The following is a 72,089-nucleotide window of genomic DNA, read 5'->3' as shown; positions in this document are numbered from 1 at the left end:
GGAACACACTCAAGAACAGCTTGTAAACCACAAGCTTCAAGCACCGATGCCATGCACCAACATCAACAAATGAACCACATTCCAAGACCCATCAAGTCTATGTTTGATATGGTGAGGTTTTGACACAAAATGGAAAATGAACCTTGAACCTTAAGAGAAAGAATACTCTAAGAAATTCAGAGTAAGAATGAAATAAAAGATCAAAGGTTAGATTCATTTATGCAAGAAAGAGTATTATATAATGAAAGATTTCTTGTTCAACAATATATACAGTGCCACATCAGCGAACAGGGGCTGACCAATATTTGTCCAAATAAGGAAAGTATTCCTTCTTTTTGGTTTGGACCACAAAACAAATCGAGAAAGATAACTTTATTCCCTAGGACCACTTAAGGATATTATGACACATGTAAAATGTCCTAAATATCAAGAGACAAAGATAAACAATATTTTTTTTCACTTTATCAGACATGCAACTCAAGATGAGTTGCAAAATATCTAAAGCGAGAGTGTAAGCACAAACCGTTGTGCACACACACTTGAAACGAAACAAGCCAAGACACAAGTTTGGCAAAACAGTTGCACTAAGAACTAATGTGCACACAATAGATGAAACAAGCCAAATAAAGGATTGGTAGCTAGTGTGCACTCATAACTATTGTACATACACACAACTCATAAGTTTGACAAAAATGAATATTTTACATTCTCCCCCTTTGTCAAACTTATGGACAAAGAACATAATAAAATATATTAAGTACAAACCTGTTTAAATCAACCATTTAAGACCTACAGATTTGCACACTGAACATGAAAACAAAATAACCAAAAGAACATAAATGAAAACATATGGTTAGTAAATAAAACAAATAAAAACATCAAAGTAAGATAATTAAGGAGTTAAAAAAAAGTAGCAAACAAAGTAACAAACTCCCCCAATGAGAGATAAGAAAAGATTTTAAGTTTATCCAAAAATATAACAAAAACATAAATAAACTATAATCTCCCCCTCTTTGTTCATAAGTCTTGATGACTTTCGAGAGGGAAGAGAAGAGCGACCACCCTTCCTCTTGGTTCTGCATTGTGGAGGGGCAATGATAGTAACATGTGAGTCCTCCAGTTGAACTTCTGGCATTGCAATAGTGTCAGTGCGCATAGGAGAATCTATTTGAGCAGCTACACCTTCAAGAGGTTCTTATCCATCGTCATCAGCAGCTTTTTCTTTTTCCTCATCACTAACCTGTCTTTCTTCCTCATCAACAAATTTTTCTTCTTCAACTTGAGTCTCAAAAGCAGCATCGGTATTGTCAGCAGGATCAATTGGGGGAGCAAAAGGTACCACATTCTAAACATCTGGTTCTGTTAGAACAACATTCTCTTTTTTCTTCTTCTTCTTCTTTTTTAGATCAGCCTCCATTTTGTCCATCCGTGAGCAGAGAGAAATGTGAATTTCCTTCACATATTGAAAGACAAGCTCCATTGAAGTCTCCAAGTCCTACATGGCAACAAAAAGCTTGGACTGCCAAGTGTTAGTCCTTGCTTGATTAGTTGAGGAAGACGGTGGCAAGTTCCCTGTAGACTGCCTAAAAAACTTCTTGGTGAAAGTCTTTATCTTCAAAACAGGTTCCACTCCATAGGATTTAGGCTTGTAAGTGGAAATGATTTTGTAAAGTAAAGAAGGAAAGTACAAAATCTGCAGAGAGTGAGTTGATTGTGCTACAACTCTAATACTGGTGAAAATCAACTCAACTAGGTCAATATTTTTCCTTTGAGCAATTCCATAGAAGAGTTATACTCGTTCAGGTCTGACAGTCGAATTGTGCATTGAAGGGACCAAGTTGTCAGTGAGATTTTAAACAACAATTTGTAAAACAGTGTGAGCACACCAGGTTGAAGAACACTAGTGCTCGGCCATACAACATTCACTTCGCTCACAATTGTCTTCTTGACAATGTGGCTCCTAAATCTATTCTCAGTAGTAGGTAAAGCAAAAGAAGAGATTTTACTAGATGAAGGCTTTTTCATGATGACTTTTCCTTTCTTTTTTGCTAATTCTGCTGGAGCTAAAGACTTTAAAGGCGTGCCCTTTGATGTACCTTCTTTGTGTGGTTTCAAATCATCAATCAACATGTTCTTTGAGTCATTGTCTGACGTCAAAGAGGATTTTTTAGGCGTATTCTTAGGTGAGATAGGGGCAAATTGACTCTGTGAGCGTTCCGAGGTTTGGTGGTCACCGGAAACAGGGGATGAACCAGGGAGGTTGAGTGATTTGATTCATTCTCTTGACTTCCCTCTTCAGAATCTGAATCATTTGTTGGAGGAGAAGGGTTTTTGGGCGGCATTTGACTCCGCAATCTAGCTTTCTTTATTGTCAAGAATCCTTTTCCCAAGGATTCGTCTTTTCTTATCGAATCCTCTAATGCTTTCTTTCTTGATTCCATGTGAGAACAGGGAAAAAAATTAGTGAAAATTTTGAGAGAAAAAAAATTGTAAAGAATAGAGGAAACAGTCGGCGCTATTAGGCTTTTAGAAAATGAAGATTGACGCAATAATAAAAAGGGCAACACATTTAAGGCAGGCGATGGTTCTGAGATGCTGAAAAAGAGTTTTACCAAAAAAAAGAACTCTATCCTAAATGAGTGTACATATGCAATTGTGTGAGCACACAACATCCCAAAAGAACATCAAATTTTTTCAAAAGACTAGACTTTATTGAGCAAAATTTAAAGAGTATAAAATTAAAATTATGAAATGCTTCACATGAATTTTTTAAGGTGAAGACAGTCAATCTATGCAAAACAACCTAAGAGATCAAATTTTCAATCTTAAAAGGCACAAAAACTCATACGGAAGTTGTCAACATAGTGCAATGAAAACAACACTTCCTTAATCACACACAAGTGAGAAAAATTTCCAAGAGCTTGTCTTAGTGTGTGACAATGTCCTCAAAGGGGTAAAATGACACATTGGTCAATTTTAAATTTTTTGCAAGAGAAGCTCCCTCTTCCCTCATTCCCAACTATATTTTGCATTTTTCTTAGTAAATAAAGATTTTTCTTTTCATTTTGATCAAGGGGCAAATAACTCTCATAAATGTAACCAAAATGTAGCTTTCATACTTGCACGAAGGTAGTCCTCTTAATGGTAGATTTTCCAAAATATAGGGATCTCTACAAATCAGAAAATTACTCAAAACAACTTTCACACTTCATGCAAGATAGCTCTTTCATAATGGTGAGAAGAATGGACAATCAACTCATGATGCAATAAGGTCATGTTATAGAGAGAGTCTCAATGGACACAAATACCAGAGTTAGCACACAGATAAGAGAAAATAAATGACAATTAGAATGATAGCACTGATCAAAGAGACTTGACAAACAAAAATGAAAGTAGCATGTTCATGCTTTATTCATCAATTGAAATGAAAAAACTATTCAAGTTGAAGTAATCCAATGGACTTCCTCAAGAAAACAAAAGTATCATGGGCAAGTGCTTTTGTAAATAAATCAGCCAATTGGGATTTATGTTCACATGAGCAAGTGAAATGATGTTTTAAGTCAATTTGTTTAGTCCTAGAATGTTGGACTGGATTCTTAGAGATGTTAATGACACTCGTGTTATCACAAAAAATAGTCACACAATCTTTATCAACACCATAATCATTCAACATTTGCTTTAACCATAAAAATTGAGTGCAACAACTTCCTGCGACAATGTACTCAGCCTTGGCAGTGGATAGAGAGATTGCATTTTGCTTCTCGCTGTACCATGTCACAAGATTGATTCCAAAATAGAAACATCCACTCGAAGTACTCTTCCTATCATTCAAACTTCCTGCCCAATCTACATCACTATATCCAACCAAACAACTGTTAAAATCAAGCGAGTACCAAAGGCCAAAGTCACACGTACCTGAAACATATTTCATGATTCTTTTCACTGCATTCAAGTGCAACTTAGATGGATTACTTTGAAACCTAGCACAAACACCAACACTAAAACAAATATCAGGTTGGCTTGCAGTTAAGTAAAGAAGGCTTCCAATCATGCTTTGGTACATTTTATTGTCTACCTTTTTACCATGTTCATCTTTGCACAGCTTAAAGGTAGCACTTGTAAGGGTTCTAGCATGCTTTGCATTCTCAAGAAAAAATCTTTTCAACATGTTTTTAGCATACTTTGATTGGGAAACAAACATTCCATTATTCACTTGTTTAATTTTAAGACCAAGAAACATATTCAATTCCCCTACCATACTCATCTCAAACTCATTTTTCATCAGACTAATGAATTCAAGAGCATATGAATGAGATCTATTACCAAACACAATATCGTCAATGTAAATCTGTACACATATGATTTCATTGTCAGCACACTTAATGAAAGGATTTTGTCGGCATTACCTCGTTCATAATTATGCTAAAAAACGAAAGTTGTCAACCTTTCATACCAGGCCCGTGGGGCTTGTTTCAAACCATAGAGATACTTCTTCAGTGAGCATTCCATTCAAGAAGGCGCTTTTGACATCCATTTGGTATAATTCTATCTTAAGGCAGTAGGCAACAGACAGCAGCAACCAGATTAATTCAAGTCGAGCAACAGCGGCGAAGGTTTCATCAAAGTCGATTCCTTCAACTTGTGTATATCCTTGAGCTACAAGCCTAGCTTTGTTCTTGACAACATTACCAAACTCATCAGTTTTATTTTTGAAAACTCATTTGGTACCTATTATGTTGATTCCCTCTGGTCTTGGTATAAACGTCCACACATCATTCCTTCCAAATTGTTCTAGTTCTTCTTGCATTGCTTCAATCCAATTTTCATCTTCCAAAGCTTGTTTGGCATTCTTATATTCTGCAAGAGACACATAACAAAGATGGTTAATTTCATTTGGTCATCTCCTTCTTGTAACCATTACCTCGTTTGGATCTCCAATCACAATTGAAGGTGGATGAGCTTTTTGAACCCATGTTAGTGGATTTTTTCTTCTTTGATTTCTCCTTTGAAGGTTTTCATTAGAAAGACCAATAACCAACTCTATCCCCTCAATTTGAAATGATGAATTAGCAGGTGATTCTTTGCATGGAGCAGATCTCGTTGCTGTAGCACCAGTAGTAGGTGATAACACATTTGTTGAAGGTTTAGGTTCAGAAGATTCAGCAGTGTTCACACCATCTTGTGTGGCACACGAGGAACATATATGTCTTGAATTTCACTTTCTTGAGAATATTCTAAAAAATCTTTTGCATCACTAAACACAACATTAATGGATTTTAAGACTTTTTTAGAACGCATGTTATAGATCCTAAATGCATGGCTATTGGAAGAATATCCAATAAAAACTCCATCACTCTAAGAATCAAACTTACCTAGATTCTCTCTATCATTAAAGATGTAACATTTGCATCAAAACACATGAAAATATGAGAGATCGGGTTTCTTACCTTTGCACAGCTCATAGGGAGTTTAAACAATACCTTTTCTAAGGTAAACTTTGTTGGAAATATGATATGCCGTGTTAATGGCTTCTGCCCAAAGTCTTGTAGGAAGCTTTTTGGCATTAGGCATTACCCTAGCCATCTCTTGAAGCATTCTGTTTTTCCTTTTCACAGCATCATTTTGTTGAGGTGTTCTTAGTGCTAAGAATTCATGAAATATGCCTTGCACTTCACAAAAATTAGCAAACTACTCATGCCACAAGTTAGTGGAATCTGTTTTTGAACTAAAACATGACACACGGTTAGAAAGCAAGTAACAATTGTCATTTTACCTTTTTCCCTCAAATAAAGAAACACCTTTACCATTCAAGATTTGACAATTGTTTTTTGAGAATTGAACAACAAAATCCTTGTCACAAATTTGGCTAATACTTATCAAATTAGCTTTCAAATCATCAACAAGTAAGACATCTTTCAAAAATGGAAAATCAGGAAGCACAATTGATCTTTTGCCAAGAATTTTACCTTTCTTCCCATCTCCATAAGTGACATGTCCACTATCAACTGATTCAAATTCAGTCAAGAGAGATTTATTACCTGTCGTATGCCTTGAACAAGCACTGTCTAGATACCAGAGATTATTTTGAAATGCAAGCAAAGAAGTATGAGACACAAAACAGTTCACATCAGCCTTAGGTTTCCAAACTCTATTAGAAGAAAAACCATTGTTAGTATTATGATTTACATTAGTAACAAAACTATGGTTTTTAAAAACTTTCTTCAAATAAGCAATGAATCTGAAGCATTTGGGTCTGATGTGATATTTCCTATTACAAAAATTACAAATAGGAATAAATTTTGATACCTTTGTAGCTTGTCTCACAGCAGTTCCTTTCGTAGGAGTTCTGGTGGCTTTTACAAACATGTTAGCACCAGCTTTCGATGTGCTAGCACCAAGACTGAAGCCCAAACCACACCGATCTTTGAAGGATTTTCCTTGACCAAGTACTTTATCAAGCTTAAGAGAACCTACATTCAACTTATCAATGATGGCCTTAGCCTCAGTTAGTTCAGCCGTAAGAACAACAATCTTTTTGGACAAGGCTTTCTTTTGTTTCAACAAGGAAGCATTCTCAATACCAAGAGATTGCAACCTTTTCACAGACTTTAGCCATTGGTCATACATCTTATCATATGCTTCTTGTTGCTCAGCATAGATATCTTCAGTGTCGTCTGAAATTTCACTCTTACCATCTTCTTGATTCACAATGAAGGCTAAAACATTCTCATCATCACCCAAATCATCACCATGACTCTCATCATGCTCACTCTCACTCAACGTGGCAGCAATGGCTTTACCTTTCTTTTTTTTTTCAGCGTGTTAACACACTCAGATTGTATGTGCCTAAAACCCTCGCATTCAAAACACTTGATACCTTTATTTTTCTTTTCTTTATCTTTTAAAAATTTCTTTGTAATAGTACTAGGGTTTTCAGCCAAAACCACTATTATGAGGCTTTTACATGTTTTTCTTTAAAAATTTTGCAAAATTCTTTGTAAGTAGAGCACAATTTTTATCATTCAAAGAACTTATATCACAATCATCAAAAGGATCTAAATCAAGCTCATGTTTGAGAGCCAAACCTTTGCTTGGTTTCTATTTTTCCCATTGTTGCAAATTCAGCTCATAAGTTTGGGGAACGACAATGCGTTCATCAATGTCCATAGCATCCAAATCTCGACATTCTTCAATAGTGGTGACCTTTGACATAAATTTTCGGGGCAAAGAGCAAAGCACTTTCCTGACAAGTTCAACATTAGAATATGTTCTTCCCAAAGCAAAACAGTCATTAGAAATATCACAAACTCTACCATAAAAATTAGTTATACTCTCATCCTCTTCCATGTTCAAATTCTCAAAATCAGTCACAAGCCTTCTAAGCCTATTTCGTTTCACAGTACTAGTTCCCTCATTCTTGACTTGGAGTCTATCCCAAGCATCTTTGGCAAGCTCACAATTAGCTATGACTTTCATTTGGTTTACATTAACATCATTAAAAAGTGCATGAAGGGCTTTAGAGTAATTTCATCAACAGTCCAACTATGAACAGGTTTTAGTCTAGACATTTCATTTTCAACAATAATCGGGGCTGTCCAACCATTCACAACCATGGACCAGACTCTTTCATCTATAGATTTTAGAAAAACACACATCCTAGGTCTCTATGTATAGCAGTTAGGACATTCTAACAGAGAAGGTCTATGAGCAGATCCTCCTTCAGTGAAGAAACTTATGACAAAAAACAATTAGACAGATGCTAACACAAAAATGGAAGTGTGCACACAGAAAAATAGCAAATCTGAAGTAAAAATGTAATACATAACAGACTTCATCCACCAGCCAGACCACTCAAATGCAAAAAAAAAAAAAAAAAAAAGTAAAATAGGTAAGGATCCACTGAAGTAACTTATCAGAACTTGCACATATTCATTCAAGCTCTCGTGTGAAAGCTGAAAAAAGTCACAAACTAGCAAATAGCACCTCATACTCAGCCTTATTATTCGTAGCTTTGAACCCAAACCTAAGGGCTTCATAAATGTGAGTCCGTTTGGGACTGATGAGTAGAAGACCAACTCCGGCTCTTCTTCTGTTCAAGACCCATTAATATAGAGGCTCTAGGTTGACAAGTTTTGAACAGTTTCCTAGACAACTTCGCTGGCTGACTATTTGGGTTTTTTATCTAGCTGATAAGAGAACTCCAAAATAAAATCAGCAATAACCTGCCCTTTGATTGCCCTTTTTTATCTATAATGCAGATTGAATTGACTTAGTTCCATAGCCCACTTAAACAACTTACCCGAAGTCTTTGGCTTCTGAAGAAGTTGTTTGAGTGGGTAGTTGGTCAAAACATGGATGGTGTAAGCATGGAAATAAGATTGTAGCTTCCTGGAAGAGATTTGCAGGGCATAAGCTAATTATTCTATCTTTGGATACCGTGTCTCGATGTCTAATAGTCGTTTGCTCAAGTAATATACAAGCCACTGAACTTTGCCTTCTTCCCAAATGAGAGCTGCATTGACTGCATACTAAGAGACGGACAGGTAGAGAAATAAGATTTCCTTGGGAAGAGGCTTGGATAGAAGAGGTGACTTTCTAAGATGCTCTTTTATACTCTAAAAGGCTCGCTCACATTTTGAAGTCCATTCAAACTTTTTGTTAGCCCTAAGCGTATTAAAGAATGGCAAGCAACGATTTGTTACTCTTAATATGAAGCGACTGAGAGTCGCTATTCTCCCATTCAAGCTCTGAACTTGCTTTCAATTGGTGGGACTTTTCATATCTAGGAGAGCTTGGATCTTTTCAGAGTTAACTTCAATTCTCCGATAGTTAACCATATACCCTAGGAATTTTCCTGAGGATACTCCAAATGAACACTTAATAGGATTAAGTTTCATTTTATATCCTTGGAGTACGTCGAACATTTCCACAAGATTGGCTACGTGATCTGAAGTGACATGCGACTTAACTAGCATGTCATCAACATAGACTTCCATTGATTTTCTAATTTACTTGGAAAACATACGGTTAACAAAACATTGATAGGTTGCCCTAGCGGTTTCCAAACTGGAGGGTATGACTTTATAACAGTAAAGCCCTCGATCTGTAATGAACGAGGTATACTCCTCATCAAACATGTACATCAAGATCTAATTATACCCTGAGTAGGCATCCATGAAGCTTAACAGCTCGTGCCTGAAAGTGGCATCAATGAGCTAATCAATTCTGGGCAAAGGGAAATTGTCCTTCAGACAGGCTTTATTAAGGTCAGTGAAATCAATGCAAGTTCGCTATTTTTCGTTGGGTTTCTTTACCAAAACAAGATTGGCTACCCAACTCGGGTAATGAGCCTCCCGAATAAACCTGATTGAGAGGAGTTTATCCATCTCAACCTTAAAAGCAGCATAACGCTCTGAGTTGATGGCTCTTCTCTTCTAGCGAACAGGCTTGATCGCACTATCGATGTTAAGTGCATGACATATTACATTTGGGCTGATCCCGATCATGTCAACATGAGTCTATACAAAACATCAATATTTTATCTGAAGAATCTCATTAGGTTTGCAGTGAGCTGAGGGCTGAGAACCGAGTCTTAATACCTGAGTTGGCTAATTCTGGTCGACTGATACCTTAGATAGAGTCTCAACAAGCCCACTCTGGGAATACTTCTCTTCAATACGAGGATCTATGCTGTCTTCCACTAGACTTGGCTATGGTTCGATTGTGCTGATCGCCATAGCCTGATTAGGAATGCTCATTGGCTTCCTTTTCCCTTTGCATGCCATTTACACTACTCTTACATAGCAGTCGCGAGATTCACGCTGAGACCCCTTGACTTCCCCACACCCTATCGGAGTGGGAAATTTCATTTTCGTATGATAGATGGAGGTGACAACTTTGAAGTTTCAAAGTAGAGGTCGTCCCAAAATGCCGTTAAAAGCAGACAGATAGTTTACCACAAAAACTCTACCATCTTAGTCATTTCGTGGGTTTCACCTAAAGTGACAGGAAGTACAATCGTTCCCTTGGAAATCAGATGATCCTTAGTAAAACCATAGAGGGGGATAGAGGCAGGCTTCAAATCTGCCTTGTCCAGCTGCATTTCCTCAAAAGCTTGCTGAAATAGGATCTTCACAATGCTACCATTGTCCACTAACATCCTGTGGACTTCACACCGACTTATTTCAAGTGCGATAACGAGTGCATCCTTATAAGGGTGATGCAATCATACCGCGTCTTTCTCTGAGAAGGTAATATTTTCTTCTCTGCACACCTTAGTAGGTAGCGACGCCGTGTTCCTCACACTCACGAGGTCATGGGGAACTTCTTGAGTGTACTTTTCCTAAGCACTTCGAGAATTCCCCACGAGATGTGGTCCTCCAAATATGATCCTAGCAAGGTGGAGACCTTTGCGATCACGACGCTTCTTTTCCTTATCCCCTTGATTCTTATCCCGAACGAGAGTTGGACCATCAACATACTCCTTGAAGTGCTCCTTTTTAATGAGATCTTCAATTGTTTACTTAAGAGCTCGACATTCATTGGTATGGTGCCCATTATCCTAATGATTATGGTAATATTTTTTGTTATTCCTTGCGAAAGGGGGATTATTCATGGGCTTTGGCTCTCCAAGTAGATTAGCTTCTTCCGATTTATCCAAAATAGCTGATATCGATGCATTCAGTAGAGTATACTGATTCTTGTCACGATCGCAACGAGGAATCTGGGCATAAGATTTCTTAGGCTCAAACCATTGTTTCTTTCCCTTTTGCTGATCGTTATTAGCCTATCTGCGATTGGCTCTTCTACTACTCTCCCCCCGGTCTTTTTCCCCCCAGTTAGGAGCACTAGTCGAAGGATAGGGGTTGTAGCGATTTAGAGTAGCCACAAAATTCTAGATTTAGAGGTAGTTTTCGGTAAGATTGTAGAAGCAAGTGAGGGAAATATTGTCCTCAGATTGCAGCTTCTTCCACAGGTCAGTTTGCGAGCAAACTCCTGCAATAATGAGAGTTCGAACTGACTCTTTGAGTGTATTAGCCACCTTATGTAGCTCCTTATGGAACCTATCAATATAGGACTAGAGGGATTCATTCCTCTCCTATTGTATGTTGCTCAGAAAGCTCAACGGCATTGAGAACTTCCTATTAGCCTAGAAGTGTCTCAAAAATAACAAACTCATATGCTGCCACGAGTTAATAGATCCTGGTGGAAGCAATCTAAACTAGCGCTTAGCATAGGCAGTGAGAGTCACTGCTAAACAACGAAATTTGGCCAAGCTAGAAACTTGATGAAACTCCATAAATCATTAAACTCATAGAGATGATCCTGCAGATTAGAATTCCCATCGAATGCTCGCATATCAGGCATTTTAAACCTTGACAGGAGAGGAGTAGTCAACACTACTGGAGAAAAAAGAGAGCGCTTGGCATAAGCAGTGAGATCACTGCTAAACAGCGAAATTCAGCTAAGCCAGAAACTTGATGAAACTCCATGAGATCGTTAAACTCAAAAAGATGATCTTGCAGATCAGAATTCCCATCGAATGCTTGCATATCGGACATTTTAAACCTTGATAGGAGAGGAGCAATCAACACTGTTGGAGAAAAAAGAGACGCCTTAGCGACGCGCCTGTGCTTATTTTGCTGAGCTCTAAGCTGATCCATAGCTCATTGTAACTCCTCAATCTGAGGAAGCAGAGCTACTTGGGGATCACTTTCTGTAATGTGGGTTCGACCTTCACGATTATGGTTGAGGAAAAATCGCAGGTCGGACTCTTTCTCACCTCGGCCGGAGCCTTTGACATACCTTGATACACGCTGGTTGGAGCCATGTAAAGACATCAAATGGCTAGGAGAGCCAGCTTGACCTCCACGGTAGTCAGAACCGACCCACAGATGGTGGGCATTTTCCTTGCAGTGATGGTCAGCACTATCCTTCCGGTGATAATGGAAGTCTCTCTGCCTTGTGCTCTTATGGGGGTGCCCATGCAATGTGGTGTGGGACGGTTCATGATGCGACATACCGCCAAGTCGCAAAGCCACAAGTATTCTACCCACTTCGTGACCAGTATTTGTTGGTCCCTTTGAGCCCTTTGGCCCATTATCTGACACTTGCTTTCCCTTGTCCTTACACACTATAGTGCACACGGCATAGGCTTTTACCTATTTCCATGCTTTAACGTGACCTACAGATGTCTTGGACGATGGCACCGCCTTGCCTGAATCGGGGGGTACAACCTGATCCAAACAATCTAGCCTTCGGCTAACCGTTTGGAGAGTATGTTGAACCTTTCTAGCTAACTCATCATAGCTTGGTCGAGCTGCAAGCTTGAGGGAATATCTGTCGCTGTACTCTACGAATTGGAGGTACTTCGGAAGAAGTGTCATCTTGTACTCGGGGGATCTCATTGTTGTTGGGGCTAGTTCACTCGGTTTCAAAACCACAGTCCTTTTGATTAGAGATTCTTGATGAAGAGGGGATACTAACTCGTACCCTCATTCTAGCGCCAAATTGTTGATGCTTGATTTTGACACCAACGACTCGCATGTGCAAAGTGCTAAGAAAGTCTTAGAAATTACACGTGAATGATTGTAGAAATCTAGTACAAAGACTGAATAATGGATAAGAGATGATTTTTAAATTGGTTTGGATGCTTAAAGCAAATCCTACATCCATTGTTCTTTTATATATGAGATATTACAAGAGGTCGTGCATAGCGAACAGTGAGCAGAGGTACAATGACTGATTATTCAGACAGAATATTAAGTTAGTCTCTTTCTCGTAGGTTATCTTTGCTCTAAAAATAAAGGTTACAATCAGAATGTGGGTTTCTTATCAGAATCCCGAAAATGAGAAGGGGAGTCCTCTATTTATAGTAGGGGAATTCAAGGTAATGATTACAAATCTGCAAGTAGGCAGGTGTCGTGCAAGTCCTTCCTTGCATCCCATTGCTGATAACTTAGGATATGTCCTCAAGTTTCCTAGGGCTTGGACAGGTGTTCGGCTCTCATCCACTCATAGACCAAACCTGAATCTGCCAAGTTGATGACAGCCGTATCCTTTCTAACTTTGGACGACATGGCAGCTCCTGAATGGCACAAAGTCTTTTTGAACTCTGATTGGTTTCCGTTGATGTAAGCTTACGTCATCCTTGATTTTTTAGGCATAAGAATTCCCAAAGTGGTGATTATCAGAAATCCCATGATTGTCCAAATTATAATATCATATGACCAGATTGCTACATCGAGGAAAACTCCGATGATTACCAAACCACCAATGAGAGCTAACGCTGACTTTCGCTCCATTGAAATCAAATACTTTTGTACAAATGAGTGCATGTTTTAGGAACTTTTGTGACTAATTGTTGAAGGTTATTAGTCTTTTTTATGACTTTTCCTAAGTCAACATGTCTTGCATTATGAATGATGGATTTTATGGTCAACACATCTTATTGTTATAATTAATGAATATGTATAATATATAATAATTCTCTAATCAATTGATATTAGCATTGTGCTCAATCATTGTAAAATTTTTATTTGAAAAATATTATTTAACTTTGTACTCTAGTAGATAGCATTACTATCTGCACTAATGAGAATGTACAACCCTAAGTACTAACTGATGTGGCAAATGACACCTCACTTGCCACATCACTTAATTGCCACATCAGTTTTCCTAAAAATTATATATAATATAATAATAGATATATTATATATATCTATAAATATAATATTTTAAATTTCACTTCCTGAATCGACTCCTAAATCAAATTCATTCAGCAATGAAAATCCCCTCATTCTCTTCCTCTCATCTCACAGTCAATGTCTCAAAATTTCCCAAAAATTTCTTAGATCCCATCCCAAATTCATTACACGCTGTGATGCCGACAAACCAAAGCCGAATTTTCTTTTCCATGTCTCGCCAAATGCTGTCGCACCACGCGTCGCTAGATGCCGCGATGCCTCACCAAATGCCAACAAACTAGAGACTTCCCGTCGTTTCCGTGCCTCTCCAGAAGCTGCTGAGTCTTGCCAAACCAACTGTGATCGTTGTTTCCACGCCTCGCCAGATGCCGCCATGACTCACCTCGCTAGTTTCCACCACGCCATGCCTCGCCTCAGTTAGATTTGATGTACTCACAGTAATTGAAGCACCACCTCAGTTAGATTTGATGGTGGAGCTTATGAAGAAGGTGAAGCCTCAAGTGGTAGTTTCTGGAATTTCTAATTTTGAGGCTGTTACCAATTCAGCTTTTGTGCACCTCTTGAATTTTCATTGTTTTTATTCTTAAAAACGTGTTTTCAAAATCTACAACCTAGCACAATCTCAAATTTTGATAATAAAATTTTTAATTTCTAATTTCCTATTACGAAACGGGCTCTTACTATTGTTATTTTTTTCTATATGTATGTTACTAACTAAAGTTTCTTTCTTAGAAAAAGGATCCATAAGTCAATGTTCTGTCATGTTATTCATGATGGAAATCTCTTTTGGAACTTGTTTCTTTTGTTGATAGAAAGACTTATAGGGTCTATTCTTTTTTGCTTCAATTTAATCTTCTTCAGTTTTAGGATTTTATTCTAAAAAGTTAACAAAATTCTTCAAGTCCTCCCTTTATAACAAATGTGATATGAAGAGAAAGTTGACCTCTAGGAGTACTTGAAAATTTGGTCTAGAAATATGTCTCGAAGTTTTCATATGTTCAATTAAATGCTTTATATTTTTTCCTTTGTTGTTGAAAAAGAAACTTGTCCCAGCTCCAGCCTTCCCAAATATGTTAAAGTTTCAATCATAAAATGTTATTCAGAACCCATAATGTTGTTTATATAACCACTTTGCAGGTGCTGAAAAGTAAACGGTTTGTGGATGTGAGACAGGGTGATGTTTATGGTGACATTCTTGTCCGGAAAGTTCCTCAATGGTACCAAAGTTATGAAGCTTTCTGTCTGTAAATATGTGAAGTATCTGAGTTTTTAATGTACAGAGAGAATTCTTGTAGATGAGAGATCCTTGACCATGTTAGATTAGGTTTCCATTGCAAATTTGGGTAATGTAGTGGAAATGTTTGACTGTTGACAAGAAGTTGTAATCTCGTAGATTAGTTTTATAATAATTCCTGTAAACATTAAAACTCCTTAGTTAAATTAAAAGTATATTTGGATTCTTGAATCCTCATTTTTTTTCATTTTCAATAGAAATTTTTTAGTTCTGAGAAGTCATTTTTAACGGTATCTGGACACTTGTTTCCAGGTTTATTCAGATTTAGAAGCAACTTTTGTCATTTCAGAAGAAGAGGTTGTCTATAATGCCTTGTCTAAGACACTGGAAGTTCTAGAAGGGAAAACTGCACTGATAAGTCAATACTATTACGGTTGTATTTTCCATGAGCTTCTGGCTTGTTAGCTCGCTGATTATTTTTATTTGTTGATTATGTTATTACATGTTATGATTAAGCATTTATTTCATATACTCCACATAATTATTCATTTTACCACCAGCCCCAAATCCTTTCAGTGTCTCAGAATAGAGGGAAAAAAAATAGGAATTTTGCGGAGCTTTTTTGCTTTTAGCTTTTACAAGCCAATATTAATATATGGTTTGCTTGTTTGATTGGTTGATGTCTAAACTCCAGCTCTAGCTAAACTGCATTTTTGCAATTTCTGCAGGTTCCAGGAGATTGATGCATTTTGGGTAGTTTGTCCAGGTTTGAGAGATGTTGCTTTTTGTAGTGTGTGCAATTTCTAGAAGGTTGTTGTAGTTTGTATAGGCTGTCCAAAGTGTGTTTGCTAATGGGAGTTTTCTGCAGTTTATGGGGCTTTTGGTTGTTGGTTACAGGATTTGTGGTGGGTAATGCAGTGTGTGCAATTTGTAGAAGGTTGTTGCAGTTTGTATAGGCTGTCCAATGTGTGTTTGCTGATGGGAGTTTTCTGCAGTTTGTGGGGCTTTTGGTTGTTGGTTACAGGATTTGTGGTGGGTAATGCAGTGTGTGCAATTTGTAGAAGGTTGTTGCAGTTTGTATAGGCTGTCCAGTGTGTGTTTGCTGTTGGGAGTTTTCTGCAGTTTGTGTAGCTTTTGGTTGTTGGTTACAGGATTTGTGGCGGGTAATGCAGTATTTTAGAGGATTATGCTGTAATTGTGTTGTTGCCGAGGGAGTACTATAGCTTGGTTGAAGATGCAGCAGTTTTTGTAGTTTTTGTTTGCTCTTTCCAAGAGATTTTGCAACTAGTGTAACTTGTGCGTGTGTACAATTTTTGAAGCTGCTGCAATTGTTCTCTGCCTTTAGTGCTGTGTGCAGTCTTCGGGTGTTTGTTACAGCTTGTGTGGTCCATGTTGTTTGTACCTTTTTTGTTTTTGAGATTTCCTTCCAGCTTGTGCATCTTTTGTAGTTTTGCCCCTTGGGAATGCCCAAGGTTCTTGGTTTTAAAGGGGAGTCCCCTTTCCCATGTTGTAATTTTTTTATTCTTATATAAAATTATTGGGTTTACCCAAAAAAAAATAAAAAGTAAGTTATTATGAATAAATTGTGTGTATATATCATATTGAATTTTTTTTTTTTTTTTTTTTTTTTTTTGTTTCTTCCAAATATGGATTAGTATTTACATATCACAAAAAGATTGCAAGATCATCTATACAAAGATTATGCCCCAAAAACACTACACTAATAGCCAGCAAAATGCAGCATTGAAGTTGCAACTACAGAACACACTACACAAACAGCCAATCTTCTTAACAAAACACTGCACTACACAGCTCCAAACTTACTTATAGAAACTGCAAAAATGTAGTTTTCTATTGCTGCATCTCCAAACAAAACTCTCCAGAATCCTTTGTTTGGCCATGCACCAACACTACCCATCACACAACAACCAACATACCCAAATACTGCAAAGAACAAAAACAAAGCTGTAGCACTAGAACACCTCAAGAGCAGATCCAACACACAAAAAACTACACTAACTCCAAAAATCTGTAAATTTCCAATACTGCAAAGAACAAAAACAAAGCTGTAGCACCAGAAAATCCTGCACCAACCCCCTGAAATTAATGTTGAATGTTGGAGACCTGGTAAAAAAAAAAAAAAAATTACAGCTAATAAACATCTTAATACAATATTAGAAAGTTAATTCTAGTGCTCCCGAACCAAGACATGCATCATTTATCAATGCACCATCCATGAGCAATTCATTCACATCACTAGCATATGCAGGAACCAATCTTAACCTACCACATTAAGGAAGCAAAAATATGGCAAGCAACAATGAAACCACACACAAGCAGTTAAATACATACACAATCATTTTGATACATGATTTTTATAAGAAAACTAAAGAATCATAAGCACCTGGAGCTGCTGCCCTTTAGCTAATGAACATGAGCATCCAACTTCTTGAAACTCAAGTTCTTTTGATCCCTGTGCAACATACAACAAGAACTCAACCACATGTTATTCTAAAATAACAATCTTGGGCTGCATACATTTCTACAATTCACATTTAAACATCAACTTAGACAAAGAAACATAAATGAATTACATACCTGAGTTGCTTGATTAAATCCAAGTGTGAGACCAGGATTCAAACTCATAGCAACTTCTTGTTGTTGTAATTTCTTCCCTTTTACTTTATGAACAATTTTTTCAACCTTTGATTGTTTTCTTTTGAATGGGGGACGACCTTTGCTGCGAACAGCCCGTGGAGTAAGAATATTAGTACTCCTTTCTTTCAAAGTATCATCACCACCTTCACAAATCATTCTACTATTACCTGACATGTTTGGTCTTTTATCAATCCCGACACTTTTATTTGACATCAATTTGTTCTTCATATCATTGATCATTTCTTTCACCATATTACAATCATCCTCATTGTTTGATGTCAAATCTGCTACAACACTGAATAAATTAGACAACTCATCAAATCGTTGTCTGTCAAGATTGGTGCTCTAACTATTATAACTTATCTTCACCTTGGTATGGTGTCTGTTTATATTTTTCCTCCAACATCTTAAAACGTACTTTTCTGGTACATGAGAAATTTGCTTATGAATCAATACCACAATTGCATGTCGACATAAAATTCCTCTAAACTCAAACAATCGACAATTACAACGAACATCACAAGTTGCTTCATCAAAGCAAACCACAAAAGGAACACGATGGTGAGTCTCTCCAACCAAAACATTTTCTTTTATTATAGATTCCATATAGGAACCAATCTCTTTGAAAGAAGAAAAATCACAATAGGCCTTGGCAGCTAGCTCTTGTTGAAACTCTTTGAATTTTGCAGTGGTATATGCATCTTGGAATTGTTTCTCCATAGCATAAGTGGTTATGCAAGGGATCAATGATTTGAAAGATTTAAAATCAGCCTCCCTTTCTTTTTCCACTTTATCACGCAATGCATTCTCATATTGTTCTACAAACTTTTTTAAAGTGGTTTTTGAATTAACATATCCATCAAAGAATGCATGCATACTTTCACTGCGTTGAGTAGTAGACATACCTACCCAAAAGTATCTTTTACAAAAGTCGGCACCCAACGTCGTCTTCCATTGTACAATCCAAGCAACCAATCATTATCGTGAAGGTTGTATTTATCAATGAACCTATTCCAACTTTCTTCAAACTCCTCACATGTCAATGAATCATATACAGCATTTTGCAAAAAAAAAAAAAACTTAATCTGTTCATATTGACTATAACCTCTAAGTTTTTCAGGCAATTTATTCATTATATGCCACAAACACCATCTATGTCGTGTACCAGGGAATACAATCTCCATTGCATTTTGCATTGCCTTAACTTGATCAGTGATTATTGCTTTAGGAGCGCAATTTAACATACATGCAAACCAAGATTGAAAAAGCCATACAAATGTCTTTGTGACTTTGTGTCCTCGTTGGAGATTAACCCACAACCTAACAGTATCGAATGACCATGATGATCAACACCAGCAAAAGAACCAAACGGCATATCATACTTGTTGGTCAAATATGTAGTGTCGAATGTCACAACATCATCGAACTCTTTAAATGCAGCCCCACTTCTCCCATAAAACATTCTTTAATCGACCTTCTTCATCTAAATCCATTATGTAGAAGAAATTAGAATTCTCATTTTGCATTTTCAAAAAATATTTTTGGATTGCATAAGTATCTCCAACACCAAGTCGTAACCTCCTAACTTTTTCAATGTAGTTCCTACAATCTTTCTGTAGGAAAGGCAAATTCTCAGCGTCACCTGCTTCAACTAACATGGAATTGAAATTTTTATTTGGCCTAATCCCAGCCCTATCATTCACTTCAAGCTTTCTTTTTACGTATGGTTGTATAATTTGATTGCTTCTGAAATATCTACTTTTGGTAAGACTACTGAGTTCATGGTTATGATCAAACACAATTGAACATATTTTCCATTTGCCGTCAGAATGTACAGCTGCACCAATTCGAGCCTTACAATCAGTTTTTGTCACTGGATGCATTTTAAAAGCATTTATGGGGTTACTGCGCGACTTCTCAATATAAGAACAAGCTAGTGTCGCATTTGTCACCTCTCCATCATATCCTTTCTTTGAAGATCGTATAATAACTTCGAAACCCATTTTATTCCCATAGCTTTTGTAGTGTTGGACAAGATTATCAAGCGAATCAAAAATCATTCCAGGCTTAGGCTCCCATTCCTCGTCTGCACTTCTTGTATCTTCCATTTCTTCAAAATGATTATCCTAATTTATTGATATTATAATAGTCATAATTAAAATATAATAATACAACAAAAAGGATAGGAACAATACCATAAAAAATTTAAAATCATATTAATGAATAAAAAGATATTACCAACAAAATATTACCTCCACAACATTGAAATGAGAAGAGTTGTATGGATTTTTTTCACTACACTCTTCCATCTTTGGAACTTTGATACAACACCAAGACCAAGTTCAAAAAAGCACAACCTGCAATAAAAAGAAATAAATTGACAAATAAACTATTTTGCAATGAAATAGTCCAACAATTGTCAAACCACAACATAAGCAACAGATGTTAACAAGTACAACATTTTATTTATAGCATTTTATCATGACTCTCAAGCTCCTTATATTGTTCTTAGATGATGTTTTAAAGCTATAGAAATAATACCATGAAGCAAAAGATGGTTCAATCTTATGGGTTTCTATTTTGAGAGCAATTTTTTTATAAATTCAACAGATGAAAATGACGGGTGCTGGCGGAAGATAATGGTCAGCGCTGGTGGTGGACGATGGCGGCCAACGCTAGTGGTGGAATACGGTAGGCCATGGTGGTGGTGGTAGAGGATACACTGCTNAGCAAGTACAGCATTTTATTTATAGCATTTTATCATGACTCTCAAGCTTCTATATTGTTCTTAGATGATGTTTTAAAACTATAGAAATAATACCATGAAGCAAAAGATGGTTCAATCTTATGGGTTTCTATTTTGAGAGCAATTTTTTTATAAATCCAGCAGATGAAAATGACGGGTGTTGGCGGAAGATGATGGTCGGTGCTGGTGGTGGACGACGGCGGCCGACGCTAGTGGTGGAAGACTGCAGGCCACGGTGGTGGTGGTAGAGGATACACTACCAGTCAGTGGCGGGTCTCTGTTTTTCGTTTCAAGTGGCGGGTTTCTGTTTTTAGTTTGAAAGAGTTTATTCATTTTGAATTTTTTTTTTTTTTTTTTTTTTTTTAAGGCTTTGGAGGGAACTGACGTGGCTATTAGCCACATCAGTTAGTACTGAATTTGTACACTCTCATTAGTGCAGGTAGCTTTATTGTATTATATTTACACTTGAAGCCCCTTCAAAACATATTATTTTTATGGTGATCAATTTATAATTATTTTATATTCTTTCCTCTTTACCGAAAAGTCCCTAGCTTTTGTCGAACCTGTAGTTTTATTTTTCCTATATATTCAAAATGTTTATTATTTAATACTTTTACATGGAAATACCTATTATGACCTTTTGTTAAGTGATTGCCAAGTTTAAAACAAGTCATTTAAAAACTACGTAGTCTCATGGGTTTTTCAAATCAGGATTTAGTTGAAAGTTTCTTTTTCTGTAAATATTTTTTATTTTACCAATTATTTTTAAATGGTAGACAATGTTCCAATATTATTTATCAACTAGTTAAAAGGGAAATTGGTTTTCGACATGTTTATCTTTTGGATCATGTTTATTTGGTTATGAATTTGATTTTGACATTATGTTTTTTGTTTTTTTTTTTTAATTTCAATATTTTGATTTATTGCTATTTGTATTTTATTTTATACATTGCCTTGGTAATAGTTTTGATTGATATAATATATTATGACATATTTGTTGTAGCTACAGTGAATAAAAGAATTGATAATAATAATTTTTTTCATTATTACACATTTATATATACTCATTGAATCGAATTTGCTAATATTAATTATAGTGGATATTGATTTGGATAATGTAAACGCTAAAATTTACAATTGAATTGAAGACAGAATCTTGTGAGGTGAGCTACTGACAACTTTGATGGACTTGCGGAGGATATTCCTGCGACTAGGGGGGAGCTTTAGCAATGTTGGGAATCTAAAGTAGGCAGTTTGATAATAGGAGAGCTGGAGCTTAGGGGTGATTTCTGAATGAATAATGAGAGGGTCAGCCTCTGTTTATATAGTGAACCCAAGGGGTTTGAATCCTAATAGGACTCTGAGTTCTACTTGGTAGGGGTGGGATAATTCGGTTAATCGAACTGGATAGGGCAAACCGAAAATCGAACCAGTTATTCGGTTTAGACAAAATACAAACCAAAATCGGACCAGTTTCAGTTATAAACCGATTGTAAACCGAACCGAATATTCGGTTCGATTAACCGGTTTTCAAATTCACCCCTAAAATTCTTTAATTTTACATTTAAGTCCCTAAATTCAAATATTTATTATTTTATAAATAATTTCATGCTGTTTTTCTCTTTTATTTGTGTATTATTGTTGTATTCTTTGTGTGAAAAAAATATTAAATTACCTATTTGTAGATACTGAATCCAGAATATGAAATAAAAACATAAAGAATTCAATTACACATTACTCAATACTCATTAATAAAAACATTGGCATAATTAAAAACTGAAAAACATTTGCAAATAAAAAGAGTCTTCTTCAAAATTCAGATCTCCAAAGCCAAAGTCCAAACTTCTTAAATCTACTATAGTGCTACTGAATAAAAAGAGTCTTCCTCAAAATTTGGATATCTAGGCCTCCATCTGCATGTGCAATAAATAAACTTATAGTTAGCAACTCTCCAAAAATAGAAATTCAATGCAAAATATGGTCCACCGAATAATATCAATGCAAAAGTTGGTCCACAAAATAATATCAATGCAAAGGGTGGTGCAAAACAGGTGGAGGCATGGAGCTTGTCTCCCTTCTAAATTCCCATTAAGTTTTAACTACATAAAGTAGTACAAAAAATTTTAAACAAATAAACACAACAATCATCAAGATGAGTTACACTACTTTCCACTTTTGAACATAACCAACTATTGAAATCAGTTCACAACAAATAAACACAACAATTGTTCAAAAAATTTAACCTACATAACCAACCAAACCCTAAACCATTTAATCAGCAATGATGATATACCTCATTTATTGGAAATTTGGAATACCCTTTAATCATTAAGATTAGTTAGACTACTTTCCACTCCCGAAGAGAAAAACTCTACACAAAGTTGGACAAACAAGTTAGCTAAAATCATAAATAATGATGGAAAATATATAATTATAATTAAAAGTTAACAAAAAAGGTCACCTGAATCAATTTTAGATAATTCCTCCAAGCTTTCCTCAATGGCCAATGGTCCACGCGTATTCCTAATCCAATCTTGTGTACATATAAGAGTCTCTACCTCTTAGTAGTAAAAGAGCTACGAAATGGATCTAATACACAACCCCTCGTACTAAACGCTGACTTAGATGCAACCGTTGAGACAAGCATAGCCAATACGTCTCGTGCTATCATAGAGAGAACAACATTTTTTTTTGAATTAGCCTTCCACCAATTCAAGATATCAAAAGTTTTGTCGTTGTCATCCTCACAATCGTCTGCTAAATACTTATCCAACTCTGTTTTATGCTGAACAACTTTCTTTGCATCCTTTTTCTCATTATACATAACCCTCATGAAGTCCTCATTACCAACATTTGCATCATGCACATCAATGTCAATTGGAACTTTAGATTTCTCACTTGACTGCTCATTATCATCCACCATAAGCAAAATGTATTGCTCAAATAAAGACAATAAAGCTTCCTTCACTTTTCTCATCAACTTGTCAACTACAACAACATCATAGGCCTCATTAACTATCTAGTCCACATATTCTAACTTGTGTCTAGGATCAGTACCTCTACAATGAATAATATAATGTTGATATTATCAACATTTGACCAATACTTATCAAATTTCACTTTCATCCGTGTAGCCATATTACGTAAGCCAAGATCAAGACTTTTACACCATATTGAAATTTTCAACCCAAAGCCGAAAATCTCTTGCATGTATGCATTACCAGTAACATAAAGAGACCTAGAGACACATAGAGTAACATTGTAAAATACTTTCAAGAAAGGTAACAAGTAGTGAGCATACTCTCAATCAGTACTCATAGGCAAACCTCGTGACCTATCACCACTAGTAAACTCATATGCATACTTACTATCTTCCAATTCCAACAACTCAAAAGCTTTTTGAAATTTTAATGCCGCTTCCAACATCAAGTATATAGAGTTCCACCGGGTTTCTACATCAAGAACCGAATGACTTTTACTTGCAGTTTTTTCTTTCTCCACACACCCCTTAAATCTTTGTAACCTTACTGGAGAAGACCTTACATACCTCACTGTTGAATGTATTCTAAATATGGAGTCATTCATATCCTTTAACCACTATTTCACAATTAAACTCAAAATATGTGTACAACATCTCATTTGTAGAAAATCACCATCCAATACACTTCCCTTCTAACTTGCTAGTCTAGTCTTGAGATAGCTTACCCCAACATCATTAGAACTAACATTGTCTACTGTGATTGTGAATACCTTATAAATACCCCAATCAAGCAAACATCTCTCAACTGTCTTGCCAATCATTATATCTTTATGACTAGTGATTGGACATAAATTTAAAATTCTTTTCTGTAGCTGCTAATGATCATCGATGAAATGCGTAGTAAGACACACATAATTAAGGTTTTGAATGCTTGTCCATGTATCAATCGTCAGACGACCTCTGTACGAACACTTATTGAAAAACTTCTTCATCTTTTGGCACTTTCCAATATACATTTTGAAGCAATCTTTAGTTACAGTTCTCCGGCAAGGTACTTGAAACCTAGTTGTGTCACATCCATCATGTTGCGGAACCCCTCACGCTCCACAAAACTAAAAGGTAACTCATCAACAATGATCATTTTTGCTATAACCTCTCTAATTAAATCTGGATCATATTTCCATGACACCAAGGAAGATTGTGCGGAGAGAGCAATGCTGCTTGAGAGATCACATGATCCTTGTTGAAAAATTAGGGTCTTCTATCTCTTGTCCGCCACATTTGGAAGATATTTTTGCATCTATTTAAGTGGTTACGTAGACAACTCATACCACTCTTACTCGGACATGCTAGAACACTCCCACAGTAACTACATGTCACAGTCAAATCATCCTTATTCTCACAATCGTTCTTAACAAAGTGATCCCACATTTGAGAACCATTCTTCCTAGTACTTGTATCCTTTGCACGTTTGGGGGCTAAAGGTGCTGGTGGTGGCATGAAATTTGGAGTTAGAGTTAGAGTCGTACTTGTCAGTGTCTCACGAGTATTGTCAGCGGCCAATGACATCTACAATTCCATCAAATAAAAATATACATTAAGTAAATAAGACATCCATATAAATAATATTCTTTTATTTATTGACAATAACTAAAAATAAAAGAGAAAATTTTGGACATGTAAATTATAAAGACATTCATCAATTAATAATAAAACATAAGGCCACCAATTTACACATAGTCACGGGTTCATCCAAGTCCAACACAAATTCAATTCAATTTACACAATTTAAAACCAAAAAGGCCACCAGTTTCAATGCACTAATGCATATTCACAAATTCAATATAATGTATGCCCCATACTACATAGTCACTCATGGGTCCATCCAACACAAATTCGTAGCCTCTCTTTGTTAAAAAAAAAAAAAAAAAATCGGAACAAAAGTTTGGACCATAGGCAGAATACTTCTTTATCTGATTCTCTAAATTTTTTCAGTCATAGTATTATTAGGCATCTTTCCAAGAATAAAAAAGATAATGTGAAAGTTATAATCTACTGCGGTATATGGATTTTATATTAGGACAAAGGCTACAAAGCCCTTAAAGTCAAGCACAACGCAAAATCCTTGAAAAGCATCAATTTTTTGTCTCTCGATCTTTTCCTTGGTTTATTGAATGATATATTTTAAGTGTTCGAGTAATTCTCCATGGAAAACCACTTGGGCTGGTTCTCATCCTTAAGTTTTCATACTTATTAAATGAAATGCATCTTACAAGCACATTATCTTATCAAATATGCAAATCGCACCATTACTCTCCTAAACTCACTTTTATATAATCACGAAACAAAGAAAGATGAACTTAAATAAGTAAATAAAAAAAAAAAATCTAAATAGTTCTATAAAACGTCTAAATATTTATCGGATCTCTTGTTGAATTAGAAGATGCTAGTTATGGAGCAGGTGAGCAGCTGAGGATTGCAAATCTTAACGATAGTGGAAACTGGAGCTGTGGTGGTCGACTCTCGACTGTCATGACGTCGTCGCTGTTCCTGGTTCAAGGAAAAGATCCACCGCAGAGCAGCAGCTGTGGACTGTGGATTGTGGTTTGTGGGTGAGTGGGTGGTTGTTGTGGTGATGTTGTGGACTGCAGGTGAGTAGGGGTTGTTGTGAACTACAACGCAACAACTATAGACTGTCGTCGTCGGCTCGTCGCTGGTGAGTGGGTGGTTGTTGTGGTGAATGGTGATGCTGGGTGAGTGGGTGTTGGCGAAATGGATGCTGGAGTGGTGTGGGATTGTCAACTCATTGTGGGTGGCGATTTGGGTGCTAGCGAAGTGCGAAGAAATGAAGAATCAAAGATGGAGTAGAGTCTGCTTAGTTTGGTATGGCTAGTGTGAGTGTTTTTTTTTTTTTTTTTTTTTTTTTTTTTTTTTTTTAATTTAATAGCAACTTCCACCCTGATTCCATGCTTTATAAAATTATAAGTTTAATAACAAATCTATTAAAAAACACCCTACTTGCCATGCTGCTGCTGCTGTGACAAAAGAGATCTGCTACTGTTGTGAGACAAGAGATATGCTGCTGTCGTGAGAGAAGGAGTTGTGTTGTCGTGAGAGAAGGAGTTGTGTTGTCGTGAGAGAATGAGCTATCGCCTGCTATGAGAGAATGAGCTGCCGCCTGCCGTGAATGAGCTGCTGTGGAGCTACTGTGAGAGTGAGAAAGTGAGGGAGTGGAGGTGGAGCTGCTATGAGAGGAGTGGTCGTGGCTGGAGCTGCTGTGAGAGGAATGGTCGTGCGTGAATGAGCTGCTGTGAGAGTGAGAAAGTGAGGGAGTAGAGGTGGAGCTGCTGTGAGAGGAGTGGTCGTGGCTGGAGCTGCTGTGAGAGGAATGGTCGTGCGTGAATGAGCTGCCGTGGAGCTGCTGTGAGAGTGAGAAAGTGAGGGAGTGAAGGTGGAGCTGCTGTGAGAGGAGTGGTCGTGGCTGGAGCTACTGTGAGAGGAATGGTCGTGCGTGAATGAGCTGTTGTGAGAGGAATGGTCGTGCGTGAATGAGCTGCTATGAGAGTGAGAAAGTGAGGGAGTGGAGGTGGAGCTGCTGTGAGAGGAGTGGTCATGGCTGGAGCTACTGTGAGAGGAATGGTCGTGCGTGAATGAGCTGTCGTGGAGCTGCTGTGGCCTGTGTGTGAGAGAATGAGCGGCTGCTTTTTTGTTTTTTTTCACTGATAGTGATAAGTTTTGGTTTAGATTAGGGTTTGAGTGAAAAGTTTTTTATTTAATTTTTTTTTTTAATTTCAAATTTGCGGGTCCACGGGTACCCGCGAGTAGTACTTAGTCCATCCGCAAAAGTCACAGGCGGGCCGAGTACGGGTCAGATTCTCACGGGTCAAAGTATGAGTTACCCATACCCGCCTGTTGGGTACGGGTACCTGTTGACCTGCGGGTACACCCGCCCGTTTGCCAGGTCTAGTGATAATAGGGTTGTGTATGAGGCCATTTGTGTAATAGTAGCTAGTTAAGTTTGATGGTAAGAGTCGACAAGAATGGGATTCATATTCAAATCTTGAAAAAGTATTTGATTGTGAACGATATTGTATAATTAATGTTATATGTATATCTAAATATTTTTTTATCATTCTAATAAAATTATGTTATATACATTTGTTTAATTTTTTGCCTAATTAATTGATATATATATATATATATTATTATTTTTTATGCAAATTTGGAATTTTAAATGGATAGATATATGTATTTTACTATTTTATGAATGAAAATGCATGTGACTAAATACTAATTCTAGTCAAAACACTACACAACATTTACCTAATAAAAGAGCTACCTTCACTCCTTCACCTCATGAATTAATTACGAGGAATTAAACATGTGATAAATGCTTTAATTTTTATTTTTTAACTCATTTCTTTGGTTGTTTGCCATTCCAACCCAAGAAAGAATCTTATGTCCAGGTAATGACAAACATTTTCTTATAATATATAATCATTTGTAGTCTTAGAATATTTGGTTTGTCTCTTATGTTATACTTAAAGTTCTTGATGCTGAATTTGCTTACATTATGTTTGGAAAGAGCTCTAATTTTTATTTTTAGTTTTAAATTTTGATTTTTGATTTTTTAAATATATGATCATCTCTGATATAGGATCAACAATTTCATTTAGTACCACAGGACAGGACGTTATATAAATGACTTTTCATAATAAGTATCAAATTCCAAAACTTAGACATGTAACGAGTCTTATAAGGTGAGACCAATATTTTTATAAACTCTATTTACTTGAACATTAGAGGGATCACATTGACAAGTAGCCCTATAGGCTTCTATTGATGTTTGTTTGCTCATTTTATAAGTTGTCTTTAAGTTTCTATTTTAGCAAAAGAAAGAAGCTATTGATTTCAAGGACAAACTATTTCCAAGCTCATCATTCTTCTAAACTAGATGAAAGAAAATGATCATCAATTAAACTTGAAGTAAAATGGGTCCTCAAAAGAATTAAAAGAAATCTAAGAAATTTCTGATTTATCTGAATACTGACATGAATAAAATCGATATTAATACATTCTATTACGAAAACTTGACATATTATAATAGCATTATTGTTGAAAAAAAAAAAAACTATGCATTGATAAAACGATCCATTTTCGAAAGAAATCTTCCAAATTAATACCTGATCTCAATTATAAAATTAATGGGAAGTCTTGCATTAGCTATCTGCAATAGTCTCTTTTTTCGATAATAGTTATATTAATCTGATCTTCTAATTCTTTGACTTATGTCTTTTGTTTATTTAATTTTGTAAGGTTAATTATCAACTGGCGGACCACTTTTAAAAAACTCAGTAACAAGAGATATAAATTTGAAAATACATTAAAAATGATAAAAGGTTGTTGGTTAACATTAAATTTAGCATAAAGTATTGAAAAACAGAAATGCTACATATTTAGAAAGAAAAAGAAATTAGTGGACTTTTCTGTTTACTATACAATTAATTCGAGTCATGCTGAGCCCAACTTAGCCCAATATATATAAACCTTACAACTTCACTCTGAAATTCCGAAAAACGCAAAAATGGTGAAGCCGTCAGCCACTGAAACTTCCCCTTCTTCTTCTTCATCCCATTCGGTGTCTCCTCTACAAACATTTTTAGTCCACCTGATTTGTGGAGTTGGCTTAGGCGTTGGATACTGGGTAGCCCACAACATCTATTCCATCAATCTCGTCTCTCATCCTTCGGGCACTCTCCGTCTGATCTGGGTACTGTACACTTGTTTTCTTTCACTTTTTTCCATCAAATTTATAATCTTGGTTACTCATTAATTTTGTTTCAACACTGTAATTTAGGTTATCAAGAGCCCAATTGTTATTCTTCTTTACAGCTATTTTCGGAAAAATCCCGACAAATCCTCGGTAATTCACATTATTTTTGTTAATTATTTTATTTGCTCGTTTTTGGGATTTTTTTTTTTATGTGAAAAACGTTACACTTCAACTTTTTTATTTGAGCTATACTTAATGTGTAGGGAAGAGTACAAGGAAAAAAAATTATTTTATTTTATGTGCGCAAACGATGTGGCAATAAAAGAGCAATGCTTGTTTATACTTATATGTATATGGAAGTTTATGGTAATGTTACTGAAATACAGTTTGCTAGAGTACTTGCCTTGTAATGTTATGGGGATGATATTGACCATTGGATTTGTTTTTATATAAGTGCATAATTGCAATTAAAGAAACTTTATGGTTAATATGGCCTGTTTTATTTGCAACTTGTAAGCAACTTGTAAAAAGAAATGCTTGCTAATGTTTGCTGGTAACCTTATAGTGTTTTTGGGCGGTAACTTTGTTACTGTGGCTAAGCTCTTGGATTCTTGATCCAAGGGCTGCGATTCTTTTAAAAAAATTAAAAGGTGTGTAAAAAAGCCGGCTATTTAACTGATCCATGTAACAAGTGTATGTCATATGTTATCTGAAAGAAATTATTACGGTAACTTCACTGTGATTTTGGTCTAGCATTAGAGCTGTTTATGGAACATTTTATACTTATAATATTACAAGTCATATTTCACTTCAAATTTGGCAATAATGTTACAAATATGATGTTTCATGCAATGTGTGATGATTTACATAAAAATTCATCCCATCCACTCACTGATATTGGTGAAGACCTAAGGTTATTTGATATTTATTTTTAATGTGCTTTTTATTTATTTCCTTTATATTTTTGTAACAGTATTTCAAAGCTGTGGTACGAGGCCTACTGGGACTCCCTGTTGGTTAGTCTGATATTCATGTTGCTCCTTTTTATTCTGTCTTGTTCATTTTTTTTTTTTTTTTACTTTTCTAAATACTGTTTCACTCGTTTTATTTAGTATAGTTTCTATTTGTGGATTTTGTATCTGTACAGATACAAATGTTTTAATAAACAATATCTTTTTTCCATATTAATATTAGTTTTATTTCCTTGGTTTGTAATGATGTGTATTTGATTTTGAAGATTGTTGGATTAGTTTGTTATACAGTCTAAATAATAAATTTTTGTGGAGCATTTAAATGTGGCTTGATGAAGATTCATAGTCTTTGTAGGTTCAATGTACTTCTATTGGAAATGTTTTTGTTATATGCTTTACTTTTGTAAGCTTCAATAATTTTGTTTTTGTAGTTAACTGATGAAGTTTTTACCTGCTTATAAGCAAATTTGTGGCATGCGTGTATCCCTTTTTCCATCCAATCTGAAGATGGAAGGCAATGGTTATAAATGGGTCCTTAAAGAAACTTTTTCCAGTTACAATGAGTGATCTCCAAGTCATGTGTCTAGCTTTGGATTATACTGTAACAGTCTTGTGTCAGCGTTTAGAGAAATATAGCTTGGTTTAGAGAAGCACTACCTTGTAACAACGCTTGGTAAAACAAAAAGATCATAAATGTTTTGTTTAACATCTCGTGTATGTCTTTATTTTTATGCAAGGGTTTCTGTTCCTTTTTTTTTTCTGCATAATATAAAATTACTGATCCATCTTCTACTTTGTAGGGGCTCTTTTAAATGCTTTAGGAGCTATTGCTTTGGGTGCACCTGTGGGCATTCAGTATGTGAAATGAGGGTAGATAAAAATTTGTGCCTTTTACTGTTATTATGGAAACAGAAGTCACAGTTGAGGTCAAAATGGGTTCACTCATAGTTCCTTAGACAACACCTTTCTTCACTGTCAGGTACACAAAGCCCCTACATTTTCTACAGGTGGCTTTCCTGTTTCCTTTTAAAACTTTATGAATTTTGCTTTTATCCCAAAATAAAATGTAAAACTTTAATATAATGGATAAAGTTGGGTGGGGAATTCATTTCAAAAATTTGTTTTACCTGTCCAAATCTCAACTGTGACTTTCTTTTCAAAATTGTGGAGAATTTGTCAAGATAATTTTGGATTAAACGTATATAACAGTAAATAACTTGTAGACGAATGTTTATTTGTTTTAATAAAATTAAGTTTTTTTACAAAATGTGAATTGATCATGTCTCTTTCTTATTGGATACAGTTATATGACAAATACCTTTGATTATTCTCTTTTAATGTCATTGTTCACTGTAAGTACATAACTTCTTTCAATGTTTCCTGCTGTACTATAACTAAGAAATTATAGTTGGAAGTCTGTTGAGTTAAACCTCATGTCCTGTATATAATGCTACACATACATTGCGGATATAAAATGTCACAAATGTTCTGTGAAAGAAGTTTTCATTCAATTTCTTTTATATTATTATCACTCTCATATATATATATGCGCAAAAAAGTTTGCTGCATTTGAGTTTTGCCAGACTTCATATGTGTTATCCTATTATGTATTACTGAATGTTTATCTTGTGTACTGGCAGTTTGTGCCTGCTGCTTTGGTATATGGTTCATTGTGGGAAGATTGGCAACGTATATTCGCACATACAAAGTAAGCCTTCTCACATTTTTTTGTGGTTTATTCTCAGTATTTAGGCATTAATTCATGTAGTATATGTTTCATTTATTGACAAGGACATATAATTGCACAATAATTACTAGATTTAGGATGTATACAATGTTGTGATGTGTTGTACCAAATCTTGGGGTGAAATCATAATTGAGCTTCCTCAATTTTATTCATGGAGTCTGCATGTTGGCCTCAACCATTGATTGGAGTGTGTTTCCATAGACGTCCATTAAACTGACAAGAGAAGTACACATTGACAGTAATAGGATTTGTGTTTTGTTTTAGCCTTGTTTCTGTTTTCTCTCATGCTTTTTTGGATGAAGAACTTTATTGTATTTTTCTTAAACTTAATGAAGCTCAATAAAAGAATGTACTCAATGAAATCAGTGAATTGAGTGTTGGTACAAATTGTTTTTGCTGATGTGAAATTTGAATCTATTTACTCTTTAGGCCTAATGGATCTGTAGATTATATGATTTGTCTACCAGCGCATGGAGCTGTTATTGGAGCTTGGTTTGGCGCTTGGCCAATGCCCCTTGATTGGGAAAGGCCATGGCAGGTAAGTTGTTATTTCCCCGGTTTACTTCATATAATGGGTTAAAACGGAAAGCAGTTTGTAAATTTCATATCTTATTTCTCTATAATTTCTTATAAAACAGACATGTTATATATAAACTTATGTGCTCATTTATTGCGGATCATGGCATATCATGAATCTAACTCTTGCTTTCAACTTGTTCCAATTTAAATCTGAATTGTATTTTCTTCTGTGAGCTGTTTGGGCACAATTTGCTTGAAATTTTGATAGAGAAGTTCAACTTGAAATTATTGTATTGCATTGTCTCTTCTTTTTTGGTTCTCTCTTAGGTTATGTGTATAGTTTTGTCGCGAAATTTGATGCTCCATGCAGTAATTTTTAGCTGACTGCTTGGAGGTTCTTTATTATTAACTCGGTGGCACTTCATCGGTTATATGGTCATTAAGATTGATAAATTGCATCTTGAACATTTTAGGGCTTATGTGAACCCCAAACCAAGTCTGCTGACTTCATGTCTAGGCATGGTGTTCTATCAGTTTGTTACCAACCCTTATAAATTAATAAATAATTGGTGAAGATTTATTTATTTATTTTAATTCTGACTGTCTGGTTGTGCTTCTTCTGGCTTATGTATAATATAGGGATAAGCATTTCGGATGATATATCTTATGATGTTTATATCTGTCAAGCATTTGCTCAACTTGGCTGGTTTTAAAGCTGGATTGTGGTTCCTTGATGAATGTGTTGTTTGAGCTGCTTGCTTTCTATTTAGTCTTGAATGGTCTCATTTCCAATTCACAGGAATGGCCGATTTGTGTGAGTTATGGAGCCATGGTAGGGTATCTGATCGGAATGGTGGCATCTTTTGGCTTTGTACTCATTCGTGGAAGACAACAGCATCAAAAAAGAGACTAGCTGTCAAGTAATTATCAATTAATGGTCGAGTCAAGTATGTGTTCTTGGATTTTTCTCAGAAATAGAGCTGCTTTTGTTTTTCACTGAAGTATGATTTGTTTTAGCGGCTAGGGCTTGTCTTTTGGTACATTCTTGTTGGGGCTTATAGTTAGTCCAATGCAAACATACACAGTTTTCAATAATACACGATGATAGTTCGATGGCTGCGTGATGATCTCTGACAATGCTTAATAAATTGGTGGATGAAAACAGGTATATAACCTTTATAAATTGATAGAATATTATGACAATATGCATATTCTTTTGAAAAGATATGTGAAATCTTAATGAAAGGGTTTGGAATTTAGTTACTATTAACAGAAGAAAAGAAATTTATCAAGCATGTTTGGTTAAAAATTTTCAATAAAATCATTTTGCTATAGTCCTAGAATTCAATGTAAAAAGCAGTGTTTTCAAACCCAAACCAATCAATGACCTGGTTAGGCTGGTTTACCCGTCAATCCAACAAGGTTGATATCTAGCAAAAACACCCTTAATAAATGCTCATTAGGTCCTGTAGTTTTAAAATCTAACAAAAGGACCCTTGTGATTTGAGTAAAAACACCACCATCGGTGTCAACAACACTCTTCAACTAGTCTCCATCACCACGAAAGCACTCTTTATAGCCTCCTAACCAAAACTCATTTAACCTCACCCCCGTTTGCCTCGCCAATCGTTGGCAATAGGTGGGTTGTTGCCGTTGCACGATTTTTGCGATTTCTAGTTGTTTCACTCACTGAAATCACTTCTGTTGCCATCTTTTAACTTAAAGGCCCTTCCTCTTCGAAATCTTCTAACATTCCCACCACCAATTGCTCGCTATCATCGTCCTCCTCTCTAGGGTTTGCCATGAATAGTCGAAATTGGTAACCCAGCTCAGTGAAGGTCTCAGGTTCTGGTTAAATTGGTGGAGTTGAGTTGGGCCGGGTTTAAAAACACTAATAAAAATTAAAATCTAAAGAATATTTATGTTTTAACTCTGAAAAGAATTTTTTAATATTATTTCAAATTTTCAGGCTGCATCATAATATTTTAAAAATTATTTGTAATTCTTGTTTATGTAAAGCATAAGAAATATGTACAAGATATCTAACATTTATTTTGATTGAAAATAAAACAGAAAAGTTGGAAAAATCAGATTCCTTTAACCTCAAGTTTAGAATTTTACTTGAATAAACATTCCTTTCTTTTCTTGATTACGAAGCATGTTCCATTTCATACCTTTCTTCAGTTATTCTTCATAGAATTCTATTTCTTTTTGTTATGCTCCTACTATTTTATTTGGTTTTCCTTGTATTTCCAAACACTAGTGATGGCAATGGGCCGGGCCTGGGCCGGGTACCCCTTGGCCCAGGCCCAAGCCCGACCTCATGACACAGGCCCAAGCCCGGCCCGAGCCCGTTACGGGTATGATAGGCAAAGCCCAAGCCCGGCCTGACGGGTTTTTTATAACCGCAGGCCCGGCCCAAGCCCGCCTTTTTTAATAATGTTTATTTTTAAATATTAATAAATTTCAAATTTTTTTATATTTTTAATTTTAGAAATGGTTTTTAAATAGAATTTGTAAGTTATTTCCACAAATATTTAAGCAATAGTGACAATTAAACTCTATAATAGTTGATTATACTAACTTTTCAGCTGTGCATAATTGTTATGGTGAAATCCTTTAATAAGTTGAACTAAACCCATCTAACTCATTTAAAGGCAATTTTAACATGTTAACCTTTAATATGGGATGAAAATTGAGGTTAGGGTTTGGGAAAATGAATATATATAATATATATAGAGGATAATATTGTAATTAAATAATAGTATAAGGGTAAATTAGTAAAATTAATACTAAAATTTTCGAGACGGGCCGGGCCGGGCCGGGCCTAAGATATACCCATGCCCGCCCGTACCCGAGGTCGGGGCTTAAAATCAAGCCCAGGCCCAAGCCCAAGCCCGCCACCTCGGGTAAAGCCCGCCCCTTTCGGGTCGGCCGGCCGGTACCCGAAAATGTCGGGCCCATTGCCATCTCTACCAAACACTGATACCTTTCTACAATAACTCTCTCCAAAACAATTACCTTTGTTGCCATCAATCCATTTTCATAATATATTTGGAGATTGAAGCTGCATATCCATTAGTTTAGGTACATTCCTTTAATTTCTTTCAATCATTCATTTCTTTTTACTTTGAACATACATCATATTACGTCTAAAGAGTTGTGTTGATCATAATTATTTTAATTTGTTATATGTATTAGCATGTGTTTGCTCTAATTTTACTTCTTAAAAAGAATTAATAATATTTACTTAATTAACTATTTTCTTTTGCCTTCAACAAGCTTCTTGGCACAACTATCTTTCACAATATTTGAAGATCAAAGCTGTGACGTTAGTTGAGATACGATATCTTTGTTATACCCCTAAATAATACTATTGTAAAGAGTTGCATAATATGATCCTTATTATTATTATTTTTTTAATGTTATTTATAGTATATTATTATTAGATATTTTTTGTTTGGTTTCTCCTTAACTTAATCTCCATATAATATTTTGCTTGTTTCTTAACTATTACGCATGCATCGATGTCAAATGTAATAATGTTTATTTAACTTTCAAAGTTAATTCATTTTTGCACCCAAGTATCATGAATGAGAACATTAATACCCCGGTTTGAGACCCTTTTTTTAATTTCTAAACGTTAAAAGTTACGTTCAAAGAATATATATATATATATATAATATATATATATATATATATTAATATATATATATCTCATTACGCATGCATCGATGTCAAATGTAATAAGGTTTATTTAACTTTCAGATTAATTACATTTTTGCACCCTAAGTATCATGAATGAGAACATTAATACCCGCGTTTGAGACCCATTTTTTAATTTCTAAACGTTAAAAGTTAACGTTAAAAGAATATGAATATATATATATATATATATATATATATATATATATATATATGCATGCTAATTAGTATTCAAAAAGTATTAAAAACACCCCTGGATATGCTAGGGTTCCATTCAATTGTAATTCAAAAGTCTGTTTATCCCTTTGATCACTTTACCTACTTAAAACAATTTCTTTTTTATTCCACATTATTTTTATAAATCATTTAAAAATTATTAAAAGTTATGGCCTCTAACAATGCTTAATAAATTGATGGATGAAAACAAGAATATAACTTAAATAAATTGATAGTGTAATGTGACAAGAGTAATACTATACATACATCATTTTCATACAACATTTCCCATACAACATTATGTGGCAAGATATGATTAACTGATTTAAAGTTAAAATTAAACGTTCACCCAATCATATCTTACCACATAATGTTGTATAGGAAATGTTGTATAAAAATAATGTATGTGTAGTATTATTCAATGTGACAATATGCATATTGTTTTGAATTAATGCGTGGAATATTAATAAAAGGGTTTGGTATTTAGATACTATTAACAGAAGAAAAGAGAATTGTCAAACATTTTGCTATAATACTAGAATTCAACGCAAAATTTAAAGACTGTTTATGTTTTCATCCATTTATTTTGAGTCTGAAAAGCACTTTTAAAATATTATTTCCAATTTTCAGGCTGCATCTTAATAATTTTAAAATTATCTATAATTCATGTTTATCTAAAGCATAAGAAGTATGTTATGCCCAGGAAAATAAAGGGCTGACGTGGGAAAGTCACGTGAAGGGTGACCTGCTCCCGTCAGAGCAACGCGCACACGTCAGACCTGCCAAGTGATATGGAGCTCACACATGTCCATTTCCCTGCAATAAGTCGTGCGTTGTCAGCTTGGGAAAAGGAAAATGAGACGTAAAGCCGGATTACATCCTGACAATCACACCAAACCATGGATTTAGTGATGATTATACGCTTCAGTTCAGTATAAAATGAGGAAGACCCCTTCATTAAGGCGATTCGGCTGTTTCTCATACAAAAGAACTCTCTCTCTCCTGTAATCATTTGTTACTTTTTTTTAACTTATGTAAGTCAGCCCGCAACCGCGACCTGACCCACTCGAACATCAATACAAGTCAGTGGACGTAGGACTTGCTACCTTAGCATCCGAACCACTTAAAAAACTCCCTTTACATTTATTTCGCTTTATATATTTCATTTTCATGTATTTTGAACAGCCAATCAGCGTTACACACGTAAAAATTCGTTGGTGCTTAAACTTAGCATCAACAGTTGGCGCTAGAAGGAGGGCCCTGATTTAGTGTCTACCCTTCAGCAGGAGAATCTTTGACCTACTGGTCTTACAGCTACAATGGCCCGCCAATCTGAACCTGAGCAGGGGAACCAGCATGCAGAAGGAGTCCCCCTGGCCCAGAGGGACACCCCTTCCAACATACCTCTAATTTCGCAAAATGCTGCTGGGAATACCCCAGCAGCCCCGCAACTGGACCCTGCCATCAGAAGTTACCTGGAGAGGTTCGATAATACTCTCCAGACAGTCAACCAGAGGTTGGACCGTCTGGACCAAGGCATGTCATCTACGACAGCCGGAGCCGTACAACCGCCAAAAACGCCTGCAGGTCGCGCAAAAGCGTGGCAAAGGGCGATAGCCCGTGCCGCGAGCACTGCAGCGCGTAAGCGCAAGGGTAAACAAGTGGCAAAAAATAAGCCTACGGGCTCCCAAGGGCCGGCGAATACCAAAGGTGCCCCTAGCAGGGTATCAGCAAAGCTGAGACTTGGCGAAAGAGTGTCCCCGAGCTGTCCCATGCCACGATGCAGGCAAACCCAAGCAAAAATGCTGGGCATGGTGGTCCCGATCACCACCAGCAGAGGCGATCCCGATCATTATGCGGAGGCCCTCACACCTCGCGGGCAGTTCGTACCACCGCGAGGGTCGTGAAAGTGCCCCTCACAACCCCGTCTTCACACGCCCCTAGTCCAATGTGTCAAGTGCGGCCGGATAATGCCGGCCGAGGCGAGGAGGAATCCGATCTCTGGACTGTCCTGAATCGCAACCGAAGGAGGGCTCGCACGGGTGAAAACAAACCCCCAATTGGCTCCTTTACCGCAAATTGAGAGAGCTGCAACGAGCTCTGGCAGTTTTAAGGGAGCAGCAAACGAACAGCACCGGTCGTCTTCATCCCATTTTCCTCCTGAAGTGCTAGCTGCCCCACTTCCACCAGGGTTCAGAATGCCAGATATGCGGCCGTTTGATGGAAACTATGATCCGCAGGATCATTTATATGAGTTCAATACCTAGATGGAGCTCTACCAGGTTTCGACCTTGCGAAATGCCGATGTTTGGCTGTGACGCTGACTTCTCACGCCAAACGGTGGTTAGATCGCTCCCAGCAGGATCGATCAGTTCGTGGCCTCAGATGAGCACGACGTTCTTGCGCATTTCCAAGCCACACCAGAAATTTTCATGCCTTTGGCTACCTCAGCAACATAAGGCAAAAAGAGACGAATCCCTGCAGTCTTACGTTGACCGCTTCCATAGGGAACTCAACAAGGTGGCTCATGCCCCAGAAGATTCCATCCGAACTCTTATAATAGCCGGAGTCCGCCCGCAAACCGACCTGGGAAGGAGCTGCAGGCTGAGGACGTATGTCCCTCACCAGATTCTACAACCTGGCAGAAAAGTATCTCCGAAAGAAGAATTCATTGGCGGCACTTCGCCGTCGCGATCACGGCACCTCTAGCAGTATGTCAGGTCGGGAGATAACAGGCGAGCTGATCGTAAAGAGACAATGACGATCACGAAAATGGAAGAAACCCCGCTACGAGCAGAAAAAGTCCTATGCTCCTGTCCCCTGTCACGACCGCGACAAGGCCCAATACACTCCGCTGAATGTGTGTCCATATCTGCGTCCTCGACAAATCCGAGGAAGCTAGCCTGCTCGGTGAGCAGAACCCATGAAAACTCCTATAACGGCCAGGAACAGTAAGAAATACTGTCGTTACCATCGGGATAACGGGCATCACCTAATGAGTGCCGAGCTCTAACAGGCTATCGAGAGCTTATCAAGAAGGGGCACTTCAAGGAGTACTTGACGACTCCCCAAAAGAAACCAAGGGGAGCGAAAGAACAAGCGCTGTGATCGCAGCGGGTACAGCAATGTGAACCTAATTTTCGAAGTCCACCTCGCTGGAAACACGCGGGGGGGCACAGGACAGGTATGCTCGGAAGCGTATCATGACCCGATCAGGGTCAGGACACATCGCAGCAACCTCAGAAAGCCAGGAAGGAAGAACCAATCACCTTCTGCGAGAAGGAGGCAGCTCGCTTGCACCACCCACACGAGGACGCTCTGGTAATCACACCCCTGATTGGATGTCATAATGTCTGCAGAATGCTGTGGACAATGGAAGCCGCTGTGAACATTCTGTTCAAGTCCGCTTTCGATAGAATGAACCTGGTCGGGGCCGACCTGAAGCCAGCCTCGATGCCTCTATAAACGTTTTTACAGGGTCACCTGATCCCCACGGAACAATCCAGCTCCCGTCACGCCGACGACTACGACGAGTGACTAGGGTTACAGAATTCCTGGTCTTGTGGACTGCCCATCGCCTTCAATGGAATCCTAGGGCGACCTCTATACTGAGAACCTTCAAAGCGGTCACTTCCATTTATCATCTCAGATGAAGTTCCCCACTCCATCGGGGATTGGGGAGGTAAGCGGTCGCAAAGCGCATCACGCGAATGCTACGTAAAACGGTCCAAATGGCCGACAAAGGGAAGGGCGTTTCGCGTGTCGCGCGCCCCGTCAGGCTATGGCGATCAGCCGGTATCGAGCCACAGCCTGGTCCGGCGGAAGATAATTAGACCCGAATTCAGGAAATCCCCCCGAGCGGCTCGTTGAGGATCTGTCCGAAGTTTCGGTTGATCCAAAGAGCCGAGTCGGATGCTAAAGATCGGAGCTGTCTCAATCCCCAGCTCCTTTCGAGCTGGTAAACTTCTTGAAGGAGAACATTGATGTGTTCGCCTGGTCGCATGCGGATATGGTCGGATCAGCCCGGACGTTATTTGCCATTCCCTGAACGTCAGCAGTGAAGCTAAGCCAGTACGCCAAAAGAGAAGGCGATGGATCCAGAGCGGTACGCCGCGTTAAAACAAGTGGATAACCTTCTCCGAAATGGATCTGTTCGCGAGACTCTCTACCCGACCTGGGTCGCCAACCCGGTCCTGGTAAAGAAGCCAAATGGCAAGTGGCAAACCTGCGTAGACTTCAGTGACCTGAACAAAGCTTGCCCGAAAGACGTTTTTCCCCCCTGCCAAGAATTGACCAGCTCGTTGATGCCACCTTGGGGCACGAGCTGTTACTCTTCATGGATGCATACTCGGGATACAATCAAATCCCGATGTACGAGCCAGATGAGGAGCATACGACCTTCATTACGGATCGGGCTATACTGCTACAAAGTAATGCCCTTCCGGCTCAAGAATGCGGGTGCGACCTACCAGAGTTGGTCAACCGAATGTTCTCCGACCAGATCGGGAGGACAATGGAGGCCTATGTGGACGACATGCTGGTCAAGTCCCAGGTCGCCTCAGAACATATTACATCTCGCTGAGATGTTTGACATACTCCGACTCTACAGAATGAAGCTGAACCCTCTCAATGTTCATTTGGGGTATCGTCAGGAAAATTCCTGGGGTATATGGTCAACCAGCGGGCATAGAAGTAAACCCCGAAAAGATTCAGGCTCTGCTCGATATGAAAAGCCCGACTAGCAAAAGCAGGTCATGAGTTTGAACGGGCGAATAGCGCACTCAGTCTCTTCATACAAGGCTAACCGACTGCTGTTTACCATTCTTCAATGTTCTGAAGGCCAAGAAGAAATTCGAGTGGACTTCCGAATGCGAGCAGGCATTCCAGAGTATAAAAGCATCTGGAAAGCCACCTCTTCTCTCTAAACCTCTTCCACAGGAAATCCTGCTCATCTACCTGTCCGTGTCTCATTCGCGGTCAGTGCAGCTTTAATACGGGAAAGAAAAAGCTCAGTGCCAGTATATTATCAAGTAAACGTCTATCGGATGCCGAGATGCGGTATCCGGAAATGGAGCGACTAGCTTTTGCTCTATTGGTCGCATCCAGAAAGCTGCGACCTTACTTCCTGCCCATACGGTCAATGTAATGCAATTATCCCCTTAGGCAGGTCCTCCAAAAACCCGAGGCCTCAGGTAAACTGCTCAAGTGGGCCATGGAGCTGAGCCAGTTCACCTAAAGTACACCCCCAGGGCGACCATCAAAGGGCAGGCTGTTGCAGACTTCATCTCGAATTTTCCCATCTCCCAAGCAAGCACAGTCTAGCGAAGTCGGGCAAGAAACTATTCAGAACCTATCGACCTGGAACCTCTACGTCGACGGGTCATCAAACAGAAAGAGCCGGTGCGGGTCTTCTCCTGGTGAGCCCCAAGGGGGTTCGAATTCATGGAATTCTCCGGTTCGGGTTTAAGGCGACCAACATGAGTCCGAATACGAAGCTCTGCTCGCCGGGTTGCGACTCGCCAAAGAAATGGGTGCAACCGCCATCATATCTACAGCGACTCCATGCTGTGTCGTCAACCAGATTCTAGGAGAATACCAAGCCAAAGAAGGGAACATGGTCCGCTACTTGGAAGAAGCTAAGGTCTCTCTGGGTTCGTTTAGACACTTTAAAATCGCTCAGATCCCCAGGGAGAGCAATTCTATAGCGGACGCTTTGGCAAAGATAGCCTCGTCATTGGATTCAGAGGCTCCTGATAGCATTCCTTTCGTTTCGTCGATGCTCCGACTATCAGCTCGACCGAACAGTCCATGAACGTGGCTCAGCCAGATTCCTGGAGACTCCCATTGTACAGTGCCTCAAGGATGGAACCTTGCCTAGCGACAAGTCAAGGCGAGGGTCCTGCGAGTAAGGTCTGCTCGTTTCACCTCATCGGGGATCAGCTATACAGGAGAGGATTCAGTGCCCCTCTCCTCCGATGTGTAACCAGTGAGGAAGCAACTACATCATGAGGGAAATTCATGAGGGATCTGTGGTAACCACACAGCAGCTCGATCTCTCGCGAATAAGATTGTTCGTCAGGGATTTATTGGCCCCAAATCCAGAAGATGCGCACAACTTTGTCAAGAAGTGCGACAAATGCCACGATTCGCGACATTTCGCGAGCGCCTTCTCACAGCTGGTTACTATGTCTAGCCCCTGGCCATTTTCCATGTGGGGGATCGACCTTATCGGCCCCATGCCAGTTGGAAAGGGGGGGGGGGGGGGGGGGGGGGTCAAGTATGTCGTGGTCGCGGTAGACTATTTTACGAAATGGGTCGAAGCCGAGCCCCTAGCCGCGATCACGACCAGGAAGTTAAGAGACTTCGTCTTCAAGAACATAGTGTGCCGATACGGAATTCTCATACCCTCATCTCAGATAATGGAAAGCAATTCGATAATGAGGAGTTCAAGCAGTTCTGCGACGAGCTGGGCATCCATAAAAAGTTTGCCTCAGTCGCCAGGCCGCAGCGATATGGCCAAGTTGAAGCATCAATAAGACTATCAAGCACACTCTGAAGGCCAAGCTCAGGGCAGCCAAGGGAAATTGGGCTGACGACCTCCCCGAAGTTTTATGGGCGTACAGGACAACTCCAAGGACCTCCACCTCGAAAACCCTATTTTCGCTGGCCTATGGCTGCGAAGCGATGATCCCTGTAGAGGTCGGGACCGGTTCTCTTCGGAGGGACCTGTACAACGAGGACGACAACGAAGCACTTCTGAGAGCAAGTTTGGATCTAATTGAAGAGCGTCGCAGCAAGGCTTCGCTAAGGATAGCAGCCTACCAGCACGAGCAAAAAGTTATTCGACTCAAAGTCCGGCGAAGAGACTTCCAGGTCGGAGACCTGGTGCTAAAGGAAGTTCTCCTCGGACCAAGAGCCAAGTGCGGGGGTACTAGGGCCAACTGAGAAGGTCCATACCGGATCGACAAAGTGATCACGACCGGGACCTACCCATCTCAAAAGATTGAACGCTCCAGGTACCTCGAGCTTGGAACGCCGGCACCTTCGACCATACTATCGTAATCCCAAACTCAGCTCATTTTTTGATAATTTCTTTTTCAAGTATACTCTGTTCGCTTAAAACGGTTCGAATGTGTTCTGTTCGCATGTAAAAATTTATATGTAATCGCTTATGTAAATCACAATTGTAAATAGTGCATGTTTATAAAAAAGCAAACTTCAATTGTAAAGAAAATGTCATGTACAAAAAGTCTTAAGACTCGGGTACAATGGGAACGACTCTCTAACACTAAGGCTGGTCGGGAAGATCCTTCGAGCCAGAGCCACCCGCCTGGTGGGTCCCTGGGCGGCTGCGGCAGCCTGGTCCTCCTCGGCCATGAGCCGCAAGGTCGCCTGCCAGAGCTCCGAGGATCAGAAGTCAAAGCAGGGTTCCTTGCACACAGGGTGTAGATGGATCCGATCGCCCAGTCCACGGCCTTCTCCTCCATCCCCTCGGACTGATTCTGCATTTCCGCAGTCAGTGAAGCGACTCTCTCCCGACTCTCCTGAAGCCGGCCTCAAGAGCTAGTCTTTCTTGTTCGGAGCCCCTTTGTCTTCTTCAGCTCGCTGGGCCCGTTCGAAGGTCGCCCGCATCTCCTGGTCATTCTCTCCGACCTCCTTGGTGAGCCGGGCGGTTGTCCTTTGAAGCTCTTAAATCTCCTCCGCGCGTCGGTCGAGCTCGGCCTTTTGGAAATCCACTGTTCGTAAAGCGGCGTCCTTTTGGTGCAGATACATGTTCGCCGCTTCGAACGCCTGTGTTCTTTCAGCTTGACGGACTCCAAGCTCTGCTTTAGCTTCGCGACCTCCTCTCCAGGTCGCTTGTTCCCTTTGCGTCCCCCAGCCTTGTCCTCTCCATGGACATCCTCATCGCAAGCAATCCCGCGAGCAGAGTACGATTGAAATAAATCGGATTGAAATTTCAAGTATGGCTAGTTTACCTTGCTCAGATGCTGAAACGACGTACCCAACAGGTCGTCGCCCGTGTCTGAAAATTCGTCATACGACCTGATAGCTCGCAATCTAGCAGGCCAAAACAATTGGTTGCAGGTACTCGGGCAGACTCCCCAACGAGTCTAAACAGTGCATCCTTCGCCTTGTCGCTAGCACCTGCCTCGCTCACGGGCTCCTTCCCGCCCACTCCGGATCCCTGGCGCGACCTCAGAGGCTCTCCCTCAGATTCAGTCTCCGACCCTTCAGGCTGAATCTGCTTCCTCTTCTTCGACCTCTGGGTCGGAGCCTTCCTCTGGGGCGAGCAGTCGCGCCTGAGCGGCCTGTTCCGTCCTGGTTGCCCCTTGCGTAGCAGGGCGGGGCTGGGAAGCTAGGACTGTTCGCACCGGCTGTGCCGGGACAGGACGAGCACATCAGCCTCCCTCTCGATCCTCGATCGAGGAAAGACAACACGGTGCTCGGTGGGACTGCCCGGACTCCTTTGGGGCATCGTTTCTGCATTCAAGGTCGTTAGTAAACGATCATTCTACGACCAGAAGGAACCAAGTGTAACTTACCTTCCGAGGTTCTAAGGACGCCTGGTCGCTGAAAAAAACCGTACTTCTACAAGTTCGCGGTGGTCACAAGCTTCCTCGCGTCGCGACTATCCTCTCCCAGTACTCGGAAGGATACAAGCCTGTCCGGGTCAGCGAGTAGCGACTGCTCGTCTTTCTATTAACTGCAAAACAAAGCAGGTCGTTATTATGGATCAGGCGAGCAGATAATGAACTCAGCGAGAAAACCTACTTGATCTTGAAAACGGAATGCCGTTGTAAAAGAAAAGAAGAACTTTGTCTCGTAGGCTCCCGCATTGCTGGGGTAGCTGTTTATCCCGCGGCAATGGTAGGTCGCCGAGACAGTAGTACGAGTCCTTGTCCGTACTCTTCTTAAGGTAAGCGACACCGAGCTCCACCGCCGTTGGCTCTCCCAAGCCGCTCTCGCAGCACGCGATGTACATCGCGACAGCGATGACATACGCGTTTGGCGTCAATTGCATCTTTGGATCCCGAAATGATCCAGGACCGACCTGATGAAGGATGGAAGGGAATCCTCCCTCCACCCTTGAAGATCTCCTCAGAATCGTGGCAAGGCATCGGCCGGGCGCCGTGACGGTCTGGTTTGGGTCGAGGAACACCTCCGCGCGAATATCGTACTGCGTCTTATTCTATTATATTCCTCGGAAGTCAGAACCGAGTAGACATCGAGGGCTGCGTCCTCGGGACTTCCCGCGAGGACGAGCTGGCTCCTTCCTCAGGTCTGGATGTTGACGGTTCCATTCCAGTCTGCAACACTGACAGACAGACACGGTCATTAGGGCCTTCGTGTTTCGTCCCATGTAATGACAGAGGACACCTTAAAATCTACAAATGACTCGAGCCGCCATCCACGGCTCGAATCCAATGGCGGCGTCGCGTCTCCGGTGAAACACCGGAGACCAACGCCACTATTCAACCAAACCAGTGCAAAAAAAAAAAAAAAATATATAAAGGAAAAGAAAAACCTTACTCTCTGAGATGCGAAGCTGATGCCGAAACTCGTTTCGATTGCCTGAAAAAACCCGATCGAAGAAACTGTTCCTGGTGTGTAAAGGTTTTTCACTTGAAGCGAAAGAAATTTCGGTGACCTCATCAAAAAATGCAAGTTTTTATATGAGGGTTGCGAATCGACGTTTACCACCCCTTGGAACTGAACACAACCCACTCTCTCTCCTCCCCGCATTAAATGCGCCCCACGTCGCATTAAATGACGTGATAATGGTCGTCGTTTCGATTGCGCTGCGCCCTACCGCTGTCAAACGGTGCCAACTCAGCACGCAGGCATTATATGTGTCTGACAAAGCTTTAACGCACGCAATCGCCTGACACGTAAAACCAGGCTCATTGAATCTGTAGAGGAGCGTCCCTCAGATCCAGGTCGCTAAGGTGAGAATTGTCAGGTCGCTCTGGCAGGAACACACGCGAACGTGTTCGCCAGAGTTCTGTCCGCTCATCCCGTTCAGGTCGGAGCGACCAAAAACTCCGACGTAACTTAGTTTCCAAGGTCCGACCCTCGAACCTTAAAAACTAGGGGCTTCTGTTATGCCCAGGAAAATAAAGGCTGACGTGGGAAAGTACTTGAAGTTGACCTGCTCCCGTCAGAGCAACGCGCACACGTCAGACCTGCCAAGTGATATGGAGCTTACACGCTCCATTTCCCTGCAATAAGTCGTGCGTTGTCAGCTTGGGAAAAGGAAATAAGACGTAAAGCCGGATTACATCCTGACAATCACACCAAACCATGGATTTAGTGATGATTAACGCTTCAGTTCAGTATAAAATGAGGAAGACCCCTTCATTAAGGGGATTCGGCTGTTTCTCTACAAAAGAACTCTCTCTCTCCTGTAATCATTTGTTACTTTTTTTTAACTTATGTAAGTCAGCCCGCAACCGCGACTGACCCACACGAACATCAATACAAGTCATGACGTAGACTTGCTACCTTAGCATCCGAACCACTTAAAAAACTCCCTTTACATTTATTTCGCTTTATTTCATTTTCATGTATTTTGAACAGCCAATCAGCGTTACACACGTAAAAATTCGTTGGTGCTTAAACTTAGCATCAAAGTATGTACAAGACTAACATTCTTTTTGATTGAAATAAAACAGAAAAGTTGGAAAAATCAGATCCTTTTAACCTCAAGTTTAGAATTACTACATTAATAACTTTCCTTCCTTTACTTGATTACGAAGCATGCTCATTTGTACCTTTCTTCATCTATTGTTCATTGAATTCTTTTTCTTTCTGTTATTTTTTATTGGTTTTCCTTGTATTTCCAAACTGATCTTTCTACAATAACTTGGTTTCACTTTCTCCAAACAATAACTTTGTTGCCATCAATCCATTTTCAACATATATTTGAAGATTGAGCTGCATATCCATTAATTACTTCAGGTATAATTCCTTTAATTTCTTTCAATCATTTTTTTTTACTTTGAACGTAGATCTATTACGTTTAAAAATATCAGTTTACTTAATTAACTATTTCTTCTTACCTTCAATAAGCTTCTTGGTGCTTCTATCTTTCACAATATTTGAATATCAAGCTACAGTCAATTAGTTCAAGTACGATGTCTTTGATTTTTTTTAAAAGATTTTGTTATTACCCTAGATAACAGTACTAATGTAAAGAGTTGCATAATATGATTCTATTATATATTTCTTTTTTCAATATTATTTATAAGTTATTACTTGAATTTTATTGTTTGGTTTCTCGTTAACTTAATCTCCACATAATTGTTTGTTCACTTCTTGTTTCTTAACTATTATGCATGCATAGATGACAAATGATTATTTAATTTTCAAGCAAAATTACATTTTCCCACCTTAAGAATCATGAATGACCAATTTCTTAATGAGTAATGTATGTGCACTAACCATTTGTACTAATCCAAGTACTAATTAAAAATTTGAAATTAAAAAAAAAAAAAAATTCAAATTTTCAATGTTAGTACTTGGATTAGTACAAAATGGTTAGTGCCATGTTTATTGTTTCTTAATTTCTAAAACGAAAGAGCTTATATATTAAAATTTTGGGACTATTACCCCTCACCTTCCCCTAAGGTTTCAGTTTAAACTCACACCCCAAGGGTATGAAAGATTAACCCTGACCTCCTTTCACATTTGAAGAATCATCCAATACCTCCCCCTTTAGCTATTAATTGACATTTCTATTATCTAGTGCATTTCATTTACCCACCACCCCCCCCCCCCCCCCCCCCCCCCCCTTTTTCAAATAATATACTCACCAAAGCCATGGAACTTAACAATTTAAATCTTCCTATAAAATACCATAGACGACCCCCCCACACCCCCCCCCCCCCCCTTCAAATAATTTAACTCACCAAAGGCCATGGAATTTAGCAATATTAAATCTTCCTATAAAAATACCATAGACCCGTTTGACATCTTCAACCTAACATCACTCATACCAATAATATCCTATGGTTCAGATATGCTAGATACACACTTTCATGATTTCTAACTACATAATTCTCTAGAATTTCATGATGTGTTGTAGTATGAAATAAAGCTCCTAAGTTTAAAACTCAAGAGTCGATAAAATAACTTTACAATCACAACATTAGAGGTGTCATTACTATTTTCCTTTTTCTACCGTGTTCGTCATTCCTTTTTATGTGGCCCATCTTGCCACAATTCTAACACTACATTTTTTATTTTTATTTTTTACGAAATCTAGACTTACTTCTTTCATTCCTTGACTTTGGTCTAACTTTGCCTCTGTTGGAATTTACATCATAGACCCTACCTTTTGTTTCAGCATTTAAGGCATTTGGTGTTGTCTCACCCGAATATTTCTCACAAATCTCCTCACAAAGAATTTTATCCCTAAAGTCAATAAGTTTTAACTTTACACAACCTATTAAATTACTGACATACTACTCTTATGGACTCCTAACTATTTGGTAAAAAGGTCATAAGAATTAAGGCACAAATTTCATCATCAAAGTCAATTTTAACATACGATAGTTGATTAATAATTACAATCTTAATAAAATCATTTAGATGTTAAACTATTGAAGCACCTTCTTAGATTATATAATATTTTCATAAGAGGTATCTTGTTAGATGATTGTATTAATTAATTCAAGATAATATTTCATTCTAAAGAGTTGTCTATAATTACTCTTTTTTAAGATATGTATATGAGATATATTATTTCTTTCCTTGTATCATTTGTGCTTACAAAGAATTACACGTCTTTTTCTCTTTTCTGTTTTGATATTTTCCTTTCTAAGTTTGATACATACAAAACTAAATATTAATTCAAGATATATATTTCCATAGGAATTAAAAGGGAGGAAAATTTAATCATGTTTAATGATAGTATTTCACCCTTAGCTTTGTACATCTTGTTTTGTTTTGTTCTTGTGTTTCTTTTTCACTATTTCGTTTTCATTTTTATTTTTTTGTCTCTCTTGAGACCTTTATGGGATTATATTTGATTTATAAGATTTTTGGGAGGAATGGGTATTACAAGGGCAAGGAATGGGTGGAAATTCTATCATTGCCCCTATTTCAAACAACTAGTCCTATTATATCCTTTTCTAATGTAATTAAATATGAATTATTTTATAATTAAATTATTATTAAATTAATAATAAAAAATTATTTAAAAATAAAAAAATCACGCTTTTGATAAAAAATTATTTTATTTAAAAAACATAAATTATTTTATTTTATTTAAAAAACAGAAATTATTTTATTTTATTTAAAAAACATAAATTATGTTATTTTATTTAAAAAATCATAAAAAAAAATTAAAATTTTAAAACCGGTCAATGTCACAAGATGGTGGCGTCCCTTCACATTTTTAGTGTATGGACGTCAATCGCAATGATGGGAGATATGGCCGCCGTGCATGACATTCTTATGCTAGTCTTCAACGACCAATTTCTATCCAAAATGGTCAATCGTCGGTCAAAGATCCTTCATGAGTCATTCATACGCCATCTGGTGATGTTGACCTGTATTGACCTGTTTTCAATTTTTGGAATTATTTTATTTAAATAAAAATTAATATTTGTATTTAGGAAATAAAATATGTTAATATTATATCAAAATTAATTATAATAATTAATTTCAATTTGAATATTTTATGAAACATATTAAATTATGGAGTGATATGTTGAGTTAATCTATAATAAATTTTATATTGTTATAAAATATACATATATAATCATTTAATATTGAGGGTAATTTTGTCCAAAAAGTATAAATTTTATTTCATTTTGTCAGTATTCATTGTTAAAGGTAGTCATATTTTATTCCTTCACATATTCACATTCCCATTCCCATCCCCATTATTGTTACTTGAACTTATTTTCTTATTTCATCAGATTATTAATAATGTTATATTATTTGATTCAGCACAAGATTCAATTCTTGTTAATAATATTTTTTTCAAAATCATGGCAAGAAATATTGTCAATTCTTATTTCCAATCTTGTTTTGATTTGTTTTTATGGGTTTTCCATGAATAATATAAGTTAAAGAAAATATTAGGAAAGTGGAAAAGTTAAAAAGGATTAGGAAAAAAGGGTAATTTTGGAATAATCTAAGATTTATTTAAATTTTATTTCTCTAATTGGTTTTGGGGCTTAGAAAGTGTTTGGGTGGGGCTTAAATAACAGGACCATACCATGTTTTTATGAGTGATATTATCTGAGAAAAGGAGTTCTACCCTCATCTAATTTATTAATATCTTTTTATGAGTAATATCATTCATAAATACACCTCTTTATATTTAAAAAAGATCTTTTTAAACCATGTTTAATACTGAAAATATCATTCTAAGCTTGATTAAGTGTTTTTTGTTTACATCTCTCTCCCCCATTTCAAACTTAATTAGGTTTTTTATTTACATTTGTATTTCCCAATTTCAAATTTGAAACTTACTTTTTCTTGTTTAGATTTATATTTATCCCACTGTATGATTATTTTTTTTCATATTGATAAATAAGACGGGGTTAAAAATCACATAAAAATAGTGACACATTAATTTGTATGTAATAATTTGAGGTCAATTTTACTTCTATTTTACAGAGAATGTTTAGTTATGTACTGAGCTATGTGAGAGAGCCCCACTTCATATCTTCTCTCTCTCTCTCTCTCTCTTTTTCTTAAAAAATTTCTGTTCTTTGATTCCATGTTATCAACTATCTCTGTAGCGTTCTCCTTCTCTAGGCATGCTAATGGGGAAAAATATTGTAGTTTGAGTTGATCATCAATTTTAACTAGCTATTGTTATAAAAATTTCTTATGACATTGACAATAGTTTTAATGACAAGTTCATATCATAAAGTTTGACTACTTCTTTATTTAAAATTACATTTACGAGAGCAATTTACTTTAACTACCTCAAAGGAGGAAACCTTTTACTGATGCAGTTAATACATTGTATATAGGACTTGCCAATGGAGCTTCTCGGAACATTCCTTGATATTTTAAAGTGCATTGGGCCACCTCTATGCACATATATTGAATATCATAGAAAGCTTCAAGAAAATTTTAGTAACCTTAAGCGGGAATTGAACGATTTAAACAGCCGAAAGAAAGATGTTGAGGAAATGCTGAAGGCAGAGTATGCAATGGGTAAGCTACCAAAGGAAGAAGTCAGTAATTGGTTGCGAAATATAGAAACGATTACTGGTGAGGTAGAAAATATTGAAAAGGAAGTCCATGAAAAGAAAATTTTCTCACGTGTGCGTCTCAGTAAGCTTGTCAAAGAGAAGATTCAAAAGGTGAAAGAATATGAACAAAAGCGAAGTTCTTTTCAAAGTTTGGTAATTGATACACCTCCGGCGAGAGGATTGACATTACCAACAACGACATTGGTTGGTGCAAATACACAGAAAAATATGGAAGAAATTTGGGCACACTTGATGGGAAATGAGGTCACCAAGATTGGAGTTTGTGGGATAGGGGGAGTTGGGAAGACAACAATCATAAAACGGATTAATAATAGACTTCTACAAGAAAAGGGTAAATTTGATCATGTGATATGGGTCACTGTTTCCCAACCATTTGATCTTGCTAAATTGCAAGATCAAATTGCATCTATGTTTGATCCAAATTTTAAAGGGCCTGAAGATCAAAAAATAAGGGCAGCGATGTTATTAAGAATGTTTGCAGGAAAAAGATTTGTGTTAATATTAGATGATATGTGGGAATCATTTTCACTCGAGGAAGTAGGAATACCTGAACCAACAAAAGGTAATGGATGCAAAGTGATGATAACAACTCGATCAATAGATGTATGTCACTCTATGGGCTGTAAAGTAGTACGAGTGGAGCCTCTTGCAAAACATGAAGCATTGAAGTTATTTGTAGATAAAGTGGAAGTCTATATTATTGAAGTTCCAACATTAAAAGAACTGGTGGAACTTATTGTGGATCAATGTGCTTGTTTGCCACTCGCAGTTGTAACGGTAGCCGGCTGCATGAAAGGAGTGGATGACATTTGTGAATGGAGGAATGCATTCAATGAATTGTCTGACTATATAAGAAGTGATAAAGTCTTGTCAGTAATTTCTCGATTGCAATTCAGTTATGATCGTTTGAAGCATAAAAAGTTGCAACATTGTTTCTTATATTGTGCACTATATCCCGAAGACTTCAAAATCCCGAAAGAGGAGTTAATAGATTATTGGATTGCAGAAGGATTGGTAGATGAAAGGGCTAGAATGCAAGCAATGTACGATGAGGGTTATTCTATATTGAATAGACTTGTTAACAATTGTTTGTTGGAGAGTTCTGATGATGGAAGATGTGTGAAGATGCATGATCTTATAAGAGAAATGGCATTGTACATTACAAGCATGAGTCCTTTATTCATGGTAAAAGCTGGAGAGAAATTGCAAGAATTACCAAGGGAACAAGAATGGAAACAGAATCTTGGAAAGGCTTCATTAATGAGGAATGAGATATCAGAAATTCCTCCAAATATGTCACCAGATTGTCAAGCTCTTTCAACTTTGCTTCTACAAGAAAATGTTTATTTAGAAAATATTCCTGAATCTTTTTTTGTAAGGATGCAAGGGTTGAAGATTCTCAATCTTTCCTACACTAGTATCGAGAAGTTGCCAAATTCTGTAGGGTTGAAGATTCTCAATCTTTCCTACACTAGTATCGAGAAATTGCTAAATTCTATCTCTTACTTGACGAATCTCACAGCATTGTTGCTTCAATATTGCATTAAATTAAAGCATGTTCCTTGTTTAGCAAAGCTAGTGTGTCTTTGGAGTTTGGACCTTGGAGGAACTATAATAACAGAAGTCCCTCAAGGTATGGAGATGTTGCAAAAGCTTAGATACTTTAATCTTTTTTCAAAGGAACTAGAAAAGTTACCAGTTGGGATGCTATCTAAACTAAGTTGTGTCAAAAAATTGAGAGTGTATTGGGGATCCAAAACTTCAGAAGCAACGATTGAGGAGGCATCAAAATTGAGTGAATTAGATACTTTGGAAGTGTGCTTTCACAAAGTAGAAGACTTTAAGATACATGTTAAATCTTTAGGAAGTGGAGGTCCAAGACTTAGAAAATACAGTCTTTCGTTACATTCTCCATTAGTTGGACTTAAACATACACCATATGTGTCGTATGTGTGTTATTTATTTTGGCCTCCTGTCGAAGAAGTTGATGTTGATAGAAATGTAGTGTTTGCTCTTAACTTTGTTGCGCCCCCAAAATACTTACAGTGTCTATCTCTAATTGCTTGCGATGATGTAAGAAGCTTAAGTGATGTTCTGTCTAACGAAGAAGAGTATTCAGACCTTAAAGTTGTATACATATCTAATTGTCATAATTTAAAGAAGTTATTGTCAGCTAAGTTGTTGTGGGCCTTACCAAACCTGGAAGTGATTGGTGTTAGGTTGTGTGAAGAAATTGAGGGGATAATAACATTAGATGGTGGTGAAGAAAAAAGTGAGGAAGATGGAAGGAGTAATACCATGGGATTCACACTAGCTCTTCCTAAATTGAAATTATTGAGATTGTGGGATCTTCCGGAATTGAAGAGGATATGTAGTAGCAATGGAGTAATGGTTTGTGATTCTCTCAAACAAATTGAAGTATACAAGTGCCCAAAACTGAAGAGGCTCCCTCTGTCTCTTTCCCTGCCTGCAATTAAAGAAATCAAGGTAGAAGAAGACTGGTGGAATCCATTGGAGTGGGACAATCCCAATGCAAAAAACGCCCTACAACCTCACATCAAATATTGGTGAATGAAGCTGTGGAACAAAGGTAATTAAATTCATAATGTTGAGTGTGTTTGTGATCTGATCCATGGTTGTCCATATTTTATATTCATTCCACTATCACTATTTGATTCCGTTTGATAATCAAGCTGTGTTGATTAAATTTTGACGCCACTTAGCAAAAGTTTATTAATTAAAGTATATTGCTCATTTATTTAATATTAAATAATTTGTTTTCCTACTATGAGTAATATTTCTTTTATATTAATGCTTTTAATTAGATGATCAATTATCGATACAATAAGAATAATTATTTCTTCTTTTTCATTCTTAATTTCTTTTTCAAATTTTTCATAATTTTTTATTTCTTTTCAGATGGTTTAATTTTTTATTTTATTTTTTTTTTGGGAATTTTCAAAATTTCCATTTTTAAAAAAATTTCAAAGTTATTATATTTTTTTTGCATTTTATTTTTCAATTTTCTCATAATTTTTATCGTTATTTCAAGTTTTCAGATTTTTTTATTTTAATTTTTCAGATTTTTCTTTTCTTTTTCAATTTTTTTACATACTTGTTCAAGTTATTTTATTTTTTCACTCTTAAGGTTTAAATGAAGTGAAAATGACCTTTATGCCCTTCTACGTAGTTTTTGTTATAATTATCATAATATTATTAATTAAATTTATGAATCTTCCTAAGCAATCTAAAGAGTTTTGATTCAAAATACATATATACGCTGGTAGTTTCAACGACAAATAAATTTCAGTGGTAGTTTCTCTTCAGAAGAGTGGTGGTGAGATTAGAGTCCTTTGACCTTCAATTTCATCTGTACGTTTCTTCATTGTTTCTGGTAAAGCTCTTCTTTTTATTTTTTTATTTTTTTTTCTATTTAATTATCACTCTTTTATATTTATTTATCTTTAAATCTTTCAACGTTGAGTGGTTTTAATCACATTTTTTTACCAACATTCTCAACCCTTTTGAATCCTTTTCAAACTGGGATTCCTTTCTTTTTATTACTTTATAGTGTTTTCTTGTTTTATTGCAACCCTCTTAAGACAATTAAAAAGAAAATGATGAAATGAAATAGTTTTCTGGATTCTGGTTAATGTGTTTGGAAGAATTTGTCTCTCCCTTAGATGATGAAATAGGTTCTGTGAAATATGTGGTTAACTGAACTTCTTGTTCGCTTTCGTGTGGTTAGAATTTGAATTTGATCACCATTGTTGTTAATCATCCGTCCTTTATTCTTTAGCAATTTTTGAATTTGATGGTATCAATTCATTCTCTGTTTCTTGGTTCTATTGTTTGATAGAATTTATGTCTTAGAAATCTGTTCTATGGTAGAAACAATGATTTTGAGTGGACTTTTTTGCCTTTAGGGTATACATAATGGAAAGTAAGTTACGATTATCGAGTAATGTTACGTTTACATCAATTTTTTACACAATTTTCATTACATCATGATGTGACATATACCACAACCACACAAATTTTTAATTATTTTAAATTTTTAATATTATAATAGAATTTGTGTGGTTGTGGCATATGCCACATCATAATTTAATGAAAATGGTGTAAAAGAGTGGCGTAAATGTAATATTACTCACCATTATGAGTGTGTGCTTTGACAGCAATGCGTTCAGTCCCATGGGTTCAGATCAGGTCAGGCTTTAATGTTGTGGAAGCGCCTCTATGGGAACATCTGGGCACATTGTATTGACGAGATGGAAGGTACTATCATTTGGTGGATATAGTCTGTCATAGATTTACTACATATATGCGGCATTTTAATTTATTGTGGGGAGATTGTATCGGGTTCCTTCTTGTATGTCTGCTGGGTTTTAAGAATTGTATATTGTGTAGGCTTGAACAAGGATTTCAAGAAAATGTTTGAGTGAATATGCTGAATTCAAGGCATTATCTTTGAAAGACATTTACACAGCATCTGACGGAACTAAGAAGGTAGAATAATCTATTTTGTTTGCTTCATATTTATTAGTTACTGTCCCTTGTAATTGTCTATGTACCAAATATTTGACATGGATGTTACATATTTAGATTAGAACGTTGCATTACATTGAGAATCTTCTCATTGATTTTGAAACAGTCATCATTCCATGTGATAGAGGTAGAACGACTGTCTGTGTTTCAAGTCAGGTGGGTTGTGCCATGAATTGTCAATTCTGCTACACTGGCAGGCAAGTATAATATTTCGCATAGCTTCACATTATGTGTTATTCATGGTTTTGTCCTCTAATATAAGGTTCGTGCCATAATATGTCCATTTTTTTTTTTTTCTTTTTTTTACAGGATGGGTTTGAAGAGACATTTGACCACAGCTGAGATAGTAGAGTAGGCTGTTTTTTCACGGTGCCTGCTCTCAAGTGAAGTTGGCTCCATTTCAAATGGTGTGTTTTTGGTAAGTGCACATTTGTTTTATAAGGCTACGTAAGTGCACATATGGAAACAACCTTTCAGTTTAGTGAGGTTTTTTCAGTAGAGTGATACTTTGTTCCAGGACCTATGCTGTACTGTCAGTATACGCTATTAATATTCTCACTATGGTTTCACGAGGTTTTTTTTCTTCTTTTTGTATCAGAAACAAAAAGTTGTATATTATTTTTCGTGTACAAATGTCCAAACTTTGATTGGTAATACCTTGTATATGTTTGAATTGTATAGAAACAATAATATATTTTAGCCCCAATGTTTTGTAAAGGACCCCCTACCTTCTCTGATGTGGTGATTTTCTCCTCAAAACTGTTGTGAAGACAAGAGAATCAATTTTGTATTTATGACATAGATATAGTTTGCAATGATCAAAGGAGTTATTATTCTTTTGGCATGGTTTTCTAAAAGGAGTTTATGTGTATCTTTTTACTAGATACCAGTAACTTTTTCTCTTTTGTGTTGGTTTGTTCTAACATGAACTTTGTTAATCCTTTTGGAGGACTGCAAGTACTCACAGAGACAGGCACACCACTTATGTACACACAGAGATAAGAAACATATACTTGTAATTCAATAGACCTTTCATGTTTTTTTTTCCAATGCGCACCTTTTGCCTCAACTTCTTAGCATTTTGTAATCATTAAATGCTGTCAAGCAATTTCATCTTATCTCTTGCTAAACACGGAGCTTCTAGATTATCTGGTCTATCCTAATTATTGTCATAACAGTACTTGTGTAGGGAATGGGAGAGCCACTTCACAATGTTGGAAATGTCATAAAAGCTTCCGACATTATGGTGCATGAGCAAGGCCTTCACTTCAGTCCTCGCAAGGTCACTGTTTCTACTAATGGGCTTGTCCCCCAGTTGAAACGATTTCTCCATGAGTCCAATTGTGCTTTAGCTGTTAAGTTTGAATGCTACGATTGATGAGGTATTATATTTCCAGCTTTATTTTGATGGACAAAGAAATAATGCACCTCAATTGGTAGAGAGAGAGGATTGACCTCCTTTTGATGATTAGTGGGTCCAAACTGGATCATGCCAATTAATCAGAAGTATAACTAGGGTTACTTCTTGAGACCCTTCAAGGGAACTTCGTTTCAAACATAATTCAAAAGTTCTTTGAATATGTTATGCTTGTAGAATCAATGACAGTTTAGATAAACCTTTTTTTATCTGTACATTGATAGTGAAACAACAGTCATGTTGCTATCCGAATTTTGCTATTTATGTTTGTGGTCCCATATTAGTGCAAAACTATTATAAGTCACTTTGTCCTCCTGGGTCAAGTTATTAACTCATCATTGATTTATAGGAGGGGGGCTTTTGCATATAAATGCTGAATGCTTGTATTTGTCTTATCAGACAAATGTGTATAACTCCTTGGAGTGTTGACTTTCACCATTTACGGTCAAGTAAGACTGGTTGTAAGGGGTAGGGGAACTGTTCAAATTTGCTCCATCCAACACTAAAAACTACACACAATTGGTAAGTAATAGTATCACACCAAATTTGATGTAATACTATTCATCACACCAATTTGCGTGATACATTCATCTATTAAAAATAATTTTATTTCTTTATTTTTGTTATTTATTTTTTATTTGTATTTATGTTAATTTGTTATTATTTATTAATATTTATATAATAAAGTCAATAATTATATAATCAAAAAATGATAAAATTAAAAAAATTTATTCAATGCAAAATATAAACTACAAATAATTCAAAATAAAAATTAACACTAATTTAAAAACACTAAAATTAAAGAAAATACATATAAACTAAAAATATAATTTAGTATTCTGGTAAATTAGTTTCAGATCTCTAAAATCATCAAAATATTAAAAAGAATTAGCTCACTATAGACAATCAAAGGTACAGAGGCTCATCTGTTCTTTCAAAATGCATTAATCGATCATTTGTGGGAAAAATATACTAATTCGGAAATAAATCACTATCAATATAGAATTTTACTTTTGAGTTTGTTGTCTTTTTTTTTTTTTTTTTTTTTTTTTGGTGCATTTATTTGATGATTTTTCTTTATATTAAATGTAATGTTTATTGATTAATATGCTTAAGTTTTAATAATTAGTATAATTTTCAAAGTTTTATTATTTAATAAAATATGATTCCCATATTTAATTAATATATACAAAATAATTAGTGGAAATCTATTAATTGTTGATTATTAATAGAAAGAAAAAGAAAAATAATATTCTTTTTGATGTAATATTTGGTGTAATGAGTTGGAGATGCAATAGTGAAATACACCAAAAGTAAAACTAATTTAGTGTGAAAGTTGCACCAATTTGGTGTTTGTGGTTGGAGATGATCTTAGATGATGAAATGGGTTTTGTGAAATTTGTTGGTTAACCAAACTTCTTGTTTGCTTTTGCGGAGTTAGAATTTGAATTTGATCACCATTGTTGTTAATCATGCTTCCTTTATTCTTTAGCAATTTTTGAATTTGATGCTATCAATTCATTCTCTGTTTCTTGGTTATGTTGTTTGATAGAATTTACTTCTTATCAATCTATTCCATGGTAGAACCAATGATTTTGAGTTGATGATATACCGACTTCTGCTTCCTCACCACTGAGAAATGAAGATGTTGGGTCCAATAGTTCGCTGAATGAACAGGGTAACTTTGACCTGGTAGCCTTTTAAGTAGGATTGGATTTATGAAGTTTCATGTCTAGTTACCACAATTTCATAGTTGAGCTCAACTCTTCATGGTAAGAGTCGCTGAAGTATACTCTATGAGCTTAAGATTTTTTTTTTATTTTTTCTTTGTATAATTTTTTTAAACATATCTCTCAGTAGTTTCAATTCTTGATGACTTAATATATTGTATTCACTTCTTCCTTTCTGAAGTAACATTTTTTATTATAGTTGCAGGGCAACAATTTCCAGCTAATCAAAATATTAGTGTTCAAATCACATGTTTCCCTAGAGAATCGCCGCTTCAACTGGCTGGTAAGGCATTCACTCCATTCTCACAGCTCTATCCTATAAATTTGTATCTGCCATATTTTTAACGGCATCGGATTCTTTTTGGCAAGATGGTAATCTGGATCTTGCCAAGTCAATTTTTCTTTGGCCTAGACTAAAGTATGATAAAGTAACTATCTATACAACCTTTTTTTTGTAGTCATCGATTCCTTTCTGAAATAACATTATTTTGATTTTAGCTGCAGGGCACCAAGTTCCAGCTAATCAAAATTCTGGTGTTCAGGGTTACATTTTTCCCCAGGGAATACCGTTTCAATTGGCTGGTAAGGCATTCACTCTGTTCTTACATCTCTATCCTGTCAAGGTGTATCTGTCATATTGAAACAACATCTGACTCTTCCTCACAAGATAGTGATTTGGATATCTTGCCTGGTGGATTTTTCTTTTGTCCACTTATTAAAGTATGATATGGCAAATAGCTATTCTACATCTTTATATTAGGATAAGTCATTTAGTCTCTCTTGGGAAAGCAATGTTGCTGCACACTGAATGGCAATTTCCAGTACAATTATATGTTCAGTTATCCTATCTCTAATACATATTAGAATTGTGGAGAAATTATTAATTTTTATGACCCTTTTTAATTAGTAAAACTAATTGTTGTTCTTCCAAGAATTACTTTACGGGAAACAAATTGTAATTCTCTCATCAAGAGAACCTAGAATAACCAACTCAAACTTGTAGGTGTGGCAATCAAAACATCAAAATTTCATGGAAATTATAGTTTTCATTGAAACTCTGGTTCAACCATCTAGCGGGGAGAGTGCTTCATTGCTGAATTAAATGTTCATGAACTTAATTCTGGATATTTGCATTTTTCTGATAGCAAGGAGAGTATACTTCAAGTTGCTGAAGGTGGTCTGTTTCCAAAGAATGTTGGTGCTCAATGAAATAGAATCCCTTATATGTTTTACTCTGTTATATCACTGGAATGCATACGTTTATTGGATTCTTCTTTCCCTACTGATAGTCTCATTTTGGCAAATAACATTCATTTATTTTTCCTGTATTAAACTAAATTTGATCCCAAAATGTTCTGTGTTTATGTGAAAAATCTCAGCCATATTGTACTTGTGAGACTAGAGGGTTGTTAGGCATGAATATAGCTCTGATAAGTATGTTTGTTATCTGATAATAGCATGTGAGCTGATTTACTATTAAGTTTATAGAAGATGAAACAAAAACAGACAAAATTGATTATGGAAGGAAACAACAGTCATGTTGCTATCCTGAATTTTGCTAGTTTATGTTTGTCTGCCTGGGTCAAGTTATTTAGCTCATCATTGATTTATTTGAAAAAAACGGGGGGGTGGGCTCTTTTGTCATTGTCTTATCAGACAAATTTGTGTAACTCCTTAGGAGTGTTGACTTTCACCATTTACAGGTCAAGTAAGATCGGTTGTAAGGGGAAGGGAAACTGCTCAAGCTTCCAACAATCCTACTGGACCATCTCAATGGAGACATCCAGCCCTAGTCTCTCCAGTTTTTTGCCCCTCTTTTACTGCTAATCCCTATCCAGTCGCTCACCCAGTTCAGCATACAACAAAACCACAGACAGATTCTTCTATTTCAGAATCAATTCAAGCTGCTCCCTCTCCCACACCACCGGTCCAGACAGCTCCTTTCTCACCCAAAACACAGATTTTCTGTCCCGTATCCCAGACTGCTGCGACCCGCACTGCTCATCCTCTTTCACCCTTGGCCAAGGAATTTATACCTTGTCATGTGGTGCAAGGTATGTCTTCTTCTTCTTCTTCAAATCTATTTTAAAAGTTCCTTTCCCTGTATAAAGTTTTAAGTTACGGAACCCCTTGAGAAAATGTATACCTTATTAATATTTTACTTGACCTCTTCTGGCCTTTTTAGTGATTGTTGTGCTATTTTCTGTCCATTATGGAACACTATAATGAACATGCATAAGTTGGTTGAATTGAACTATTACCAATTATAATGACTTTAATCCAGGTTGAATGAGGGCTCTAGATCTGTGTAATTCATCCATTTTCTTATAGGTATATTTGTAATATTTTTTGCTGGATGCTCATTGGTAACTTTGGTCAATCTCAAACCACTGTTCCTATTCAGCCTGCCGGTAGACTGACTTCACCGGCTTATACCTTTGGTAATTAACATTTAGCTCCATGATCACATATAAATTTTGTTTAACTTTACTGTTTGTAATCTGATTTTTAGGTTTTAAAATCATAGGTCCAGTAATTCCAGTTGGTCGACTTGCTCAGGCTTCCAATGCTCCAGTTGGACCATCATCTAATAGTTCTACAAACCAAGCCTGTCAATATCGACCATCTTCTAATAGATCTGCATACAAAACCCCTCCAATTCGACCATCTCGTACACCACAGTCCCAGACTGATTTGTCAGACCTGCATGCTCTTGCACAAGGGACTAAAAATTTTCCAACCAATCGCATAAAGCAAGGTATTTTTTTTCAGGTTTCTAAGATCTATATTTGTTGTTGACTTCCCTTAGTTTTGTAAGTTTGCTTCCTTCCATATACAACATTTCTTCAATTATAAGCAACGATACCCTTCTAATAGACCCATATTTTATAGTGGCTGGCTATTTCTATTTCACACTGAAAAATTATAATAGACTAGCACAAATAGGTTGGATGGGAATGGGATCAGGTTCTGATCATGACTTCAATCTGGGGCAAGTAAGGTCCCTCAGATTATTTGTTGATCTTATTTTGTCTAAAGATTGTTTACCATTGTACATCACTGAGAACTCGCATGGCAGCAAAAGGATCTGTTTTGGCTTATGTACCTTGGTTTATCATCTCCAAGCTAAGCTGGACATCTAAATGCTTATTTAAGTTTGCCACAGCCAGATTTCCCATGCATCTAGATTTTGGGAATAGACATTAAAGCTTTGTTGTTGCAGAAAATCCGGCTAAACCTAATACCTCAGTGTGCCTCTAATGTTTGTAATGTTAAGGATGATATGAATGCTCGCCATTACAATAGCCATGACTGTAATTACACTTATGCAGATTTCAACGAACCTCCTCAACGAAGTGGAACAGAGTGTTTCTTTTGCAAGAGGGATCTTTCATTCACACCAGAAGCCGATTGCCCCATTTCCCAGCCAAGTATTCCTCCATCTGTTGCAGTTTTGCCATGCGGCCACTACTTCCACATTCGCTGCCTGAAGATTCACTCCTCCAGAGAAGTCTACAGATCCTCCTTGCTTTCTTTGTGACCTTGATGAGAATGCATCCTGAAGACCAATCTTTTCTCAGGTTTTTCTCTTCCATTTTTTATCTCTAATCTTAGTAGCATCAGTCAGAATATAGGAGGGAATCGGAAATGAATATTTTTTCATAGAATATAGCATCAGTCAGGATTGAAGTAGATAAAGGTTGAATATCACTGTACATAGCAAGTCAGTCTGATTCATATGATGAATAGGCTTCAAAGCAGAGTTAGAAAATTAGCAAGTGTATATAATAGTTTACACATTTTGAAGCGGGATTTAACCATTTCATTCAAATTCAGAAATTTATATCAGATTTCTTTACTATGTATTGGCTTACACAGATTTAAATGTGTTTATAATGTTTGATTTCTCTTAAATATTTAAATATGTTTTGGGTGAAAGATGTTTACGCGAAACCAATTGTAAATCTATAGGAGCCTGGACTCAAAACAAATAATATTTATATATTTTGCTGGGGTTGAGATGTTAGAATCAGAATCATACACAATTTTTAAGGAAGGTTTTCTTATGACTTTATAGATGTGAAAATTACATCAAATTTATTTGAAAGAGGTAGGTTTAGTCCAATTAAACATTATATTCCTTCAGCTTGTTGCACCTAATTAAATTAAATTATATTTTAGAATCCACCCTTTTATTTAGTACTGTATAATCGATGATTGGATAACAAAACAATAACAAATCCTATATAGAATATTATATTAATTAAGTCTATCTATTAATAACGAGTAATGCTATGCTTACTCACAATCTTACTAATTATCTTACAATCTTGAAAAATATAACGGCATAGTACGGGTACCATATGCATAGTACCCGTACTATACCGTTATATTTATCAGGATAGTAAGATTGTGAGTAAGCATAGTTTTATCTATTAATAACATCATAAAGGTAATATTGAGCTAATAATATGCATTTGATTTAAGGTTGTGGAGCTAGTTAATCATATTGGTTATGTTATTAGTTAGTATTATTATTTTGAATCAATATCAACATTTATTACTTATTAATATAATGATATTATCCAATCATAAACATAAACAAAATATAAATAATATATTTATTTTGGGGATTTATTGCTAAGTGTTATTTCTTTTATTGATATAAAGGAACAATTTTTTTGCACTAATGAAACTCTTTTGGACATTTCAATTATTGAAACAAAAATGTGTTATTATTATTAGTTTACCGTCGACTTGTTCGGGTCAGTTTGTGTGTACCTCAATTAATCCTTCGGTGTCTTAGAATTGTCAGTTGGATAAAAGCCTCGATAGTCACCTCTATTAGAGTCTGGAGAAACTCAAACTCAATAACTCATAGAATAGTTTTTTACTCTTTTGCCATCATATTATATAATGGTGGTTTTTAAAAATTTGTATATATATAAAATGGAGTCATAATGAGATTAACTAATTTTATTATTACAAGGAGACTATAACTTAATAAAAATGTCGTTACAAAAATTAAAATTATTATTTTGATTTCCTTTTTTTTTATTACCGGTGGTGTCCGCGTCAGCTTATATGTACCTTAACTAGTTTCCTATCCCCGAACAAGGCTTCCAAAACAGGGCAAGCCCCCGGTCCATGGCCAACAATATTAGCAACCATTCTTGTGATTTGAACCTAAGACCACAGGGAGAGCAAACATCTTGGTCTCAAGCCTTTACCACTCGGCCAACCCATTGTTGGTTTTTTATTTCTTATTTTATGTTATGTTTTAGTATTGTTGGTTTTTTATTTCTTATTTTATGTTATGTTTTAGTAATATAGTATTAGAATTTCAATTCATATTTTAGTAGTATCGAGATTTTAATTTAGCGCTTCAATTGCCTACTTTTAAAACAGATAAAAGATCGTGTCTTGGAATCAGCAAAGATAAGTGTCATTGATGGAACTGTAAATACAGTTGATATATGGTCAATTGATATGAAACCACAAACAATTGCCAATGGTTTTAACCACTGCAAAATTAGGACACTCGATATCAATGAATTGCAAGTTACAAATAAAGTGGATGAGGAGAATAAAATAGTCATGACGGAATTAATTTCTTCATCGATCATCCAAATGAGCAACAAATCGTGTATGCTTTAACTAAAGAAGAAATCATTGTTGCAATAAGACAAGAAGAGAAAGGAAATAATCTTGAGGATGATAGTATGAAAATACAAAAATTTGCATGCCATGAAGCTCTAAACGTGCTTGAGAAGCTAAAAAGATTTTGGCTTTAACAAGAAGGTGTCCATGCTAGCGAGTTATTACGGACTCGCAAGTTAAAATATGTGGTAACAACTTTAAAGCATAAATCATTGTCCCAAACAATTTTAGATAATTATTTTATTTCATTTTAAATCTTTAATATAATATAATATATATTTTTTGTAATATACAGATAATTATTACTATATGGACGAGGCAACTTTCTTTAAGACGAGAATTAAAAAATTATAATTTATTACAATATAAAGTTTATTCTTATCCATGACTATCCTAAATTGGGACTAAATTTTTTTATAATTATATAGAGTTTATTCTTATATAGAATATCACTATAAAGGGATTTTACTGTATATAAACTTCCGTGGCTCCCAAGGTTTTGTTTGTAAGTTTAAGTAATTTGCTGAATCCAAAAGGTCTAAAAATTTATATTTTCAAGAAAAGAAAATACTGACTTGCGATATGTTTCTTCATTCTTGCCTTCTTGGACTCTGCCTACCTAATAATGTTTGGACAAATAAATCAAGACAAAAATAATTAAACAATTAATAAACAACAAATATACACACGCCTTAAATAAAAACAAATATATTAAATAATGTTCGGTTGATATCACATTGGAGGAGGTGTATTGGAAACTAATGCATTTTGATACTTCTGGTAAAATAGCCAATTATTCATTTGAATGACCAAAATACCCTTATCATAAATTTTATGTAATCTACTTCTGTTCCTTTCAAAACCAAAATCCGATTAATGGTCATGAATAAAACCCAATCACTAATACAATTATCTCTACAATAATCAAATTATTATTTAATTAAACAAAGAAAAGAGAAAATAAATATACAAGTAATAAATTTTTATTGGATGAATGTACAAATTATATAATAAGTTTGTCTTATAAATGATTTTTCTTTGTAAATTTGTCTAATATTTTATCGATCATCATTTACTCTCCTTGTAAATATTAAAGCTATATCTAACATATTTTACAATATCATTACATAAATGGATCATTTGGCTGTATAAACAAAAATGATTGAAAGTGGTTATTTTCCAAAACATGAAATAAAAAAATGATTGAAACTTGCCTTTTTTTTTAAAAAAAGAAAAAAAAAAAAAANAATTATATAGAGTTTATTCTTATATAGAATATCACTATAAAGGGATTTTACTGTATATAAACTTCCGTGGCTCCCAAGGTTTTGTTTGTAAGTTTAAGTAATTTGCTGAATCCAAAAGGTCTAAAAATTTATATTTTCAAGAAAAGAAAATACTGACTTGCGATATGTTTCTTCATTCTTGCCTTCTTGGACTCTGCCTACCTAATAATGTTTGGACAAATAAATCAAGACAAAAATAATTAAACAATTAATAAACAACAAATATACACACGCCTTAAATAAAAACAAATATATTAAATAATGTTCGGTTGATATCACATTGGAGGAGGTGTATTGGAAACTAATGCATTTTGATACTTCTGGTAAAATAGCCAATTATTCATTTGAATGACCAAAATACCCTTATCATAAATTTTATGTAATCTACTTCTGTTCCTTTCAAAACCAAAATCCGATTAATGGTCATGAATAAAACCCAATCACTAATATAATTATCTCTACAATAATCAAATTATTATTTAATTAAACAAAGAAAAGAGAAAATAAATATACAAGTAATAAATTTTTATTGGATGAATGTACAAATTATATAATAAGTTTGTCTTATAAATGATTTTTCTTTGTAAATTTGTCTAATATTTTATCGATCATCATTTACTCTCCTTGTAAATATTAAAGCTATATCTAACATATTTTACAATATCATTACATAAATGGATCATTTGGCTGTATAAACAAAAATGATTGAAAGTGGTTATTTTCCAAAACATGAAATAAAAAAATGATTGAAACTTGCCTTTTTTTTTAAAAAAAGAAAAAAAAAAAAAAAGAAAATGCAGAGAAACTGCAAATTGGATAGGGCCCATGAAGAGAAGCAAGCAAAGAGACGATTAGTAGACATAAAATCTTCCACCAAAACGCAAAATCGTAGCCGTTAAAATAAAAACTTGCAGGTCCCGCCACGCATATGACAACAAACACATTTCATTTCACAACAATTCCTACTATTTATCTTCTTCCTTCCTCCTCTTCTTCTTCATTGTTTGGAACGTGCTACACAACAACTTCAAAAAGCTTACAGCTTCCCTTCTTTATTCACCAAAAAAAAAAGCTCTTTTTTGAAAATAAAGCAATAATCTTGAAAGAATTTTTGTGGGTTTGTTAATTCTTCACTCCTTGATTTGCTTTTGGTTCAATGGAGAAAGAGAATTCGGATGTGAAGAAGACTGATGTGGCTTTGACTGGATTCTCTCCGGCTTCCACACCTAGGATTTTCTGGAAGTCAAGAAAGAGATCAGGTATAGATAGTACTAATTTTCGGTTCTGTCTGTTAATTTTCTGTTTGGTTCCCGCGAAAATTGACAGAAGATATAGATAAAATTGTTAACTTGAGCTTGGTTTAAGTTCTTTGCTTGATTCTAAACATACCCTTTTCATGTTTAATCAGGTCAAAGCCTAGAAATTCCATAATTTTTGCATTCTTCCAGAAGATCTCTTCAAAGATAGCATTTTTTTAGCTGAATTTTAATTAACCTATTCACCAGAAAAGCAAATTTTCAGTTTTTTTTTTCTCTTTGTTTACTAATTTTTTTTAATTATTTTGCAAAATTTATCAACCACCATAACCAACTGGTCCATCTCCAAAATTTTGATTTGTTGGAGAAAGAGAGAAAGAAGAATAGTGATATGACTTGCGGAGTTGCGGTTGCTTTACTTTTACGCTGTTTTACTGGGTTTGGTAACACTCTGGTTGGCTAATTAATCACTGTCATTCTCATTTTTTGTCTGTTTCTTTTTCTTTTTTATCCTTTTTGGTTTTCGTATTACTTTACCTTTTCATTTCATTTCAAACCCAAATAAATAGAATCCCTTTTAAAAAAATAACTGGGTATTTTTGTTTATACCTTATCTTCTTCTGTTTCACGTTTTCAATTTCCTAATTACCCTTACATGTTTTGACTTTGAACGGCTGCTTTACGGAGAATGCTGCTGCACTCAAAATCTTTTTATAATCCATTGAGCAAAATGTCATCAATGATGCTTACCTAATGGTTAGATTGGCAGGTGAAACAAGTCTTTATGTTTTTTAATTCAGAAACGTTTAGATTGACATTTAAAAAAATAATATCTTTAATGTCACTCCAATGGTTGATGGCATTTCACTATTGAATATCTGTTTGTTTAATAAAATAGTACATAATCTGCAGAATTATTTCCGAATTAGAGGGGAAATCTGAAAATTTTAATTCAAGTTTTTGACCTCGGTGGTGGTATTAATATCTTATATGACAAATACGTGGTCATGGGTGGGTTGACTCCATGTGTGAATGAAGTTTGAGAGCAGGATATGCAACTAAGAATTGCCTTAAGGGAAAAAGCTATCGGTTTAGTTAGGGCTGTAACTGTAAGCAAGCCCAGTTGAATTGCATTTTATCTAAGTTGTTTTGAATATTACCTCGAGTTTGACATGGTTGTTGCTTGAGTTTAAATGAGGTTTTAACCAATGAGGGCTTAGCAGAATGGTCAGAGCCACAAGGTTCGAGCCCCCTAGTAGGTATCTGCATAGCCAAAAGAAAAATGCTACAGACACCGAATGCTGGTGCCGAAATTTTGTACCGATCTATGTGGCATCTGACTCGGACATGCCACGTAAGACACAACACAAGTATTCAATGAATGAACAGCCGTCCAATAATTATGGACGACCGTTCATCACAAACAGATGAGAGTCCAGAAAATATCAATGGACTCCCGTCCATATATTATGGACAGGGGTCCCTTTACTATGGATAATGGTTCATATAATTTTAGATGAAATATTCATTTTTTAAGCACAAATTTTTTAGATAAAATAAAAGGAAAAAAAAAAAAAAAACCTTTGATTTGAAGTAAAAGTGTGGACGTCAGTCCATCTTAATATGGACGACCATCCAAATGAGTGGACTAGCGTCCATTCTCAAATAATTTTTTTTTTTTAATTTTCAAATTTTTTTTTTTGTTTCATTTATAAACAAAATGCAATGTAAGAGAGAAATAAAACATGTTTTTTAAAACTTGCTTTGGGAGGCCTAAATTTTTAAACATTCTAATTGAAAATTTTAAAGAAATTTTTTTATTAAACTAAAATTTGGGTATGGACGGCGGTCCATCTTACATAGACAGCTGTCCATATAAGATGGATGTCTGTCCATTATTTGTTTTTAAACTTTTCTGGACGGGCGTCCATATATGAATGAGAATCCATTGATATTGTCGTGGACGATCGTCCATTTGTGATGAACGGTAGTCCATAACGTATGGACGATCTTCCGTGTAAGATGGACGGTCGTTCATTCACAGAATTAGTATTTTCTTTCCAACGTGACCGCGTCTTAGTGGATGTCACGTTGTTCGGTAAAAAATTTCAGTGCACAAATTCGGTGTCCGTAGCATTATTGTAGCCAAAAACCATTGTTTCTCATTTCCTAAAGACTATTTATTAATGCATTGTGCGATTATACTCTGCCTAAAGTCCGGTTAAAGACATTATAAATAGTGTTTAATGAGTTCTATGGTATTAACACTTCTATAGAATAAAATGTTTCATCATTAAAAATCTGGATAGCCTAGCATGGCGATTTATGCAAGTTTGATTCTGGATTGATCTTTCCTATGATTTTTCTTAATGTTTAAAAATGTGAAGTGCAAGTGTTTTTAAACACTGGTATGTTTAGATTGCCATGTCTCTGAAAGTGTTTTGGAGTTAGAATGGTAACTTCTTTCTAACAGCTAGCGGGAGGAGTTTAGACATAACAGAGGACACTGCTAATGAAACCCCCGCCAAAGAGAGAGAAACTTCCGAAACAGAAAAGGAACTGGAGCCAATTCCAGACACCATGCTTTCTGAGCGTCGGAAGGCTCTCTTCGAACCACTGGACCCTACAAATGGCCGCCGGTCATCTGCTGAAACCTTGCTACCCCCACCAGACTTTGACGCTTCTTGCTATCCCAAGGGCTGGCTGATTGGAAAGAAGCGGAAGCTTGTAAATGTGGATGTTGTAGAGAGCATGCGACGGGTTGCTGTCCAAGAAATGAATAGAAAGGTACTCTTCAAACACACACATTGCTACTATTGCTTTAAGATTCATAGAATGTATCATCAATTTGACCAATCTTGCAGGACCGGGAAATCAATGGCCTAAACGAGCAACTCGAAGAGGATGCGCGTTGTCTCGAACATCTACAACTCCAGCTTCTGCAAGAGCGGAGCAAACGTGCAGAGGTCGAGAGGGAAAACACAATGCTGCAAGATCAGATAAACATGCTGATGAACATGTTGCAGGAAAACGAGGCAATGGAAGACGAGGGCACAGAGGAACCTTGATCATGATAGTTTGTTTGATTGTATGTCTGTTTGTTTATTCTTTTGTAGAATTGTTTGGTTAAGTATAGAGAGCAAAATCATACATGCATATAATATTCTTAGCTGACAAAAAAAAAAAAAAAAAAACATGGAGTCAAAGATAAATTAGGTCGTCATTGTAGCTTGTTTTGTTGCTGCAGATGCCTTGCTTATGCTTGTTATTGTCTGTAATCGAGTGTCTGGAAGGTATTTTTCTAAATAATGTGCTTGTAATATCAGAAGAATTTTCTATTTATTTGTCATTGGCTCTCCATAAACTGTGTTTGACAGTTCAAAACAAGGTTTACATCAAGGTATAGTATTTCTAAAAATCACTGAAATGAGTAGATTTGATCAAAAAGAACACAGAATGTTTTCCAAGAACAACTGGAATTCGGATTTTCGCTAAAATTTTGCACAATTCATATCCATGGAATCCCAATGAAGGTAAATCCATTAGATCACAGAGAGAAGAGGCAATGTGTTTCGAGAACTGGTGGAAGAAGGATTTTCTGCTAATATTTACAGATGTAATCTAAAGCGTAGTACAAACACTAGGTTCACTTACGAACATGTGAGGAGTCTTCATCAATCTGCATCTCTGAATCCAATACAAGATTGTTAAACAACTCGCAAATGTCATATTCACATACATATAATGAAGACTACCTTTAAGCTCTGTGTAGATGGGGGCTGTGGATGAAGATCACACTATCTTTCTTCATTAGAATCTTCAGAGAAGTTCAACATAACTTGTGGGAGAGATGCGATCCTTGGAAGACTGTGCAGCAGTTCTGCAACTGAGTCTTTCCTCGACATGGCTGGTTGCTGCTTGCGGCCAGAAACATTGCTTGACTCACCCTCTGATGCACCAAAACCTTGTCCAACCTTGTCCAACCTCGCTGAGGGGAATCCTGAGTTGGTTTCAGCTAACTTTGTGACACCATTTATTTCAATACCTATACTACTCTTGTCCTGCAAGTTTTGTGTTGCTGCAGAATCTTTCTGCAGAAGGCAGCAAAGCGAATTGACCCTTGACATTATGGACTTCTCATCAGAGGTTGATGTAAGTTGAGTGTCACTAAACAAGTATTGAGTAATCTCCTCCAGAACGTCTCTTCCTTGTAGGTCATTGCCAAAAATCAAGGAACCACCAGATGTCCTCTGTTCCGAAATGCAATGCCCAATGTGATTCACCAGATCACTCATAGACATAGATGGGTGGAGTCCAGGAACTTTGATCTGGTCCCAATGGCTGAGCATCTTTGGTTCCTCGGCTCCACTGCTACTGATTTCTCCAGTTGCACAAGTATCCATCACTGCAAAAAGATACAACTTAGACCAGAAATAGTTTCAAGATAAATTATCATAGAAGTTAATCCCATAAAAATAGCAAATAGCAAACAGCGATTCAATGGATACATCATACATGCTATCAAAGATCAATTCCCAGGAACTAATTTAGTAATACAAAATATACTGAGGATGAGTCAACCAGAGTAGGAACTCTTTTCAGTCCGCAACAAGAAGAAGACTATGTCCAAGAATACTGATGAGAGCTTGATGTGAAAAGCTAAACAGAGAACCATAGTAATTTGACTATGGGAAATT

The 72,089-nt window shown here is 36.5% G+C and overlaps 6 protein-coding genes and 1 pseudogene across 9 annotated transcripts in view; 5 read left to right on the top strand and 2 right to left on the bottom strand.

Moving 5' to 3' along the window:
• Positions 1-16,744: 16,744 nt before the first annotated feature.
• On the bottom strand, positions 16,745-19,706 carry LOC116105846 (protein FAR1-RELATED SEQUENCE 5-like). The gene is given in 7 exon segments (XM_031392243.1): positions 16,745-16,969; positions 17,345-17,413; positions 17,539-17,893; positions 18,017-18,515; positions 18,518-18,890; positions 18,893-19,049; positions 19,051-19,706. Coding segments are annotated over 7 exon segments (2,334 nt in total).
• A 9,202-nt stretch (positions 19,707-28,908) lies between these two features.
• LOC116105845 lies at positions 28,909-31,253 on the top strand. Its single transcript, XM_031392242.1, has 4 exons — positions 28,909-29,094; positions 29,182-29,247; positions 30,071-30,113; positions 30,869-31,253. The coding sequence occupies exons 1-4, from the start codon at positions 28,909-28,911 to the stop codon at positions 30,934-30,936; spliced, it is 363 nt and encodes a 120-aa protein (XP_031248102.1). The 3' UTR covers positions 30,937-31,253.
• Positions 30,971-33,355, top strand: LOC116105844 (phosphatidylinositol-glycan biosynthesis class F protein-like). The gene is made up of 4 exons (XM_031392241.1): positions 30,971-30,994; positions 31,709-31,776; positions 32,245-32,353; positions 33,134-33,355. Exons 1-4 carry the CDS (start codon positions 30,971-30,973, stop codon positions 33,245-33,247), a joined length of 315 nt encoding a protein of 104 aa, XP_031248101.1. The 3' UTR covers positions 33,248-33,355.
• A 17,902-nt stretch (positions 33,356-51,257) lies between these two features.
• Positions 51,258-54,065, top strand: LOC116105843 (disease resistance protein SUMM2-like). The gene has a single exon (XM_031392240.1). The coding sequence runs from the start codon at positions 51,258-51,260 to the stop codon at positions 54,063-54,065; it is 2,808 nt and encodes a 935-aa protein (XP_031248100.1).
• Positions 54,066-55,201: 1,136 nt separating this feature from the next.
• LOC116105842 lies at positions 55,202-62,507 on the top strand (annotated as a pseudogene).
• Positions 62,508-67,066: 4,559 nt separating this feature from the next.
• LOC116105834 (protein HEADING DATE REPRESSOR 1-like) lies at positions 67,067-70,586 on the top strand. 2 transcript variants are annotated; one of them, XM_031392235.1, is made up of 4 exons: positions 67,298-67,395; positions 67,764-68,161; positions 69,866-70,179; positions 70,257-70,586. In XM_031392235.1, exons 2-4 carry the CDS (start codon positions 68,146-68,148, stop codon positions 70,458-70,460), a joined length of 534 nt encoding a protein of 177 aa, XP_031248095.1. In that variant the 5' UTR covers positions 67,298-67,395; positions 67,764-68,145; the 3' UTR covers positions 70,461-70,586. The 2 variants fall into 2 exon arrangements, with proteins under 2 accessions (XP_031248094.1, XP_031248095.1); XM_031392234.1 differs by lacking the exon at positions 67,764-68,161 and having other exon boundaries at positions 67,067-67,395.
• The window catches only part of LOC116105833, a 3,971-nt gene continuing 2,055 nt past the window's right edge, over positions 70,174-72,089 (bottom strand). Inside the window, exons 6-7 of one of the 3 annotated variants that reach the window (XM_031392233.1) lie at positions 71,148-71,797; positions 70,174-70,379 (exon numbers count right to left, since the gene is read on the bottom strand). In XM_031392233.1, coding sequence (XP_031248093.1) covers positions 71,190-71,797 — 608 coding nt within the window. In that variant the 3' untranslated portion in view covers positions 70,174-70,379; positions 71,148-71,189. Of the gene's footprint in view, positions 70,380-70,703; positions 71,798-72,089 lie in introns of those variants that run through there. The other 2 variants (XM_031392232.1, XM_031392231.1) reach the window with 2 other exon arrangements.

This window comes from Pistacia vera, unplaced genomic scaffold (genome assembly GCF_008641045.1).
Source record: "Pistacia vera cultivar Batoury unplaced genomic scaffold, PisVer_v2 Contig506, whole genome shotgun sequence".
NCBI classification, from domain to species: Eukaryota; Viridiplantae; Streptophyta; class Magnoliopsida; order Sapindales; family Anacardiaceae; genus Pistacia; species Pistacia vera.
Note: the sequence above shows the minus strand (reverse complement) of the source record. Positions and strands in the feature narration are given on the sequence as shown.

Bases quoted from the DNA above. Each gene is read 5' to 3' on its own strand.
- LOC116105845 (XM_031392242.1), top strand. From the start codon at position 28,909: ATGGTGAAGCCGTCAGCCACTGAAACTTCCCCTTCTTCTTCTTCATCC. The intron at 29,095-29,181 runs GTACTGTACACT...ACTGTAATTTAG, and splicing joins GCACTCTCCGTCTGATCTGG to GTTATCAAGAGCCCAATTGT. The intron at 30,114-30,868 runs GTTAGTCTGATA...TCTACTTTGTAG, and splicing joins CCTACTGGGACTCCCTGTTG to GGGCTCTTTTAAATGCTTTA.
- LOC116105844 (XM_031392241.1), top strand. From the start codon at position 30,971: ATGGAAACAGAAGTCACAGTTGAG. The intron at 30,995-31,708 runs GTCAAAATGGGT...GTGTACTGGCAG, and splicing joins AAACAGAAGTCACAGTTGAG to TTTGTGCCTGCTGCTTTGGT. The intron at 31,777-32,244 runs GTAAGCCTTCTC...TTTACTCTTTAG, and splicing joins CGTATATTCGCACATACAAA to GCCTAATGGATCTGTAGATT.
- LOC116105843 (XM_031392240.1), top strand. From the start codon at position 51,258: ATGGAGCTTCTCGGAACATTCCTTGATATTTTAAAGTGCATTGGGCCA.
- LOC116105834 (XM_031392234.1), top strand. From the start codon at position 67,293: ATGGAGAAAGAGAATTCGGATGTGAAGAAGACTGATGTGGCTTTGACT. The intron at 67,396-69,865 runs GTATAGATAGTA...TCTTTCTAACAG, and splicing joins GAAGTCAAGAAAGAGATCAG to CTAGCGGGAGGAGTTTAGAC. The intron at 70,180-70,256 runs GTACTCTTCAAA...CCAATCTTGCAG, and splicing joins TCCAAGAAATGAATAGAAAG to GACCGGGAAATCAATGGCCT.